Below are 60,948 nucleotides of genomic sequence, written 5' to 3'. Positions count from 1 at the left end.
TTAAGCTACAAGTTTGACTAATGAAAAACAATGACCTTAAAGTATGTTGAATGGCCAAAATTTAAGGACCTTCAAATTCGGTATAAAACTTTACTTTATTCAAATTGAGGGAAAATTGTCAAAAAAATCATAAACCTATTATGCAACAATCAATTCAATCTTAAATATTTCGATTGCGTCGTTTTAATCTTAAAACTTTCTATGATTTGCAAATTTAATCTTAAACATTTTATGGTGTCGATTTAGCCCATGATCTTCTGATGATTTGTCAATATAATCATTCAATCTAATTATCTTTATAATAGGTTTAAGACTAAACTGGTAAATCGTAAAAAAAATAAAAACTAAAATGACACAATTAAAATGTTTTAGAATCAAATTGATCATCACATAATATGTTTGAGACTATTTGAATGATCATCCTTCCAAATCGAGGTTTAAGTAATTGATGGACTCTAGAAATCCTTATTAGATGCTTATTTCTTACAATATAATTGGGTATATAAAGAGGAGGAAGCTGCTAAAGTGATACCATATTTTTTCCTCCTAAAAATTTATATTTTTCTTTTGTTTATTTTGACGAGTAATTTAAGTGATTTTGTTTAGAAACTATTTTTTTAGATTATTTACTTTCCACGACGAGGACTTAGTTGCACGAGTCGTAAGTCGGAAAGTAGATGGGATTGGGAAGATCACAACGACACGTCAACTTTCAACTTTTTGCCACGTCCTCCAAGTGAAACTCGACGGGAAATGTCATATCGTTGAAAACCCCGTTCCGTTGACCCTTGCGAGCGAGGACTGGAATGGCTTTTCCGCACATGCCGTGATTTGGAGGGGCATTTTGTAAAAAGAAAAATCCTTTCTTAGATAATTTTCTTTTTGATAATTCAATTTTGTAAGGAATTTCTATACCGACGATCTCTTTTTTATGTTGTGTGTATATCTTTTTTTGCCAATTTGCCGAAGTTTTATCATAGTCTTTCAATTCGATTCAATTAGCTCATCAATCTTTATTTGAAAAGGCAATTAAGTTCCCGAAAGTATAAAGATTCCATGCATATTGTTTTGAGTGATGGGTAGGTATTTTTAGATATTATGATTACGCTTTTTTGAGAACATGCTTGGAGCTTAATTGGATCAATCGCAATCCGTTCGTAAATTATTTTTTCCTAAATTTTTAATATTTGCTTCATATATGTAGAGCTAATACACACAATTACATTACTATCGATGCCGTAAGTTTCCTTTTCATTATTAAACACATTAGTCTTTGTGAATAGTTTTTGTGCACCGATTGAAAGAATGGGCGTAAATTTGGGTTCTTTTGACTTTGATTTTTCGTACTATCCATTGGTGTTTACGGCTCCTCTTTATTTATAAATCGAACCCATGATGCCAATTGCCATGCGATCCACCTCGGACGCCACCAAATCTGCAATGTCGCAATGTGCTCCACTTGGTTCTTATACCCATCCGAATTTGGACCGTTGGAAGGGCGGGACTCACGCGGATCTCATCAGATTCGATAATTTGATCGTCAATAATCACGTGTTAGACGTCGCGATTTTTTTTTTTTTTTTTTTTTTTTTTTGGCCCTCTGAATTTTTCTTCCGCTTCTGATGCCAGCAGGTACGAAAGATGGTGGTTACATATATAATAAACCTGTTCCTTTTGTTTTCCTTTTTTCCTTATAAGATGATGAAGGCACGACTTGAAAATCTATTGAATCGATGGATACGTATCGAATAATAAATTCATTTTTGATTCGGCACATCAAGGATTAGCTACCGAAATGCCATGACACCACCTTGAATCCGTGGGTTGTTGGGCGTGGTTTTTCCAATTTTCTGATGACCTATATGTAATTGCGTGCGGCTGTTGACGAGTTGACCATTCTTTGGAGGCGAAACCAAGGGTAAGTTGTTCTAGTAAATAACTAGCGACATGATACTGGGTTTCTAATCTTCGGGGAGAGCTTAGTTAAACATTGAAGAGGGTAAACCAACTTAAACACGATTTCAGTTATTGAAAATGGTAAATGTCGAATGACCAAAATTAAAGAATATTTAGGTACTTATCATGGCTCATATCAATAGAATAATATGAAGGCCACTTATTTCAAATTTGAATGTTCAAAGTAATTGGCGGGATCGCGAAATGCTAGAGTAATTCATGTTCGCTCCCCCTCACGTACAGATATACAAATTTGATTCAATTATGAATACACTGCAATCAGCATTAATTTTGGAGGAGGGAGATGCTAAATAATCTTACTTTGCTCCTGAAGCCTTATATCTGCTCATAATTAGGCGTCTCTAATGGGTCTAATACACACACACACAAAAGAAAAAAATTTAGCTACTAATCTCATTTTTATCACAATTTTTTTCGTAACATAAAAAATCCCTAATTTTAGACCTAGATACAATTTTATCATAAACTATCATTTCCATCTTGTTTCTTGTATGCAAGCCCATTGCATTGATGAATTCAATGAGAGACACACACACATCATTCATGAAGTCATGAGGGGAGGGCGGAAACTATGATATTTGTTGGAAGATACGCAATATCTTCTAGATACCATTGGGATCAATTAATTGGATCAATTAATTGTCCCATTACCACCTCATAGAAAGGCAATTGGCTGCAAATGGGTATACAAGACTAAGTATCGCGCAGATGGATCAGTAGAAAGATACAAAGCACGATTGGTTGCCAAGGGTTTCACACAACGCGAGGGTTTCGACTATCACGAAACTTTCTCACCTGTGGCCAAAGATGTTACTGTTCGTTCTTTTCTTTCTGTGGCGGCATTTCAGGATTGGCCCTTACACCAGATGGATGTTCGCAATGCCTTTTTGCATGGAGATTTACATGAAGAAATTTACATGGACATGCCGCAGGGCTTACGGAGACAGGGGGAGAATAGAGTATGTCGTCTCCGCAAATCCCTGTATGGCCTTAAACAAGCCTCCAAACAATGGTACGCAAAATTTGCAGACTCCCTGATAACTGCTGGTTTTCATCAATCCAAATATGATTATGCTGTTTTTACATGGACCAAAGGTACGTCATCTATCTATTTAATGATATATGTAGACGATATACTTATTATGGGCAATGATGAAGTAGCTGTCAAAAACTTCAAGGAATATTTGCATTCTGCTTTTCATATAAAGGATTTGGGTCAACCCAAATATTTCCTTGGAATTGAGACTGCACAATCAGACCAGGGGATCTCACTCAGCCAAAGAAAATTTGCCTTGGAAATCATATCAGAAACAGGCCTATCAGGATGCAAACCAGCTGTTATTCTAATTGAGCAAAATGTTAAGCTAACTACAGCAGATTATGATGCTGGAATATCTCAAGAAGATGATCATGTTCTCAGCGATCCTTTGAGTTATCAGAAGCTTGTTGGAAAACTCATATATCGACTATGACCCGACCCGGACATAAGTTATGCGGTGCGGGCACTCGGTCAATTTATGCACAAGCCACAGCAGTCGCATATGAATGCAGCTTTGAAGGTAGTGAAATATTTGAAGAAATGTCCTGGTCTTGGGATTCTTCTTTCCAGAAAAAGTGATATGAGTATGACTGCATATTGTGATGCGGATTATGCGACGTGTCCAATGAGCAGAAGATCTGTCACCGATTTCTATATTAAATTGGGGAATTCTTTACTTTCATGGAAGACAAAGAAGCAACCAACTGTCTCATTATCTTCAGCAGAAGCAGAATATCGAGCCATGGCAAAAACCACCTGTGAAATAGTATGGTTGCGAGGCCTACTTTAGGACCTTGGGATACGAGTTAGAGGACCTACTAAATTATTCTGTGATAATGATGCAGCTCTCAAACTTGCGTTGAATCCCATTGTTCATGAGAGAACAAAGCACATAGAAGTGGATTGCCATTTCACTCGAGAGAAAATCCAACAAGGAGTGATTAAAACACAGGGAATTGGAACAGAAGAACAGCCAGCAGATATCTTCACCAAACCCTTATGTTAGAGACAGCATGCGTATCTATTGAGCAAGCTAGGTGTCTTGGATATCTACAAGCCACCAGCTTGAGGGGGAGTGTTGGAAGATACGCAATATCTTCTAGATACCATTGGGATCAATTAATTGGATCAATTAATATCAGATCCAATTCATAGATTATTTGGTTTCCTTTTTCTTATACATGATTTGTATTATATATCCATGACTGTACATTGAGATGTATACACAGACAATATAGAAAATTTCCCCTACGCTCTCTTCTCTTTTCCTTGCCTTCGTCTTCTTTCAATATTCTATCTAAATTGACCTTATTATTTAAGGGAAATTGTGACCACTCTATCGATCTTAAATTATTATTCTTTCATTTTGTTTGACCAGGCAATATCAATATGTCACGACCAAATGAAAATGCTTTACACGTAAGGGATTGCTCTCATAATGTACACATTCAGGTGAATATCAATAGGGAGCTTAAGATGGCATCCAGTTCTTAAATGGAGAATTCATGGATTTATCAAGTAATACGAACCTTCTTCATATTTGCTTTTTAAATTAGCACTCTTGCCATTAGCTTTGGTGAACTCGACCAACCTAATGGAAAAGCACATAATTATTCCTTGTGAAATGACATTGATCTTTCTTGTTTATGGTAAAATTGTGACTGGATCTAAAATTTGGAGTCTTTTGTAGGATAAAAAAAGCCTATGGTAGAATTAAGATTAGACTTGAAGTTAGAGATTTTTTATGGGACAAAAAATAGTTTATGGTAGAACTGAGTTTAAAATTGAGGGTTTTTTATGGATAAAAAAAAGTTTTAAATAGAATTGAGATTGGAAATTAAAGCTGGGAACCTTTTTGGGTAATAAGCCGTCTCTGATGAAGGCGGAATTCATCATGAATCCCCACGTTCAGGGTCAACATCGTGATCCGCAGTTGGAAATGAAATGGGTATCGAAAGATCAGAATGGCACGTCAACTTTCCACTTTTTGCCAAGTCCCCCTTAATTGCAGATCTTCCGGCTCTGGGGATTTCGATTTCCTTATTAAGATAATGGCACGTGTGCTGCTTTTTTCCCAAATCAGCGTTTTCTCTTGTTTCATCATCATGAGATTTCATGGGGACAACGCCCCTGACCGACATCATCCAGAATTATAATTAAATTTTATAAAGAATCTCTACTATATCGATGGTCTGTTTCATACAAGCTTTTCTGAAAATCTTTCGAGAACTTAACTTGTACATTTTTTTTTCCTTTTTGTTAATATTGTGTGCAGATCTTTTTTACATTTGCCTGAGTTCTAAAAGCTAGTCGTGTTATATTTTACTTTTTTGTTCTATAATTACTTCATCAGCAAGACGGTTGCAAATGTCTTCAATAGAGATAGGGAAAATGACATAAGCGGCAATGAACTATAGTTCAATGTACAATATTGTTTTTAGACTTTTCATTTGTTCAATGCGATTCCTAAATTTTGGTTCATTGTTCAATATTACCCCTAAGCTTTTAATATTTTTATATAATTTAAAGATTACATTAAATATTTAACAATAATTCATGGATTACATTGAATAAGTTAAAAGTTTATGGACGACGGCAAATCAAAGTTCAAGAACCATATTACATAAATTAAAGCTCAAGGACAATATTGTTCATTGGATCAAAATTCAAAATATCATCCCTGCTATTATCAACAAAAATATAAATGTTCTATTGGTTTTCTCCAAGGGCGGCATACACGAAATTTTGATTTATTTTATTTTACTATTTTGCATAGAACGAACTTTTTTACTATCGTTGCTAATTGTTATTGGGTGGAGGATAGAAACACAGGGTACAAGCTCCAGTGGCATAGAATAGCTTTAGCATTCCCGTGAAATGGCGCTCAATATCTTTCCTTCTTCATGACCAACATTTTCATAAGAAGAATTCTCTTCAATTCATCACTTCCCTAATTTTTAAGCACACAACACAATTGAGCCATAAATTTTTCGATCGGCTCCTAAAATTTTGTTGCAAAATACATCGAGTCAAGATGTGACCTATAGGCAATTTTAGGTATTGCTCATTGAGAGGGCTTAACAGAATTTTTTTTCAAAAGTTTGACACTTAATTGAAGTAATTGAAACGTTTATTAGTTAATTGCATTTGAGATTCATGACTTCCAACGTCTTTCTTTTCTTGTTGTTGTAACGTTATGATATAAATTAATAATAATACTTTCTCTTAAATCTCAACAATTACTTTATGCGAGCAAAGTTCCACAGTTCCAATTAGGTTATCATTTCAACGCGTTGATTGATCCGTCTCATCTCTTCTCGGATCCATTGAATCAAGAGCATGGGCAAAACTTTAAAGTCTTTTTGGCTCTTTTGACTTTGATTTTTTGGGTATTATCTTTCGGTGGGTACGGCCACGGGCCCACGGCTCCTTTGTATTCTCATCATATATTCAAAACCCATTGACGCCACGAGATCCATCTCGGTCGGCGCACCAGACCCGCCTGCACGTCAGGATGGTCCATCGGATCGATTGTGTCTGGAAATGGGAGAACGATAAGCACGAGACGACAGCTTTCGTATCAAGTGGCGCTCCTTTTATTTCGGGTCAATCATTCACTATTTGCTTTTTATTTTTCGTCCTCTTTGGCTCATCATCTGAGTCATACCACGAGGCTGCGTCGGGTTTCACTGGTGCAACACGGGGCCAAAAAAATAAAAATAAAAACCACTCTATGCTTTTCTTTGCGAATCATAGTTCTTGTGTAGATAGTTCATCAATATGGGATGCGCTGGCTGCCGACATTGTCAAATTTGAACAGAGTAGAGTGAAAAGGGAAAAGAGGGACGAGTCTGCTGTTTAGCTGATCAGCTTCAAATTGATCCTTGAGACTAGTTGAGCTAGTCAAATGAGTGAGGTTACATCAAAATTGTCATACCCAAATTAATATGTAACTCATTTTGAATCATTTCAATGCAATAAAAATTTAGTAACTCAAATTTGACTCGACTCATACTCAATTTACATCAAATCTGACTCATATTATTTGTAATCGTTTATATTTAACTCATTCTAGAAAAACTCATATTCAAATTGAGATGAGAGTGTGAAGTTGAGTGAGAGAGAGTTATATAGCTATATCAAGTTTAAGTAAATTATTAACACCCATATTATTTTGGGCTTTATCATTATAAGTCAATTTATTATCCATTTACTAATATAACTAACCTATATAACAATTCAGCCCATTATATATAGGTTAAAAAATGGGTTAATAAGCCATTTTAATAGTTCTAGTTGAGGCGATAGTTGAGACAATGATTTTATGCAATAGAGCACCTATGGAGTCATTAGTTGAATTTTTTTTTTTTAAAAAAAAAAAGCTATTATTGTTAAAGAGAGAATTGCTCTTAACATAGGCTACTTGTCTTATGCTGGTGAGTACATTCATGTCGAAAAGCACCTTCAACTCTGATCTTGAGAACCCGAAATCAGAAAAATTGTCTTAAAAGTACTAAATCTATTGTAATTTCGCCAATTTAGTGTTACAACTTTCGATTTTGTCAATTAAGTTTTAAACATTTGATAATTTGTTAATTGAATCGATCCAACTAATTTTAGCTTGAAATTACTAATGTACACGCTAACCATCTTATAAGGCATGGCCAGCACCGAAGGTAATATGTTTTTAATAATTTTTTAATTTTTTAATTTATTTTTACTTTCTTTTTTCTACATTGAAGGCCAGCGTGGGTCGCCGACTCTAGGTGAGGGTTGCCACGCCCTCATTTTGGCTGTTGAGGGCCTAAGTAGGGCCGCGACACCCTCGCTGCCAAATTGAAGGTGCGTGAGCCCTTACCTGTGCTTTGCAGGCGCAGTTGATCTCCCTTTAGGGCTCCTTCACTCATGCGTATCTTCTGTTGCTTCATGTCCAAAACTTGGTGTGTTTATGTTCGCGAGTCGCTTAACTCCTATTGCACTGGATATGGCCTAGTCTCACCATGTTCTCAAACAAGTGCAGCTGGATAGAACTTTCGGCAAGTTATCGTACCGTCCTCATACCCCTCTGTTTTTGTAATTCCTTTTTCTTAATAAAACTCTGTAACTTATGGTTTGGGCCATTAGTTGCTCAGCGCTAGTGTTGGTTGATTCCTTTTCCCGGTCAACGGAAAGACTTTCTGGTCTGATTTTTTTTCATTTTCTCTCTGCAGTGATTCCATGCCAAGGATGTGGTTTCGGATTATTATTTAAGTGTTGAAAGTGGTTCATTGAATTGCATTAAATATTTTCTGCCGATGGTGGGGGAGGGATGCAGCTTGATTAGACTTGTAAAAATGAGTCAGAAGCCCATTTATTAACACATATGTGATGAATTGAGTTGTTATATGAATTAGTTATTTTGAGTAAATGGATCATACGAGTTTAAACATAATGTAAGTTTTAAATTGGTCATAAATAAATGGATTTACAACTTATGTAGACTCAAACTACCTTTATGACTCTTTTTATTCTCTCTCACTTTCACTTTATCTCGCCCTCACTCACTCCACACTCTCACTTCAATTTAGTTATGAGTTTTCCTACATTGGATTAAATATGAAAGTATTATAATAACATGGGTTGGATCAAGTATAGGTTTAGTCAATAGATTTACATTACGAACAAATAGGTCATAAATAGATTAACGAGTTTTTGGGTTGGACCATTTATAACTAGACCCAAACTTGACCTTATTCGATAGGTCTAACCATGATGGAGAGTCCATCTCTGAGCTCGAAGTGATGGGAACTAGGACCAATGAGGGGATTTCAAGAGAGAGCTGCTTGACAAATCCTATAGAAAAATGGCAGGTATGGATGTGGCGCTTCTTACGCTTGATTGAATGCTCCTATATGAGTGAATCGAAGCTTCAAAACATACGATACGAGGGAGCGTACCAGTAGTAATCGAGGGCACGGAATGCTCATTCATCTGCTATGGTTATCAATGCAGCACCTCTTGCGCTTGATCGAAATGCTCGGTATTAGTCAATTGATTCTAGCTTTCTTCATACTCCAAGCACTCAACTTTGGTACTCCAACACTCTGATTCCCATTGTTGAAGATATGCAAGTGGGTTCCATCTTCCACCGCCAATAGAGGGTAAACCCTAGCTGTGATGCAACTCTTCCCTCCACCACCAAAGCTCTCCACGATAGAATGATCAATCTGTTAAAGGCAGAAAGGGCAAAAAGCGGAGAGCCAAAGCAAGTTAATCATTATCTAAAACCATGAATTCCGATATTCTAGGATTCAGGAACTTGGCCTCTCGCCACTGAATCGCCATCTTTGTTTCCTTTATCGGGTGCAACAAGTGAGCACGTGTGTCAAATGGGTTTTGCTAAAGTTGGAGGATGGTTCGAGAAGCTTTTAGCTTTTAAAGAACGCAAAAAAGGGAGAAAAATCCCAAAGTGGCACTACAAGTGACAATACCTATACCTAGGATAGTGCAAGGAGATAGAGACATTTATCTGAAATCCCAATTAGTAAAAGCTTCCACATGCAGAATGGGGACAAACCAAAAGGTTAACTTAAAAAAAGTGCTGAATCTGGCCAAATTTGGTCTGTGGAATCTCGATGGAGACATCATCACTATGGGGTTATACTTTACAACTTATAATTCATTAGCTTATGAATATAATGAAGAGATTAACCAGATTTGATATGCAGAAAGAATTTCCGAGTCTTAATTAGACACAAATGAAGTGTTCATATCTATTGATGAACTCACCAAGGTCCTCAACGACAACTTCTCTTGAAGAGGGTCCACATCCAGAAATGCTCCATAAGTGGTCTTATCATTGCTATGGTTTAGGGATGATCTGAAAATAGAAATAAAAATAGCCAAAAAAGCAGAAAAGAAATATCAGAAACCTTCTGGGGATTAGTGGGTGGAATACATGCCCTTGAGATAAAGATATAAATTAGAGAGATGGAGGTTGGACCTGCTCTGGTCACTACACATGAGGACGACGTATTTGTTTTGGCCTTTGAAAATTCTGAAGAAAACTGCTGTGTATTCTTGCAAGCCTTTTGAAGCCATGACCAGTAATCCAAATGGTCCAAGACTACCTTTAACTAAAGCACCCTTTCGGCTACAAAGCATTTGTGGGTCGGTCCAAGTTGGGTCTAACGAGTCTGCCCTCTCGAGCTCTTTTACTTTAAACGAGACCACTACGTCCGCCTGCAAATGAAAGGAGATTGAAGGGACCACGCCTCTTATCGTACTCTAGAATAGAGAGTTACCCATAACCTTTCGCATTATTTTCTTTTCCTTGTCACCAAATGTGAGGGAACCGCGTCGGCCGATAGTGCGGTGTCATAAAACACGGAATAGATTTCCTGTGAAAAGGAACTTTTCTTAAAGTGGCAGCAATTTTTCTTTATGTGGGAAGTGATTTGGTGTTGCTAACTTATGTTATAGAGTAAATAAGTGCCGATTCAGTAACGGTTACAGAACCATAGAAAAACTAGCCGATATTCATATGGTTGAAAATACTTTGAACATGGGTAAGTTGTTATCTTGAAGTAGATTTCGAGGTTGTAGAAGAAAAACCAAGAAAACCTATGAAGAAAAGGCCCATGGAGAAGCACCACAAGCCGAATTTTGGGTACTTACTCTTACTGAAAATTGGAAATAAAAGAGTTTGGAGTTGTGGTTGGTCTGTGGCTTTAATGAAACCCGTGAACATGCCTGATGGAAATGTGACCAGAAAAGCTCACCTGTGCAGCTGTAATACCAGACACTTCAAGAACTGTTCCTCCCTTAATCAATTTGTTGGGCAAATCAACTTGGTTGGTACGTGGCTTTTCTATTTCCACTATTGGCCACTGCACCAACTGTTTTCCAGATTTGTCTAGCCAAAGGGTCCTTGGAATTGCCTGCCACACAAACATTAGTGACCTCAAAACTTGCATTGGCCCCTTAACATAATGAGCCCAACTTCACCTAATTTAAGTGAACCTAACATTGGATTTTTACCGATTCGCTTGTCTTAAAACAATAATGATAAGAATAAAAATAAACTATTTTACCTGGACTCCGGACCATCCTTTCTTGATATCATCGTCCACACTGGACGACTCGTTGATCCAAGCCCACAAGATCCGCCGGTTGTTCTTGCTATCGAAGAAGGTCTTGGAAGCGTAAAACTTGCCATAATCATATCTCAACCCCGAGTCACTCTCTACTGATCCCTCGTCGGGAACGTACTTATCCGTGCTGGAGTTGTAAGTCCCGATGGTGTAGTGATCATGCTTAGTGTCATCCAAGCTCACCTTGAGCACATGCTTAACATTTGGTCCATTACTTGAGGTGTCCAAGCCAACAGGGACTTGAGCAGAGATTGGGAAAAAATCTGGGCACTCCCACATCCCAGTGTTCTCAGCAGAGTGAAGTGGGCGTTGAGCCTGGGTCCAGTGAACAAAGTCTTTGCTTCTGTACAAAAGGGCCATTCCCATCCTGTCTCGTTTGCTCCCAATGATGACCCTCCACCGCCCATCACGGCCCACCCAAGCGGTGGTGGGGTCTCTGAATGAGCTTGCATTGATACCGTTCGCGGCCGTGCTTGCCATCAGAGGATTGAGGGGTGATTTCACCCATTCGATCAGATAAGGGTCCGATAAATTCTTGGGCACTGCCAAGTTTTGGCCCTGCTGGTGCTGGAGGTTGACTCCGGTGTAGAGAATGGCCGGCCTGTGCCCCGGGAGGAAGGTGACCGAGCCCGACCAGCAGCCATTGATGTCGTATACCTGAGACCGGACGATGGCAGGGACTTGTGGGGTCCAGTTCACGAGGTCTGTCGACGTGGAATGGGCCCAGACTTTGTGGCCCGGTACCGGGCCTTGCGGGTTGTATTGGTAAAACAGATGGTATATGCCCTTGTAAATCATTGGCCCTGCAGTTCAAATTGTCCATTCGTTGCTTTTAACCCTAGCAGGTCATTTCCACATAATTTAAACGTAGTAGATGAGTCAAGTAAAGCGACAAGGGAAGCATATTATCGTTTACACTATCAATATAAACTAATTTTATAATTCACAGGGTAAGCATATTATATTCTCTGTGGTCCTAGTCCTAAGAGATAAAATATTCACCGCTTTGAGTTTCGCAGGTAATTTTCCAAGATTTAATTTGATAATTCACGAGGTACACAACAAATTTGATCTTTATGAGTGTGGCAGATAATATGCCGAAGCATTCTGAAGAAATAATGGCAATTGACTGCTGCTGCATCGTCCATAAATTTTCGATTCATATAAATGTTATTTTTAAGTACGAGTATTTTATGGTTTTGGTAGTGTGTGATAAAATTAACGAGTTAACATCAAGACGCAAGTTGCGTAATTTTATTTATTTTTTTTTGCTGGGGGGGGGCGCGGCGGAGATAATCAAATCATGGGAGATAGAGAGGAACTGACCATTTGGATCGGAGAATCCCATGAAACAGGTTTGTCCGTTTCATTACCAGAACGCATCAAATCGACACGAAGATTGAACCAGCAAAACAAAAGAAAACTGTTAGCTACGTTCGCAGCAGATACCGACTTGTGTGCCAGAGAGAGAGAGAGAGAAGGTTGGAAATGATATGAAGTCCGGTAAGGCTGCAGCACGGAGGTGGACTCAACGGTGTTCTGCAAATTCCAGTTGACTCTGCGAGAGCCCCTAACATGGAGGACACCATGGCCAAGAAAGACGGAGACGGCAAGAGCAACGCGAGCAAGAAGATGAAGAAGAGAGCTGGGTCTGGCCATGCTTGTACGTTTAAAAGACTGGGGTTTCTCTACGGCTTTCGAGTTTGGAGGATGAGGCAGATGATAGAAAGGTTCGGCTGCAAAAGCAAATGGGAGGAGGCTGAAGAATCAGGGAGTATTCTCGCATCACAGAACCATCCAGCAAAAGCAAAAGAACGCGACTCTTTCGAGATCATCTTGGTGCGTGAAGGCAACCAGTCGAAGCTGGGTTTTTGATGACTAAACTAATAAGGAGATGCTTGAAGGTTAAGAAAGGATGAGAAAACGGCTATGGCTAATGGCTGTCCCCCAGTTCGAGCCTGCACTTGCCTGAAACCCCTCTTCCCACTGGTAAATATATGGAAAAGAGAAAAAAGAAAGATACATTGCCTGGCAATGTGTGCGTCGGATTCGGAAAGACATGTTGCGGAGAAAATTTAAATATAATAAACAATATAAAGCTTAGTTAATTGGTCGATTCTAGAAATATTTAAGTCGTTAATGGTCCCTCTTCCTCCTAAACTCTCGTGCTTAAATTTGATATCTTAATCTCATAACTGGACGCCTCCGACGAAGCTAATCTCTTGGCGATGCCGAAGCTAACCGTTGACTTTATGTCGGTTAATAGTAAATTCGATTTCATAGAGATTTTCTATATCGGCGGTCTTTTTTTTTTTTTTTTTTAATACTTTGCTGAAAAACCTCAAATTGAGTACATTTGTGACAAATTTACCCTAAACTATTTTTTTTACCATGAAAAACCCAAACTAGTATACTTGTGACAAATTTACCCCGATCGACTATAAAAACCCTAAACTGTTACATTTATGACAAATTTACCCCATACTAATTTATTCGATCAGTAAAAACCCAAAATGGTAAATTTGTGACAAATATACCCTATACTAAATTAAATTAATACCACAAAAAAATCACAAAAATTGTAAACTGTGACAAACGGAGCATAAAATCTTAAATTAGTATACCTGGTCAATTGTCACGTGTCATTTAACTTAATAATTTGATAATAAAATTTAATGAAAACTAACAGAGGGTAAATTTGTCACAAATTTACCAGTTTGGGTAAATTTGTCAAAAGTATATCAATTTAGGGTTTTTGGTGGTCAAAAAAATAGTTTTGGGTAAAATTTGTACTGGGCCGTGGGGTTTTTTAGGTATTAACCCTTTTTTTTTGTATATTTGTGCATGCACGGTTTTTGTCTTTTCTCCCTTTTGTCTTCTTCTGAGCACGAGTCTACTGCATGTAGATATTTTCTTTTCCTTGCATTTGCTGGTGTTCTTAAACCTAGTCCGCTGATTACTGTGTTCTCTTTCTTTCTTTCTTTTTTCCCTGTTGATTACTACTATGTTCTTTTGAGAAAATTATCAAAAAAATCCTAACACTAAACCTTCAATTTAACTAATTTAATTATAAACCTTTTGATAATTTATCGATTCAATCCATCCAACTAATTTTGATAAAAAAAAAATAATCACATGAATACTAACCGTTCTACATGACTCTATCGGCACTAATGTTGAATCTCTTCATATTTATATTTATAATTTTGAGTTTTCTAAATTTTTTATTTTCTTTTTTTATTGTTAAGGGCTAATAGGGGACCTCCGATTGAGTCTATGACCCCATCAGCCACTAGGCAAGACTTTGCAGCCTTGCCTTGCTATGGTTGGCAGGACTTGTGGTCCTCGCCCAACGGTTGAGCCATTGCTAGGTCTCAATTAGTAGTTGATGGCCCTTTGTCAATCCTTAACAATAACCAAAGAAAATAAGAGAAAGATTTTAAAATAAAATTAAAAAATTTGCCATATCAACACTAGCATCCATGTCATCATTTTTGGTCAAAATGGTCGGAATGAAGTACGTTGACAAATTATTGAAATGTTTAGGACTAAATTGATTAAATTAAAATGTTTGACTTTGTTAGTAATTTTTCCATAATATTTGTTTTATAAGTCCCCTTATCACTCAGAAAAATTGCATCACATGTCCTAAATTTTATGCATAGAGCACGACTGAGTTCTTAATTGATTTAATTGAGTAGTAAATTTTTGCTCAAAAAAAAAATTAATCCCAAAGACTTGTATCGAAAATTTCACGTGGGCAAATTTCAGGTTTTGTTTGTTGAACTGACTTTAACTCGATTATTTGACCATGTTTAGCATTTAATTGACCAATAGGAAGTTTTAAAGTTTGAGTGTACTCTGTACATAAAGATTTAAGATTTTCGATACACTTTTCTCTATCACCTATATGTCCGTGATATCAAGGCATGAATTTGGTACATAGGGTACTTGCTCTTAAATCTCAACAATTGAAAATCGACCGAGAGGTGAGTTCGCATGCGCAAAGCTGATACTCTCAATTGCAAAAATGATGGATGTCGTAGTTTCATTTTCATTATTCTACGGATGCGGATTTCGCATCTCCGACCCTGCTTCTTGATTCTCGAGCTTCTCTCAGTGAGTTCTCCCTCTCCTCCTTCGCTCGCGCGTAGCTTCTGTTTCTTCGTGTTCAAAGCTCGTTTCGTTTCTGTTCGCGAGTCGCTCAACTCTTTTTTGCGCCTGACATGGCGTAGTTTCACCATGTTTTCGAACGAGTGCAGCTGGATAGAGCTCATGGCAAGCTATTGCACCGTGCTCGTACTCATGGTTTGGACCATTCGTTGCGCCGCGCTTTGAGACGATCGAGCGTGTTGGTTGGTTCCTTTTCCCACTGAATTTTTGCAGTGATTCGATGGCAACGATTTGGTTTCGGATTATTATTTATGGTGTTGAAAGTCGTTCATTTAATTGCATTACAGGTTCTTCTGCTGAAGAATGCTTATTCATCTACTGAGGTGGGTATGGACGCAGCACCTCTTACGGTTAATCGAAATGCCCTGTCTTAATCAATTGATTCTAGCTTTCTTCATGCTCCAAGCACTCAGCTTCGGCACTCCAACACTCTCAGTGCCATTGTTGAAGACGTGCAAGTGGGTTCCATCTTCCACGGCCAATACAGGGTATACCCTGGCCGTGATGCAGCTCTTCCCTCCGCCTCCGAAGCTCTCCACGATAGAATGATCAATCTGTTAAAAAGGCAGAAGGGCGAAGTAAGCGGGGAGTCGAAGCAAGTTAATCATCGTCTGAAATCATGAATTGTAATGTTCTAGGATTCAGAAACGTGGCCTCTCGCCACCGAATTGCCGTCTCTGTTTCCTTTATCGGGTGCAACAGGTGAGCGCCTAAGTTAAACGGGTTTTGCTAAAAATGGAGGACGGTTCGATGAGCTTTTAGCTTTTAAAGCATGCAAACGAGGGAGAGTCGTACCAAATTGGCATGACAAGTGACGACGCCTAAACATAGAATAGTGCAAGTAAATAGAGACGTTTATCTGAAATCCGGTATGAGTAAGCTTCCACATGCAGAGTTCGGACAAACCAAAAAGCCACAGCTTAACAAGATGCTGAATCTGGCTAAATTTGGTTAGTGGGATCTCGACGAAGGCTTTAGATGGACATCAGCACTGTAGGGATGCACTTCACAACTTACAATGATCCTTTTGTTTATGAACATAATGGAGAGATTGATCAGATTTGATATGCAGAAAGGATTCCCGAGTCTAGATCAGACACGTATGAAGTGTTGATATCTATTGATGAACTCACCAAGGTCCTCAACGACAGCTTCTCGTGAAGAGGGTCCACATCCAGAAATGCTCCATAAGTGGTCTTATCATTGCTATTGTTAATGGAAGATCTGCAAACAGAAATACAAAATAGCCAGAAAACAGACCAGAAAAATCAGAAACCTTCTGGGGATTGGTTGGGGGGATATATGCCCTTGAGATAAAGAAATAAATGGAAGAGAAGGAGGCTGGACCTGTTCTGATCACTACACATGAGGACAACATATTTGTTCTGGCCTTTGAAAATTCTGAAGAAAACTGCTGTGTATTCTTGCAGTCCTTTTGAAGCCATGACCAGCAATCCAAATGGTCCAAGACTACCTTTAACTGAAGCGCCCTTTCGGCTACATAGCATTTGTGGGTCGGTCCAAGTTGGGTCTAACACTTCTGCCTTCCCGAGCTCCTTTACTTCAAATGAGACCTCCACATCTGCCTGCAATGAGAAAGGAGATTGACGGGACCATGACCATACCCATTTTAGCATTCTAGAATAGGAGTTTAGGTTCAACGAAGAATTGGGTCCACCTATAGTGCTGTGTCAAAAACCGTGGGAGAATTTTCCCATGAAAGGAACTTTTCGTAATGTGGCAGTTGAAATCCTCATGTGTGAAGTAATTCAGAGTCTTGTCAAGTTAATGAGTGTGGATTTAGTAATAGTCACAGGACCATGAAAAACTGCCCGATAGTCCTATCGATGAAAGTCCTTTGCACATGGTTAAGCTGTTATCTTAAAGTAAATTTCAAGGTTGTCAAAGAAAAACCAGGAAAATTGATGAAGATGAAGCCTATAGTGACAACCATAAGCCGAATGTCAGGTATTTATCTCCTATTGAAAATTACACAAAAAACGAGTTTCAAGTTGTGGGTGGCTTGTGGCTCCAATGAAACCTATGAACATGCCTGATGGAAATGTGACCAGAAAATCTCACCTGTGCAGCTGTAATACCAGACACTTCAAGAATTGCTCCTCCCTCGATCAATTGGTTGGGCAAATCTACTTGGTTGGTACGTAGCTTCTCTATTTCCAATATGGGCCACTGCACTAACTGTTTTCCAGATTTGTCTAGCCAAAGGGTCCTCGGAATGGCCTGCCACACAAACATTCCAGACTTGCACTTGCATTGGCTACTAAACATAATAAGCCCAACTTGATATGATTCAAGTGAACCTAACATTTGATATCTATCCATTCACTCATCTTTAACAACTATTGGATTAACAGGAATAAAAATATTTACCTGGATTCCAGACCATCCTTTATTGATATCATCATCTTCACTCGACGACTCTTTGATCCAAGCCCACAAGATCCGCCGGTTGTTCTTGCTGTCGAAGAAGGTCTTGGAAGCATAATACTTGCCGTAATCGTATCTCAACCCCGAGTTGCTATCTACTGATCCCTCAACGGGAACGTACGTATCCGTGATGGAGTTATAAGTCCCAATAGTGTAGTAATCCTGCTGACTGTAGCTCACCTTGAGCACGTGCTTAACATTTGGCCCATTAATGGAGGTGTCCAAGCCAACGGGGGCTTGCGCAGAGACGGGGAAAAAATCTGGGCACTCCCACATCCCAGTGTCATTGGCAGAGTAAAGCGGGTGCCCAGCCTTGGTCCAGTTAACAAAGTCTTCGCTTCTGTACAAAATGGCCATTCCCGTCCTGTTGCTTCGGCTCCCGATGATCACCCTCCACCCCCCATCAGGGCCCACCCATGCAGTGGTGGGGTCTCTGAATGAGTCTGGACTGATCATGTTGATGGCCGTGGGTTCCATCAGAGGATTTTGGGGTGACTTCACCCATTCTATCAGATACGGGTCTGATAAATTCTTGGGCACCGCCAGGTTTTGGACCTGCTGGTTCTGGCGGTTAACTCCGGTGTACAGGATGGCCGGCTTGTGCTCCTGGAGGATGGTGGCCGACCCCGACCAGCAGCCATTGACGTCGTATTCCTCAGATGGGACGATGGCAGGGACGTGTGGGGTCCAGTTCACAAGGTCCGTCGACGTGGAATGGGCCCAGACGATGTTGCCCGGGATCGCGCCTTTCGGGTTGTATTGGTAAAACAGATGGTATATGCCCTTGTAAATCATCGGCCCTGCAGTGCGAATTGTCCATTTGTTTTTAACTTTAGCAGGTCATTTCCACATAATTTAAACGTCGTAAGTGATGTAAAGTGACCAGGCAAGATTATCATAATTTATACAATCAAAATAAACAATTTCTGTGGTCCTAGTCCTACAAGACAAAGTATTCGCCGCTTTAAGTTTAGCGGGTAATTTCCCAAGATTTAAAGACCAACAGTATGATAATTCATGAGTTAAAGAACAGACATGGTGTTCATCAGTGCGACAGAAAATAGAGTGAAACATTTAAAGACATAAAGAATTGTGTGTTGCTGCTGCATCTTCCTTAGATTTTCAAGTCATATATATTTCATTCGCAAGTACGAGTCTTTGATGGTTTTGGTATGATAGAATAATAAGTTAACATCAAGAAACGGGTAAAATAATTAGGGGGAAGAAATAAAGAAACTAAGCAAATCATGGGTGAGAGAAACAGAGAGAGAGAGAAACTGACCATTTGGATCTGAGAATTTCATCAGACCGGTTTGTCCATTTCACCACCAGAGCAGGTCAAGTCAACACGAAGAATAAACCAGCAAAACAAAAGAAACCGTTAGCTACGTTAATGGCAGACACCAACATTTGAGAGAGAGAGAGAGGGAACCATTCATCCAGTTGCTGGGAGGTTGGAAATGATAAGATGTCCTGTAAGGCTGCATCGCAGAGGTGGACTCAACAGTGGTCTGCAAATTCCTGTGGACACTGCGAGAGGCTCCAACATGGAGGACGCCATGGCCAAGGAGGACGGAGATGGCAAGAACAACAGAAGCAGCAAGAAGATGGAGAAGAGAGCTGAGTTTGGCCATGTTGCGGTGTATCTTGTGCAACCGTCGAAATTTAGCAGGCAACGCAAGATACCACCATAGTCGCGTCAATACATAGACAAAACTACAAGAAGCTGGAAATCGTTTGAAGGGCAAATGCGTATTGAATCGTAAATTCAATTTCGATGAAGCAGTGCAGGAAAGTCATCGTGAATTTATGAAATTAGAACCTTTGAAATCTTCCTCGTGTTGAATTTTCAATCACATTGGGACAAAATTGCCTAAGGTTGGAAAAGGTCACGGGTTCCGGTACATGAGAAGCCACATGGTGTTCGGTTTCTAATCCTCGGGGAAGGGAAGGGAGAGTTTGGCTGGATATTTGAGAGGGCTAAAACTTAGATACTATTTCGGTTAATAAGAATGATGACTACTAAACATGTTAAATGACCAAATCTAAAGAACCTTCGAGGACTTCTTGTCTCGCAATTATAAACTTATAATCTCGATAAATCGATATACATCTCACTTTAAGTTAGGAAAAAAGTTAGTCCAAAAAATCTAAGTTATGCTCAATATGATATATTTATCTTAAATATCTTTTACAGCACAAAAAAATTTCAAATTTATACTCATGTAATATAATTATCCCAAACTTATATTGGCGTGATATATTTAACTTGAAATTTTTTATAACACTTAAAACTCTAAAATTTGGCATAAATATGTCACATAAGCATACATTTGAAATTTTTTGTGTCATAAAAAAAATATATATAAGGTAAATGTGTTATAAAATTGGAGTTAATATGTCATAATAGATATAGTTTAAATTATTATTTTTTTATAGTTTTTCTCCTTTGAGAAGTCAATTAGGCCTGTTTGTTTGCAACTTGTTTCTGTTCCCAAAAAAAAATTTATGTTTTTGTTCCCAGGGAACAAAAAGGAACAAAAACGCGTTTGTTTGCGTTTTTGTTCCAAAACTATTATTTTGTTCCCAAAACACATTTGGAATGAAACAAGAAACAAAAAAAGTTGTTTCTTGTTTCGAAACAATATCTAGAAACACTTCTCTTTTTTTCTTCTTCTTTTTCTTTCTTTTTCTTTGGTGGCGGCCTCGCCCTAGCCACGGCGAGGCTCGGCGGCCACCGGGCGAGCTCGAGCTTGCCCGGTAAGGCGAGGCCGAGCCTCGCCCGGCCTACGGCGAGCCTCGCCGTGGGTCAAGTGAGGCCGCCGCCTCGTTGGTCGGTCGCCGGCCATGGCCGAGGCCGGCAACCGGCCAAAAGAAGAAAAAAAAGAAAATAAAAATATTTAAAAATTAAAAGAAATAAAAAAATTATACAAATTTACCAAACGTGTTTCTATTCTTTTTTATATTTTTGGAACAGTTTACCAAACGCGTTTTTTTTGTTCAAAATTGTTTTACGGAACATAAATACTTTTTTCTATTTCTGTTCTCAAAATAATTTTTAAACAGAAACGTTATCAAATGTACATTTACTTTTCTTGATTCCGAGTAAATCAACACTGTTTTCCAATAATTGTCGTTGGAAAAGAGATGAAAATTGGAAGATGACAATGACGTGTCAACGTCAACGTCAACGCCTGCCATTAACGCTTTGCCACGACCCTTAGTCGAAGCTTCATAGACATGTCATCGCATTGAAAACCAGGCTCCTTTGAACCTTGCAATTTGGACCAGCGGTCCGACTTTCGTTTTAGAATTTCATTTCTTATCGTTTGCACCAAAGAAATGACCACGCTGTCGTTGTAGATAAACGCCTGACTGAGTCATCGAATATTATCAAGTGCGCGGTCCCTTATTAACAATCACAAAAATCGATATCAATAATGACACATATTAATGATCGTTATCAATCGGTTATCGATATATGATGACGTATGACTAATTATGGTAGACAAAGGTAATTAATAAAATTGAGAAATTATCAAGGCATCGGGAGAAAGTTGAACACATAGAAGGCATTGAGATGCAATTATAAATTTGAGTTCACTTGAGAACGAAGTAATTGAGATCGTGGAGCAACTAGAACACCTTTTCAAAAGAACAATTGTTTGGAAACAAGATAGTGGCGTCAAGAGAATACAAGCACACAACTTTCAAATATAAAGAAAATGGATACAACCGAAAGAGAACTTCTCAGAGATAGTTATGACACAATCACTATAAATACCACCGTTTGTTTACTGGAAACATTTGGTGCAAAACAAACAAATCTATCATCTTTAAGTTATTTTTATTTTTATGCATTATACTTTTAGTTTTCAAACTTGCATCACTGATTAAATTCCAGCATAACATCTTTGTGTTCTTAAGTTTTGTTGTTGATGAAATTCTAGCTCAACTTGTTTACTTTTGGTTCTTTAAGACTAGGCTATATTCTCCAAACTTTATCGTCGATGAAATTCTGCCATGATTTGTAGTTCTATAGTTCTATTCGAAGTAAAGATTGTCTATTTTTCTATCTACTAATGATATTTACTGTTCGGTCACCACATAACCTATTTCTCTTTTTAAAAAATTGAAGAATTACATTTGATCAAATGTATTTGGTCACGAGATATGTTCCAATGAGACACTTTTTATATCATGGCATGATCGCAGCTTTTGTCTTATTATACTTTTTCGTTAGGATGATAAAAGGACAGTTACAAATGGACACTCATCATTATCTCTCAAGATTTTATGAAAGAAAAAAGTTTTCCGTGATAATATGTTATGTAATAATTCGATTTCGTCGAGATCTTCTAATCGACAATCTTTTTAGTGTAATCTTTTTACGAGAAAAATTACTGAAAAAGTCTTAAGTATATTGTGTTTATACCAATTGAGATCTAAGTATATAACCTTTTAATTGTACTAATTTTTTTTGTCCTAATTATGTCAATTAAGTCTATCTAACTAATTTTAATGGAAAATTGATAATATGAGTGTTAATATCTTATGTGATACAGTTGATACTAATATGAATAATTTTTAAATAATATTTTAATATTTGTTCAAAATTTTTATTATTTTTTCTTTTTCATTTCTTTTTCTTTTTTTTCCCTCCATCACCTCCGGTAGTGGAGATGGGCTTCTGGAGAATTCATAAGAATCCGTACAAATGTAACTTTTGGGGTCGGGCTTCTAGTTCTATATGTATATGACTCCTAAATATCACGTGCTTTTCATCGAAAATCAAAATACATATCTAGATATTTACAAATATAGATATGCATTTGAGTTTGTGTGGAGTCATAAATTTTATTCTTGCAAGTTAAGAATAAATAAGCATTCTACGCGTGTGATGCACGATAAATCATGATATACATAAAATTGTGATTTTCCATGCCTCTAAAATACATGTAAAAATATATGAAGGATAAATAATTAAGAATTACATTGATACTTCCACTTATAGTTAATGTTAGTTGTTTTTATTCAATCTCTCGTCACTATAAAGCAATCAAAACATGGAGAAGACATCTGAAATGGAATGGTTAGGTCACATAAATAAATTTAATCGGCTTATCATTTCATATATACTTAATTGATCAAATTTCCTATCAAAATACATTAGTTCTTTGTCGTCGAGAATCCAGTAGTTCGATACCAACAATGGCTCATCCATTGATCTTTTACTATTCCATCCTTGTTTATTTTAATGTACATGGAATTCATTTTTGTGCAATTGTTTGAAACTGCAAAAAAAAAAAAAAACAAAAACAAAAGGACCAATAATGGGACAATAGCGAGATGATTTCCTCGCTAAGAAAAAGAAAAGACAAATTCCGTGGAACAAAAAAAATAATCTATCAATTCTCGATCAAAATCAAAGGCAAAGAAATGAAAAGAAATGAAAGAATTGCGGACTAAGCCGCACCACTCTTTTACTATTCATAACCCATAGTAAGTTTAATTCGGTATGTAGAATTTTGCAAGCCTCTTAACGAGGAGCTTTTAATAATCATATAATAATTAATTGTCTTATCTTCACATAAAATTATGCTCATTTGATTTGATAGATCTATATCCAGTACAGACAAATAAAGCTAAGTCCATGATAATTTTTTTTTTTTTTTATAACGAGGATCTGCTGGGCCCGCCTTTTGCTTAGGCTAATCGGCAACGACCGGCCCATACAATGCATAGTGCACCTCGGATCAAGCATCAATATCTCGGGGGAAGCTAGCATGAGACCCCACTACCATGGCCTCCCATTTAAGCCTATGATAATTAATTGTCTTATTTTCACATAAAATCCTGCTAGTTTGATTTGATGGATTTATATCTTGTGCAAACAAGTAAAGCTAAGCCCATGATAATGCAACATTAAATCACATATCCGAAGTTACATAAACCATTTTGAATGAGTTATTCCAGAGGAAAAATGTATTTAAGTATTTTACTGTGGGGATGTTAAGCATTTCAATCATATAGATTTCAAGTACCTCTCAGTATCCTAAAATTTTTCTAATTATTTCTTCGATCGGCATTCTTAATTTTTATTGATTACTTAAGGACATGGGAGTTATTATCAAACTCATTTCACGAATTTGCTTTTAACAATATGCAAATATATGAACTTTCACGTATACTCTCCAGAATTTTGGAAAATGAAACTCCAGTAATTGTATTAACGTATTTAATGTGCTAATATATTTCACAATGAAAATCAACAAGATATTTTTGTCCCCGAGGACAAAAAGTTTATGCCCTTTTTTTTATGGCATTTGCCAGTTCGGCAACTAACTCCGACTCGCGGTGGTTGTGGCTCGTTTCCTTCGTCTTCCTCGGCTCGCCTTTCGGATTCGCATCCATCGATTCGATCATTCACCGCGCGCAGGGAGGAGCAGCCGCAGCAGCAAAGCAGCGCCGAGCAGCTCCGCCGATGGCCGCCTTTCTGGGGGCCGTCCGATGCGCTCCGAGCGTGGCCCGCCTGGCCCCGTACGGGCGCCGATTTCGCGTCTCCGGCCCCGCGGTCTCGCTTCGCCGGCGCGGTTCGTCTCCCCTGAGGCTTCACTCTCGAGCTTCTCTCAGTGAGTTCTCTCCGCTCCTCCTCCGCTCGCGCCGCATCTCCCGTCGCTTCGCGTTCGAAAGCTCACCTCGTATCTGTTCGCGATTCGTTTTAACTCTTCTTTGGCTGTGGATATGGCGTCGCTTACCGTGTTCTCGAACGAGTGCAGCTGAGTTGAGCTCGTGGCGGTTTATTGTATCGTGCTTTCGTTCCTCTGTCGTTGTAATCCTTTCTGTTCTAATGGAAAGAGTTGACTCGTGGTTTGGACCAATAGTTGCTCGGCGCGCTGAGATGATCGAGTGCTGATTGATTCTTTTTCCCCGCTGATGTTGCAGTGGTTCGGCGGTGAGTGTGTGGTAGGTTTTTGTTACGTGTTGAGAGTGGTTCGTTGAATCGCATTGCAGATTCTTCGGCTGAAGATGCGGGAGGGATTAGGCGTGGCGGAGAGTCGGACTCCGAGATCATATTTATGGGAACTGGGACCAGCGAGGGGATTCCTAGAGTGAGCTGCTTGACGAATTCTTCAAAGAAATGCCCGGTATGGATGCACAATCTCTTATGCTTGATTGACTGCTCTTCTATGAGTGAATTGATGCTTCAAAACATAGGAGTAAGCGTACTTGTAGTGACTGAGGGCATGGAATGCTTATTCATCTGCTGTAGGTATGCTCAAAAGCCATTGTGCCAGGGAACAAGAATAGGAGACTAAACACAAGCATTCTCATTCGATATCCTGGACCAACCGGGAAATGTAATATTCTCATAGATGCTGGAAAGTAAGTGATGGATACATCCTGAGCGTTTTTTTTTTTTAGTACATTGTCTTGATGAGCTAGAAAATCTGCGTCAGTTTGTTGTGTTGTTTTCTCTGAGCATATTCACTAAGTCTGGAGAGAAATCTACTTAATCGTTCCTGTTAGCTCTGTAATACCAGATACCCACGTGGCTCTTTTTGTTCAGGTTTTTCTACCAAAGTGCTCTTCAATGGTTCCCTGCGTACGGGTTAGTTCTCTCTCTCTCTCTATACAAAAGTTTTCAGTAATTATTCCAGCCTAAGCAGGACTCAATAGTTCTTTGTATTTCTTACTAGAATCTTGGATTATTGATGGTTTTTAGTAATATTGCAAGCTAATTTAGACGAACTCCATAAACTGAAGATTCATAACTTAGGAAAATGTGGTCTCACAGCATTATATGATGAACTATTATTTATCATGACAATGAAAATGAAAAATGTTATCTTAAAGGCCATAATACATATAATGCTTCTATAACTTGTTGACCGATTCCTGCCTTTTTGCCTTCTTGAATTTACACTACTCATACAGTGGTGAGAAGTGAGGGGGGTTATATTTCACCATCAACTAGCTATAGGATTATGTTTTTGCTTTAAGCCTCCTACAAATGTTTAAGTATTAGGTTTGCTAAACTGTGGTTTTGAAAAAAGACTTTCTAAATTTCTTCATATTGTTTGCAATTTGCCGATAAAGTGACTAGTTGTGTTTATGTCAGGATAAGAACAATTGATGCGGTTATAATTACTCATTCTCATGCTGATGCCATTGGAGGTCTCTGAACAATTCCTAGTGTCTTTTTTGATGACCTCATTGAACTACACAAAGCTCATTCACCTTTGAGTTCTCTTTTCTTTTTTTCTTTTAATGTCTGAAACTACTTACACTATATTGGCTGTATTTTCCTCTTCAGGTCTTGATGATCTTCGAGATTGGACTAATAACGTCCAGCCACATATTCCAATTTATGTAGCCAATCGTGATTTTGAGGTAAGTCGCAGTGCTCTCTTGTGTGAAAGTAGTCCTTTCCCCTTTCGTTCCAAATATGAAAGTAGAAATAGGAAAAATTGAAATTGGATATCACCTACATTCTTTGCACAATAATAATGGGAGCGCCTTTTTCTTTCTTTCTTTTATTTGGGATGGATCGGGTGTTGGAGGGGGCAGCTGGGCCAGTGCAATTCATCTTTTCTAGCTTCTAAATGGGTCTGATGTATTGCTCCAGCACTCAGCCTCCAAAATAAGAATCTTGTTTTTTTCGTTGAAGTGGTTAAAATGGTGGGGCAAACTTTCATATGTATAGGAACAGCAAAGAAGTTGACCTTAGCCGGATGATTGTAATATTCATCTGGATATGAACAGAGAAGGAATTCTACCTATAAATTCCAGGAGATGAGAGAAGAAAGCCTTCTGATGTGTCAACTTGTATATATCTTCAGATCACAAATTGTTTTGATTGAGCTGCGTTAAATTATTGTTCCATCTGATTGGTAAATCACATTGAAGATTATGTTAATTCATCCCAGAGCATGCTGATTTTTTATACTGCCTTTTATGTTTCCAATCATGTGATCATTGTTGTTGGCATATTCTGCTACACGATAAGATTCTCCTCAGATCTTGACATCGCTTTGCAAATTTCTTGATTAAGCCACTTAGATCGTGCCATCGTTTTCATTTTGTGTAAGTTTTTGTAATACTAAGTAGATGTATTGTTTTGTGGTTGTGAAAACGACCTTAGGTGATGAAGAAAACTCATTACTATTTAGTGGATACCAGTGGCATCATACCTGGTGCTGCTGTCTCAGAATTGCAGTTTAACATAATGCAGGAGGAGCCATTTGTGGTGAATGATCTGCAGGTATAATATTGTATGCTACTGCATTGTACTTTCCTATCAAGTATAATAAACCCAGTAAATGTGGTTGCTCATTAACTGGTTCCCACCTTGTGAATTTCCATACTGCTTTGGCAGAGTTATTAAAGTCATTCCCTATGCTATTGCAATTTTTGTTCATACAGGTGAATAAGTAATTCGTTTTTTGAACATTCATTTTGAATCTAGTTGATTTCAGCAGCTATGGTTTTTAGCATTTAAATGGGAAATTGAATTTGTAGACAGGTGATACTTTTTATGCTGACCTAGTTAATTTGATATAATTTTCCTTGTTTGTTCAGATAGAAGAGCTTAGTTAATTCAATAAAGAAGAAAATATTCACTGTAATTGCTTGCTTTAACATCTATTTGTTGTTCGTGGTTTTAAAGTCATTAGGTCCACATGTTATAGTACTGTGGGTGTCTGATAACCATGAGCTTATTAGCATAATTTCCCATGGGCCAGAAAGTATGCCAAGAATATGGCAGGAGAATATACTAGTTTAAATGGTTTTGTGAAAGGGATATCTACTTATGTAAGAGTAATATCCAAATTGTCTATTATCATAGATAATCATTTGAGTGGTTAGTAGTCTGACTGAGGGATGAGGAAAAATACTTTCTTTCTCACAACTTTTAAATAAAGGCTTAGTCATCAGATTGGACCTTCATTGAAGGGTTTCTGGACGCCTATATAGAACAGATGAGAAGTTACAGTGTGTGGCTTTTTTCTTTTAATGACTACATGGAAAGTTCTGCAGCTGCCTTCTCCCATTCTTGCATGTGCTACTATCCATTAGTTGTTTCTCATTTAAATATTATGCATGAGGAAAACCAAAGCATGCAGAAACATGGTTTTTGACCACATACTACCATTCTTTCTAGATAGAGATGCCACTAATTCTATGCAATTGTGATAAAAAATTGTCTCATTCTGCTATCCTTCTCTATGGATGTTGTGTTTCAGATAACTCCTTTGCCAGTGTGGCATGGACAAGGTTATCGTTCTCTTGGTTTTCGGTTTGGTAAAGTCTGCTACATCAGGTAACAAAGCTTAGTACCTTCCAGATCTATTTCTAAGATCTTATGCTTCAGTGGACCTGACCTGTATATCTGTATGCAGCGATGTTAGTGAAATACCAGAAGAAACATATCCTCTTCTCAGGGACTGTGATATCTTGATAATGGTGTGTCTTTCCCTCCCGTTGCAATGAACATGTTTGTTGATACAGACATTGATCGTTCATTAGCAGGTGATGTCTAACATTCTAGTGTTTGAATATGAAACTGATGGTCTTATTGGTTGTTCAGGACGCATTAAGGCCTGATCGCTCTTCTTCAACACATTTTGGCCTCCCTAGGGTAAAACCTTCAATAGCTCAAATTTGTTAGAAAGGAAGCCGATCAACTCTTTGATAACTCACATTGTATGTCTCTCAATCAGGCTTTGGAAGAGGTCCGGAAAATCCAACCAAAGCGAACGCTTTTCACTGGTATGTTGAAGCCCTATTTTAAATAAGTAATATTATGAGAGGAAGGATCATCTAATAATGTTTTCTGCCGTTATTAAGGTTGTAGAAGTTTAGTTTCAGATTTCAGGCCCAAGGATTTCCTATATTTCATGTTTATAGTCTTGGCATATATCTTCTTTTAAATTCTTTTTTGTTCTTTTGTTATGACATCTTGTTTTGGAGTCTCCTTCTCAAAACTCTTTTTCCTGGTTTGGAAAATGGCGAAAGGTATGATGCACCTGATGGATCACGAAGCAGTGAATGAAGATCTTAAAAAGCTCTTGGAGACGGAGGGCATTGACGTACAGCTAAGCTATGATGGACTCCGCATCCCTATAATGCTCTAGCCTTAAAGTTTGACACGAGTCTCGTTTTTTAATCAGATGAAACTGTGATGAATAAACACCTCAGTGTTGACTATTGAGGTCATTTTAGAAATTCTTTTATCAGACGAATTGAGCATTGAAGCAATCAGCTGCAACTCCATCTCTATTCTAATGTTGGTGTTGATGCAGTTCATGAATAATATATTCTGGAAATTTTTTCTGGCTGTTTCCTAGCGAGAGGCTGGTTCTTTGAAGACCCAGAAAGTTGAATTTATTTTTTTCTCTAATGTCTCGTTTAAATAACCCATGAAGGAATAGGGAAACGGACGCATTGTGGATAATGTTTGGTTCATGATTTTGCTTTGCTACTAAGTCTGATAATAGAAAGTTACAATATTTGCTTTGTGATTTTTGCTTTTTGCCTCATGATGCTCTTTTTTCAATTTTTTTTTTTTTTTTTTTTGATTTCAGAGCAGGAATTGACATATAATTAATTTAGCGTCGAAACTCTACGGAAGATCATTTAAAAAATCGAGTGCTTTGATGAGTCACGTCAAATTTTTGGGAGATCATGGAAGTCGATTAAGTTCCTGTCCTGGTAACTTGAGTGATCACAAATTAAATGATCACATGTGCGTGTGATTATAATACGGATGCAATCTATTTGTTGAAAAAATCTCTTTAAAGTAGTTTCTTATATCTTTTAAAATGATATGTTAATAAAAGATATTTTTGTTGATAATAATAATTTATTCCTTTCATTTATTTATTTTTGAAAATGATACAAACGTAAATATAATTTCTAAATTATTATTTTTTGCGAAATAAAAGGACAGAGTCTTGGTACGTGAGGAAGATGATTTTATATGATCTCCCACTCGCTCGTCATCGTATTCATTTTTGATCGAGCGGAGTTAGAGAGAGAGAGAGTCTCAGAGAGATCTTCGTCTCTATCATATCGTTGAGCCTGACGCTTGTTGGAGCGTAGCGAGAGAGAGAGAGAGAGAGAGAGAGAGAGAGAGAAGAGAGAAGGAGCGATGGAGCACTCGTTCTCAGGGGGGAGCTGGAACGTGATCCCGAGCATGGCGTCCCACAGCAACGTCTCCACCCCCTCGAGCCACGACCATCTCTATCTCCAGCAACAACCCCCCGACCTCCTCTCCCCGCCGCAGCAGCAACAGCAGCAGCAGCAACCGCAGCAACCCTTCCACCAATTTCAAACTCAGCTCCCCCAATTCCAACAGCACCAGCAGTTCCAGCAGCAGCAGCAGCAGCAGCAGCCGCAGCGTCTTGTTCAGCAGCAGCCGCAGCCGCCGCCGCCGCCGCCGCAGCAACACCAGTCTCTCGCTTCTCACTTCCACCTCTTACACGTACGAATTCGCAATTCCATAACGATGTAATATCAAAAAAACCCTAACTTGCGACTCACGATGCTCGAAATTTCGAATTTTGTCGCAGTTGATGGAGAGTTTGGCGGATGCCGTCGAGAACGGGACGCGCGACCAGCACTCTGATTCCTTGGTTCGTCTCCCTCCTTCGCTTCGTTTTGGATTTGGTTGTGGCTCTTTGGCCCTACCCAATTCGGGGTCCTGACATTGTTGGCTTAATTCATTTATGTTTTGGCCTCTTTCTTGAAGGTCACCGAACTGAGCACTCAGTTTGAGAAGTGCCAGCAGCTGTTGAACTCGATAGCTGGGTCCATTAACTCCAAAGCTGTGGTAACTATGAATCCATGATTTCTCGAATTACCACTTACGTGTTCCTCTGTTGATTTGTGATATTTAGAGATGGTTTTTCTAGTTTCAGGCTAAAGAATGTTCCTATCTTTTGCTTTCTTTGGTCGTTACACGGAATTCATTTCTCGAGAGCTGCATATCTTGCTTGTATTCCTCCAACTCTCTGTAATAGGCACACTTGCTGTACCCAATTGACTAGGTTCTTCCTGATCCCGACCATAGAGCTCCAAGCTTGCTCCTTTGGCCCCATCGAAGTCCAATCTTTTATGCTGTATCCTCAGGTGTATAAAAAAAGTTTTCTCCTTCTTGTACTAGGCGATCATTTTCTACTTCACTTGTTGATCTTGGCCTTAGATTCATGTTGCAAGCCTTTGGACCTATATTCATCAGACAACAAGTCTCCTCTATTTTGCCTATTTGTTGTGAATGACAGCTCTGAGTCGGAGAATGCAAACTCAAATGTGACGTTCAGTTTGCAGGAATAGCTGCTCTAGATTGTAGAACTATGTTGGTCGGCATGGAGATAGAAAATGGAGACAATGCGGGGTGAGGAGGTAGGGGGGTGCAGTTTTTTTACTTCTCTGCAAAACGAGGAGACTAGGGTACTGGTTTCAGACATTATGTCTTTCTCTCCCTATGCGTCATTTCACTAAGGAAGAAATGTTTCTCCCCTTTTCTCCTTTTTCTTTTCTATTCCCTTCCCTAATGTTTCGTTGGGAGAGAAGGGTAGGGGAGAAAATGAGAGATGGGTGTAGAAAATCTGAATATTTTGCAAAAACGGATCAGATCAGAAGTGTGATATCTTCTTCACCATCCTTCACATTCCATCTCTACAAAGAATAAGAGGCCTTTCTTTTCTTTAAATTTTGTAATGTGAATATTCATATATCAATGTATATTTAATTGTTTTGGTGGGAAGTTGGAATGTTTATAACAAATTGTATGTGTTGTCTCTGGACATCCACTTGTTGCCATTTCATAGTACTTCCTCGAAGCATTACCCTTGTGATGAATATCTATCCTCTTTTATGTACTATTAGAATTGGCTGTTTCTTTGCTTATATATGTTTACTTCAATGAGCATCACTGTTTCTTTTGGAAGAGGAAAGATATGGCGGGAAATACCCTTTAGTTGGTTCTTGAGAAGCTGAAGACTGCATCAAACAATTTTAATGTGCTTTGGCATGTATTTTTCGTACTTATTACATGAAGAACAGCTTTGTCACATCATTCAATATTTTGTTTACAGACAGTTGAGGGGCAGAAACGTAAGCTGGAGGAAGCTGGGCAAATGCTAAACCAAAGGAGGTTTGTCGTGCTAGTCACTCACTTTTCTGTTACAATACTGTGGTGATATTTCTTAATACATTAAGTTGTCTTGATGCCAGGGATCTGATTGCCAGTTACAGAAATTCAGTTGAGGAACTGATAAAGTCTGAGCCTTAAATGCTCATTTCCATACCTAGATTCACAGAGAAGAATGTTAAAGTTTCACGGTTGGGTTAGAAGGGAAATTTGGAGATGGTATAAATTTGGGGATGTTATGTTGGTCGAAAGCAAGCAACATTGTGCCACATGATCATATTTCAGTGCAAGGCAATCTTCTTGTGGAGATTTCAATCGGACTTTGTTGGTTTGTCATCCGATTGTGGTGTCAAGATAATCTCGCTCTTGTTTTCAACATGGGGGCTTAATTTAAATGATACGCGAAGTCCACGTATTGACTTGCTTGATTTGGACTTCAAAAAGGTCTTTGAGTAGGATTGGAGTTCCAGGACTTACCAGACCATAATTTCCAAATAGGAAGGACCTAAGGTTCATGCCGGAAATATGATAAAGATGTGTTGTCGCTTTCACGGTCGTTGTGCGAGGCACCCCTATTTTCACATTTTTACAACGTGGTAAGAGGATTCATCTACACGACTCGGGGTATGTGAGCAGCCTTAGTTACGATCGAAAGCGCAGAAGTCGATGTTAATTCAACTTGCATTTCCGTCGACATCTTTTGCTTTCATTCAGACCTTTGTCCAATTAGCCTTGTCCCTCGTTCTCTTGGTTGTAGTGATTTTGAGTACACTGATTCGGAGCTTATTTGCACTTTCTTTTCTTTTCCTCCCTTTTAGTATGAAGATGGACTTAGCGCTGATAGTTTACTTGATGCCATCCCCTGCCATACGCGGGCAATTATTCTCCAGCCCAAGAAAAGGGTACAGTTTCTTGCAGGTCTTCGATTAGGGTTTTTACTTCTAAAAGCACAAAGAATAGGATAAATAAGCCTGTTAGTCCACATTGAACATAAATTGGGTAACAAGAGAATCGGTATTTCAAAATCTCATCAATGCTAGCCTAGTCTACATCACCATAAAGATGCCTCTCACAGCTAGTTTCTCCCAAATCAAATTCTTCTTGTTCTCATTAGCTCTTCTCATCCAAATAATTGGAATGTTCTCAAGATGTCGTAAGGGTTCTTTTTCTCATTAGCTCTCCTCCATCCAAATAATCAGGACGTTCTTAAGACGTCGTAAAGGTATTGCCGCCAAGGAAATTTTTCTCTGGTTACAGTCAGGGGGCTCAAAGTACAAACCTTTTTCTTATGATCGTGAATATAAGCAAATCAATAGTCCATATCATCCATATTTGGCATACGACTAGGAGGCTTCTTCTCATTTGCGCGCTCAACAATAGCCACCTCAGTTGTCGCCAGCAACAATGAGACACTGCAGTTTGTAGGAAATTTTTTAGTTTAAATAATGAAAAACCGAGTTAACTCACAAAAACTGATGCTCACCTTGCAGCATCTACTAATGCAGTTCTAACAACTTTGAGAGGATCCAGAATGCCTGCCTTTACCATGTCGACGTAGTCTCCTAATTCAGTGCACAATCATTGTCAGTGTAAGATAGTTCATTAAGTCTTAAAAAACAATACGGGAAAAATGAAGAGGATAAAAACAATTAGATCATGCCGAGTACATAAAGCTAGCAATGACAGCTTAGTGGCAGTTGAGATTCATAAAGGAAACATCGTAATTCTTCCCAGGAAAAATGGCATCAGAGGACTAGGAGAGGTCTGTGTTTTATCAGTAATTTGGGATAAAGGGAACAAACCTTTTGCAGCATCAAATCCCATATTGAAATTATCCTGCTCTAATAATTTGCCAAGAATCAGAACCCCATCAAAGCCAGCATTTGAGAGTATTGCGAGTGAAGGTGCCTGGAGAAACCAATGGATCAGAAAATTTAAGACCAAATAAACCTCAAAAGTACACTAGCTGATAACCCTGAAAAACAAACCTTAAGAGCATTTTGAATGATTTGGACACCCCTTCTTTCGTCCTCATTTTGAGTTTGAACGTTCTCCAAGACCTTTGTGGCATATAAAAGAGCAACACCACCACCTGACACCGACAGGTAAATAAGACCATAGCACTTTGAAAACGTTAAAGCAACTTATGCATAAGAGAAAGAATTACCTGGCACGATACCCTCTTCGACAGCTGCCCTTGTAGCGTTTAAGGCATCGGTGACCCTGTCTTTCCTTTCACCGACTTCTGCCTCACTAGCCCCACCAACCTATAAGCATTGATACCGATAAGTCAGGATGTTTCAAGTATGATATCACAAAAGAATCAGGATAGCTAATAGACAACAGACCTTAAAAACAGCTACGCCACCAGATAGCTTTGAAAGACGCTCCTGTGCTTTCTCTTTGTCAAAGGTGGATGTACTCTTCTCCATGGCCGTTCTCAGCTGCTCACAAAATTACATGTCAACTATTCTCTCACCTCGGACCCCAAACCGGGGAAAAAACTACTCTGTCCGAGAGAGCATTAGTTTTTTTTTTTTTTTGGTGAAAGGTAATTATATTGAGCTTTAACCAATATTTACAACAAAGCGGCACCAAAACATACACTCATAATGAACAAACGCATAATGAGTCCTTACAAAAGCCAAGGTATTTGTCAATATGCTCCTTACATGCGAAAATTACCAGGAAAAAAAAATATAGTGCTGTTCTATTGAATCTTTCTGTGACTGCTCGCGTATTTATTACTTTTGTAATGTTTCAGCCCAGTTGCAAATTCTTGGTTTGTATAGTCTCAGTTTTATGCTAATAAAGATAACTAATATACCCCAAAGGAAAAAGAGATGAGAAAATACGTGAGTCAACAGCAGGTGCAACCCTCAGCTATGAGTTAAAAACAAGATAAATGATATACGCAGGGGACCACTAACAGAGAAGGACACTTCCAACCTTGAACTTTATAAATTATATCTTTTTCATATCCATTAGGATGATTACTAGATGAAATGTAGCAAGTAAATCTGATGAGGAAGACACGAAATTTCTTCTTGCCATCTTTCTTTCATTGATTGTTCCATTACATTTGGACTCAAGTATTCTCTTACCCCTCAAGAATATTAGATTAGGTTTGACATGTCTATTGTCTACAGGGACCTTCATCTTTGATGAAACCAATATGCCAAAACTGATTTCTGGTACTGGGATTGTATGACCCTTTTCATTGTAGACTTAATATAAGTCATAAATGTTTATATTTTCACCCGACACATTTTCTTTCTTTAAACAGAGACTTCTAGTTTTCGATATGACATAATTGAAAGTTGACTGATTAGCAATGTCATAAGCGGTTCTCAAAATTCTCACCTATGATTGCACAAAATTCATATGAATAATTGGAAGCAAGAAAAGTCCATTGTAACTCCTTTAAAGTGAGAGGTGAATGAGAAAGTCACCCAGCTAAGTAGAGAGACATTAATTAGATATCTCTATCGTCATCAATGCCATATAAAAAGCAATAAAGTTCTGATGTCAGAAATCAGATATATAGCAAAGTGCCATCTGCATGGCAGCAATTCATCATTTTAACAGAAAAAATCTTTGTTTGATCTCATCCATTAAACCAGAAACCACCATAGATACTCGAGAAAATAACTGTTCTTCATACTCAACCAAGTCACAGTCATACCTGTTCACATCTTTCTTCAATTGCCTTCTTGTCGCCTTCTCCATGCAGAATAATAGTATCGTCGAGAGAGACAGTCACCTGCAGTGGTCAATAAGGATTTACCCAAATGAAATCCAAACGAAGCATAACATTCCTTTAATAATACCTTTTTTGCAATACCCAGCATTTCAACTTTGACTTTATCAAGAGTAAGACCACGATCTTCAGATATAACCTGTAAATATTTGCTCCGTCATGCACACGAAGTATTTACAAAGAACTTCGGGCATCTCAACTTTTATCACCTCTCCTCCGGTAAAAACAGCAAGATCATCCAAGTTTGCTCTTCGGTTTTCCCCAAATCCAGGAGCTTTGACGGCACAGAGCTGAAGAGCATTCCCCAGCAAAAAACTATCAAAATTGAATTGCCTTGACAATCAAGAAGGGTACATGATGAAGATGATGTATTGATGAAGACAGCAATTTTAAGGTTAGGCATGTCAGGAATGCCGACGAACTTAAATAAGACCGGTGGTTAAGAAAATTACTCAGACAACAAAGTTCTTTATTATAACTGGTAATTTTGAGTCACAGATACTAAACAATTCCTTGGTCATGAATAAAAAATAAGTTCAATAAAGATTATCATGCTTTTACTTAAGAAAAATGAGGGAAAAACGCCTTTTTGTACTTTTCATCCACTTATTCTTAATTAGAGTAGGAAGTTGGCTTACAAAATGACTTTGACACCATCAGTGCTCTACAATACTACACGTACGTTCATCCATATTACAGGGGAATATGTAAAGACGTAGAAGTACTTTTAAAACTACATATTGCAGGGGAATATGGATGAAACTACCATTGTTGTCGACACATCATTCTGGAAAATGAATATATAAATTCTTACAAAAGTATGTATTGTCGTCATGCCCAATATAGTAGATACCTTTATCCCGGCATGATGCTTGTTAATGACAAGTGTTGTCAGTGCCTCGCTCTCTATATCCTCAGCTACTATAAGAAGAGGTCTGTTCATCTGTTCACAGAAGAGAGAGAGGAGGGGGACCAAGGAGAGAAGAAAAGAGGGGAAATTTTCATCATTTCATGCAATTATTCACAGCAATTGTGGTTGGAAAGGATTCTTAAGAAAAAGGTTCACTACCTTCATAGCAAGCTCCAATATTTGCACAACCACATTTAGATCTGAAATTTTCTTCTCATGAATGAGGATGAGGGGTTTTTCCAGTTCCTGCAATTACATATCCCTCATGTCAACATGTCAATGGTTCTTGTCCACTTATTTCCACTCGCAAGATTAATGAGAGACCCAATCTAGGATCATGCAAACGTAGCATCTAGCTATGAGGACTCAGAACTCATAAAAAGATTTCAATATTGTGACTCAATTGGTGTGATGCGAGAACAAACGGCTGTAGTAGCCAACATCCCTCCGCACTTTAAGCAGCAAGAAATTCATATCAAGTGAGAATTCTTTTTCTGTGGCAGGGACATTTGTCTACAGTTTCCACAATTATACTTTCTATTGAAGATTCTTCAAAAGCTTAATCTACAGTAACAAGATCCACATTAATTATATGCTTTTTAGAGTCAACAATTCATCAGGGCCAGAGAGTAATGCGTGAAAAGGAACACCCAAGCTTAAATTCTCAAAGCTAAGAAAGGGAGCTCTTGGCTTACGCATTTCTGAGTCTTTCGATCGGTGACGAAATAAGGAGACATGTAACCTCTGGCGAGCTTCATTCCCTCCACCACTTCCAATTCATTGTCCAACGTGTTCCCATCCTATGTGCGACACATTCATTATTTATGTGGTGAACCAAGTAGCGCAATACAAATGAAAACATGATCCACTTACAGTGACAGTAATTATTCCTTCCTTTCCAACTTTCTCCATTGCCCGTGCTATCAGTTCTCCAATCTCCCGTTCACCATTAGCAGAGATAGTGGCCACCTGTCAATTATGTATCGGTATATAAATGATTTGTTGAGAGACACAATAAGCGACTGCAGCAAATTAAAAACAGATAATAGAAATGCAAACTCTAGCAGATCCAGCGAGCATTTATGACAATCCAAAGTGGGTTGAGACAATGCCAGTGATTATTCATTCACATTATTTGTGCTTCACATGCAAGGACACAAATCTTTATCACTTACCAGCAATTTTGGGCCCATTAATGCTTGTGTATGATTATAAAAAACTGATCAAATAGGAAAAAGACTCACTTTATGTTACATATATCAACCATTTTTGAGATCCCAAATTCATGAATACCAAATTCCACAAAACAAGCCAATCACTGATAAATACACCCTCGTCAGCAGCATAATTTACAGGAAGGCCTTTACCTGCGTGATTTCTTCGGGAGTACTAATCATCAAGGCTCTGCTTTTCAAGTCAGCTATCACAGCATCAACAGCTTTATTGATCCCACTGCGCAAATCCATCACATTTGCACCAGCAGCTACTGACTTGCATCCTTCCATCACTATTGCCTGGGTCAGTACAGTTGCACAAGTTGTACCTGCGACCAGATGGGTATCTCTCTTGAAATAGTCACCAAAAAGGAAAAGAGTAAACTCTTTCAATTTACAAGTTAGAGTCGCCAGGTCATGAATAATAAAGTAATATGCTGAGAATGATAAGATAATAACTCAAATGAATTATTCAAACTCTTTACGTAACTGTACACATCAAAAGAAAAAAAATAAGAGTAAACTCTTTCAATTCACAAATTAGAGTCGCCTGGTCATGAATAATAAAGTAACATGCTGAGAATGATAAGATAATAACTCAAATGAATTATTCAAACTCTTAATGTAACTGTACACATCAAAAGAAAAAAATAATTCAAACTCACTTTTAACAAGTAACAGTACACAGATTTAGAGGGCAGAAACTCCACAGGCATTAAAGATTATATACAGAAAAGACTGCAAACTCAGCAGCTGAAATATAACTGAAGCTCCACAGGAAATTGCAGTTGTGATTGGTGCAATTAAGCACACAAAAGCTTTCCACTCTTTTTTTAAGCCAAAAAGCTGCACCTTCATCAGTAAACTACAACTAATTGAACTATCACCATTTTGGTTTCCCAGAACTTTTAGTGTAGCACTACTCCAAAATTGTTCTTGGTCAAGTCAGCCTAAGCATCTTGTTGTGGCCCATCTCTATCAAGCGCAGGTTTCTTGGCTCTGAGAAACTACCACAATCTCTGGCAAACACCTAACAAGTTAAAACTCAAGAAACAAACTGAAGCCAGGAGCATAAATGTGGATTATGCTTATGATGCACATAAAACACAAATAAATCAAGGGATTTACCGTCTCCAGCAACTTTATTTGTTGCATTTGCCACCTGTTTCACGAGATCCGCACCCACATTCTTGACCTTATCCTTGAACTGGATGCTTTTGGCAACAGTGACTCCGTCCTTTGTAATTTTGGGATTCCCTCTGCTATTTTCAATTATCACAATTCGGCCCTAAATTTTTTATTCAATGCAATGGATTAGTCAAAATACACAACAATTGTTTACACATATACCAGTTGATGCGACCTCAGTATCATTCCAAGTGGCAGTCAGACTAAAGTAGCAGTAGTATGTTTGAGAAGACAACTACAGTTCAGATTTTGAATGAGATGCATAAAAATGATTGCGACTGACATAAAGAACAAAGCTTACAGGTCAATGCAAACTCATCAGCGACCATATTGTTACATCATATCCACTACCATTTGGAATGTATCTAATCCCTAACAACCCCCCACCCCAAAAAAAAAAAAAAAAAAAAAAAAAACACTTTCCAAAATATAAATAAATAAACAACCCCCAAGTAGAGACAGAGAGTACACCATGCAAGCGATGAAGAGTTAATGAAGATAGATATCATACAAAAATAAGGTACCTTAGGTCCCATTGTCACTTTGACGGCTTCTGCAACCTCAGTGACACCTTGCAGCATAGCTGCACGGGCTCCAATCCCAAAGTTGATGTCTTTGGCGACATAACATCTGGTCCCGATGACTGCGCGACAAGCCTTTCATTTCCCAAGACATCAGGCACCAAGTATGATCAGTTCAAGTCAAGCCCAAGAATGACTTGATAAATCAGTTTAAAAAAAAAAAAAAAACCATAAATTTTAACGCTGGCGATTCAACTACTTTCATGATGATCCCAACCAGAACATCAACTAAGTAACGGCCAAAATGCAATCTTTCCTCGAGTAAGAACTTTCGAACTCCCAGACAACAAAAAGGCAAAAAAATCCACCGAACCCACAAGCAAAATTGGAGCTTTAACTCGCTGATTCTCTTTCCTCGGAATTGGATCCCCTGAATTCTCGTCGACTGAATCAAACGAGTCCTACTTAAACAACTAAAGGAAAGAAAACGGACGCAGCACAACGAGAGACAAGAGACTCACCAGTTTCTTCGAATAACCATGGCTGGAAAAATCGACACGCGAAAACAAAAGAAGCCCGTCAGTCATCTAATTGTACATGCACGAGGAAAGAAGCCATGCTTGCGATGTCCATTGACGGTACCTGATCGACGAAGCTAGCTTCGCAGCAATTCGGAACATTTCGCCTTCACCGCACTTGCCGAGGAAGTACACGCAGCAGTACAGCACCGGATTCCGGAGATGACGACGCGGGATCAGTGCCGATTCGATCGCGAGCTCACCGAGTTCGCGCGGATTCCGACGAACGTGCACGACGACTCCTCTTTCGCAGCAGGGGTTTTGGTAGGGTTCAACGAGCTGCAGCGATAGCCGTTGATGTTGATTACTTAAATCGACGCCCTTGACGACGTCAATTTGACGTGAGGGTTGGATGGACGGTCTAGATTCTTCGTATCGTGAGTGGGCTCCGCAGCGGAACGAAAGACCGATTCCGGGCCCACTGACCATAGGCCCATTAGTAGCCATGGGCTCATGGGCCTTGGGCTTAACACTGTCCAAAGCTTAAGTCAATTCCAACACCGTAGCGTAAAAGATTCAAACCCAAACGAAAAAAATTTAAAGAATTAAATAGTGCCGGTAAATATTGACTCGACCTTCATGGATATGAGGTTTACATAACTAAACTCACTTTAATATGAGCTTTTTTTTTTTATCATATAAAGAAAAGAAAATTATTTATGCTTGCTTTAATATGTAAATCAAGTTAATCACTTTTCAAAATAAAGTAAACCGGACAAGAGATCTTGTTAAATATAACGTGGACTATTTTCACTCATTGGAAAGAGATATGTCCTATCAGATCAGTTGTAAAACAAGCCTATACAATATTTTATTGTATGACTTACAACCATAAGCCCCAACAAAAGTTTAAGTCTGCTTCTGTTGAATTTCTATTAAACTTTTGTTGCCTATTTTGTTAGCTTACCTTTCGGGCTTGAGAAGATGCTCTCTCTTAATGGTAGAATACTATTCAACCGAACTCCATCATAATGATCGATCGTGTGAGGCTCACATGAGCCTCATAAATAAGTCTCACGTAATTAATCGCCGTGATTTCATATGATTTGTTGACTTAACTTCGGAGTTAGCATATCCCCTTGTAATTCATGCACTGGCCACATGGCCAGCACATGCAACATGAATCATTCCTTGAAGGTCAAGGGGAAATCATGTAACAATGATGGCAAATGCTGTTGAGATTGAATTGTTAAAATAAGCGAATCATCAAACTGATCCAGCTGGAGGAACTTTCATTAGGCACTTTCTGAAGACCGCATTGAGACAGCTCTTCAGCACACGGATTGGAGAGGCAACCTCATCGAACCGACAGTGCTCGTGATGTCCGAATGATAGGACGCGAGCCCACATTGGTACAGCTTCCGCTTCTTTCACTAAACTCACGGTTCGAGTCCTATCGGTTGAACTCCAAGAATCAGTTTTCTCGTGAGAAAATCACTCAGGAAAAAAGAAAAAAAAAAAAAAGAGAACTTCTGGATCATTTCACGGAGTTTTCATCGACCGTCTAACGCAATCAATCCCATCAACTTTCATCTCATTTTTACAAACACATTCTGATGAACAATAGGAAAAGAAAGACAGTTCAATGGTAGAGGATCGAAAGTATACAAAGCAAACAATATACCCAATAATAAAAAATTGAAACTATACCACAAGATCAACAGAAGCTCCATCAAACTATCCGTCTCCTTCCTCATTCCCTCACTAAAGCGTCCATTTCCAAATCTTGACCCTCGTGTCGACCTTGCACTTCGCTCCCGCCGTCGACGCCGTGGCCGTCGCGTTCCCGCTCGGGACGCTTACCTTGATCCCCACGCACGTCACTCTGATCCCGACCTTCGGCGTCTTCAAGCTCCCCATCTTCGCTTTGACCTTCGTCTCCAACTTCACCTCCAACGGCAGGCCGTTCTTGCTCTTCATGTCCGACGTCAGCTTCGCGAGGGGCGCCGCGTCGATCGCTCCGCCGCCGCCGTTGCTCGCGATTGTGGTCTTCAGCAAAGTGGTGTTCTTGGTCCCGTGCACGAAGGAAGGGAAGGAGCCTTCTCCGACGTCGACGCCGTCGCTGTGGACCGATATGGTTATGGGGCCGTAGTAGTAGACGAGCTTCTTGTTAGGGTTTTTGGCGGTGACGTTGAGGTCGAACTTGGAGATGACGGTGGAGGAGGACTGGGAGACGTTGAGGTAGGAGAGCTTCAGGGCGGAGACGGCGAAGGAGGGGCGGTGGGGGCGGTAGAGGAGGTAGACGACGGCGGCGAGGATGGCGGCGGCGAAGAGCAGGGCGAGGACGAGGAGAGTCAGGAAGATGCAGCAGGAGCAGCACCAGCCGCGGCGGTGGCGTCGCCGGGCCTGCGGGCGGTAGGCCGGGCGGTTGGCGCCGTAGAGCTGGGCCTTCGTGGCGGGGAACGGCGGGTTCGCGGGCGCGGCGCCGATGGGGGTGGGCTTGGAAGGGTAGACTTTCTCAGCCATTCTGAGGGGGAGAGAGAGAGAGAGAGAGAGAGATGTAGGATTTCAGGAAGAGTCGATTTGATGCAGGATAAATAGAAAAGCTAAGGAAAGGTTTGAAGAGAAAGTGAGGAGAATGTGAACGATGCTATGGCCTTAAACAAAAGATGGAAAGTAATCGGAGACAGACAACAACAGCGTACCCAAAAATGGATGAAGTACCTAAATCACTATCTTTCATGATCCTGGCCAAATCATTTAAAAGCTCTGAGGATATGTGCAATCTGGTGCAAACCGACCATGAAAATAACCTACACATGTTACATCAAATTAATCATCATTATCATGGCGTTGCATCAAATTAATCATCATTATCATTTGGATGTGTGCGGCTCATTTTCTAGCACTTCCATCCGCTTCGTAAATACATGAATTTCATCTCTGCAATACTACATAATTTATAGCGACATTAGTGCATAAACAAACGTAGCTCTTAATGGTTATTATCTGTACTGTTGTGTCAAGTAAAGGTCTCCTACCTCTGATGAATCTTTTTTTCTTCCTCAAATATCGTTTGTTAACTAATACATTTTATTTCATGGAAAAATGCATAAGTTAATAATTACGTTTCATTTTTCATATGTTTCAATATTAGAATTTGGATCGTTTCATTTTTCATATGTTTCAATATTAGAATTTGGATCTTTTCTATCCTACGACGACTCTCGTAAAAAAAAAAATTTCAAATCTCGAAATACCATTTGTCCTTTCACATATACAATTTCCCGGGATGGTGTAGCTTTAACATAATTTCTTTTCATTATTTAATGATCCAATGTTTGATAATTAAAAAGCGAATTTGTTTGATCTTTTAACTTGAGAGAGAGAGAATCTCTTTCTAGAGAAAATCCGTAGATGTCACCCCTTCAACGACTGCATTTTAAACAACCACTGCATTTTAAACAATGTTGAAAGCGAAGGTTGACCTTCCATTATGACCAACTAGGCAAAAAACTCCCATGTGGTGACATTTAACGCGACGCATTTTTTCCCACATGGAGCACATTAAAATATTGATAAGCTTTTGTAAAAATTTGCAGAGAAAACCATGCTCATTGGAGAAAGAAGGCTATGTAGGATCCAAGTGGGCAATCCCAGGTCTGATCGTATCTCCCACGGTCCCACCCGTTTTTTAGTAGGGATAGGAGTTGGGGATAATCTTTTGAAACTTTTCCCGGAGATTGTGAAAGCGAGGTGACAAGATGCAAAGCGGGGTCGATAGTAAAATCACTATAAGCTTTTTTTCCTTTCTTTAGCCTGATATGAGAGTTACTGCATCTGAATAGATCTGGCTGGGATTGATGCAGGCTGTATCGAGGACCGTGTTTCGAGAAAGATCCAAACTTGAAGAAAGTAAAGATGTCATCGACCAAAGACCTGTTCCGTGAATAAAATATCGAGAGAGCAGGTGTGGCGTCACATCGCAACCTCGCAACGAAGCAACCAAAACCCTAACCAGAACAATTGGCAAGTAGCAATGATAATCTCTCTCTCTCTCTCTCTCTCTCTCTATCTGTCCACTCTTTTCCACGTTCTCAATCATTTTGGTAAGTGAAAGTCAACAGAAACAGCAAAGTTGATTCTTCACCAGCCAATCTGTTCATTGTTAATTGTTATTGTCAGACTGGCTATGGTACAGCCTCGTGAACTGAATTTATAAGTCACTCGGATTGGTTGGAGCATCTCCATCACATCCATTTTTATGGGGAAAGGGTTTTTTTTTTTATATCAAAAAATTCCGTATAACCGACAACCGACGGCTAAACCTGAAAACTGTTATTTCATTTGCCTATTTGTTCAGTTTTTCCAACCATCCTCTCTTTAGTTCAGCAGCACCATTCAAGCTTTCATTTCCTGTGATTTATCAGATAAGTCAAAACGAGATTTAGACACAAACTACCAAGTTTCATGAAATAATCATAAGGAAAAGACACAAAATGCCAAGAACTTCACAGTTGACTCACAAACGCAACCGAGTCAATTCTTTTGTAGGAGTTAGAGAAGACTCTTTGCTTATGAGATAGATTCTGTTCAAGATCACAAATGTATCTCGTACAACATTTCAACTCCAGTGTCAAGCTTGATACAGAATCTAATCTATTTGACATAGTTTGCTAGGAATGAAATTCTTTACTGCTCTCAAATCAAGAACTTGAGTCTCAGAAAGGTTTTGTGCTATTTCATATGTAAAATTTTCAGGCAATGCTTCCATGAATAATATGAAAATAGACTAGGCCCGGAAATCTTAAGTCAAGAGTGTTTGATTAAATGGATAAAATGAGCAATGGTTTTTCATCCAGCATGCCTACCTTCTTAGATCCTATGCAGTTTTTTCAAATTCTTTACGAAATCAGCTTAAAAGCATTCGAACATCTTTCATTCACTTCAGGGTCCCTGTGGACCGCAATGTGGATAAAGAAAAAAAATAGTACGTTAGAGTTCTTCAGATTGGAATTGTTCATCTCCGAAGCAATCAGATTCTTCTTTTCACATATTACCATAACTAGATTACATTTCAAAAGTGACAACATACACTATCTCTATAAAAATCCTCCCAAGTTTTTAGGCCCTCACACCGCTGCTGCTCGTCCAAGTCTATTTCTCAAGATTTTAGCTCCCATATACCTGCACATGACACGACGAATATATCAGTGCATTTCCCATAAGACCTTTTTTCAATTTTTTTGAATTTGCATCCTTGAAGGGAAAAAATTGCGGAAGTACCTGCCCATCATCATGACAGTGGCTTGAGGATTAGTCCCTGGGGACTCGCTGAATGTCGAACCATCGACGACTCGGAGCTGGTCAACACCAAGGACCTTGTTCTCATGGTCCACCACCTTGCCTACGTGGCATCCTCCGTGGTAGTGCCAGATCGTGATCACCGTGTCCCTGCAGAACTGCTCGAGGGACTTGGTGTCATTGGTGTGCTTGGGAATGAGGTTGACGTTAGCCTTGACGCTGATGTTGAGCAGCTTCTCGGTGGTTTGCTTGTCCACTCGAGTTAATTCCGTGAAGTACTTGGACTGCACAACCTTCGTGGCCAGGCGAATGCCGTCGACACAGCGCTCCAGGTCATGAGGGTGGCTGAAATAGTTGAAGGTGATCCACGGGTTGTCATCAACGTTGGTGTTGATCAGCCTTAGCTCGCCTTTGGACGAGGGGTTGGCAAGCTTTTCAAGGATGAAGCCTCCGCGGAACACCTCATGAGGCAGGTCCCTTTTGTTTTGTGCATAGGCTCGAATGGCTTCTGGAGTTCTTTGCTTCGGGGGTATGGTGGACAACTGCCCGATCTGGTTACATCAAAAGATTGTTATCATGAAATTCACAGAATCTGCACGCGTGAATCGGGAAAATATAGCACTAAGTGGGGATGATTTTTAATGTGATACAAAAGCTTCCTAGACTATGCTATGGCTGCTTTAAGTTATGAAGTAGCTAATTTTCTGTAGGGAAATATCAATATCACCAGGGTCTTTGGAGTTCATTCTTTGCAACAAAGCTCACCTCTGCTGACACGATTCCGTGGTGGCAGTGAAGACTATCGTTAGATTGCCCAAATCCACTGCTAGATTCAAGATAGACTCCCAACTTGGTGATCCCCACAGTCTGAATAAGTGACTGATGGATTGGTCCATTTGTAGGTACAAAAATGGTGTTCATGGGGTTGTCCACTATGTCTTTCCCGACAAATTCCTGGTCCAGCACCGTGGATATGTTCAATTTTTCAAGGTCGGCTTTTGGTCCGATGCCACTGAGCAGGAGCAGTTGAGGACTTCCAATAGCTCCACTTGATAATATTACTTCACTCTGCAGATTGCTCTTGAGAAACGCTTGATGGCCATGTCCATTTTCATCTTTGAACATGACTCCCACCGCCTTTGGTCGACTCCCTGCAAAAGAAAACGTCCACGTTCAGTTTCTAACAACGTTTAAGAGTCGTTAACATCATCAATACGCTTTATTTTTGCCCTTTATGTAGTCAGATGCAACTTCAAACTATCAACAGCTTCAGTCAAGGACTATTGCAGGCTATCAAACGTTAAGAAGCTAAGTTCAAGAAGAGCCTTTTAGTGCCAAAAAGCTTGACAAGGATTGGCCTTGTGCAAATTTCATGCCGATTAAAAAAATTTACCTCTTGTATCGAACACGATCTTTTGCACCGTCGCATGTATCAAGACTGTAAGCTTCTGAGGATTTGCAGTGGCAAGAAGCTCGGCAGCAGTGTGGCGTCGGCTGTACCTATCAAAAATGGTGCCTCCCACTTTGGTCCCATATAAATGATCATAGGTGAACCCGTTAAAAGGTGACACCCCGACGTCCAAAAGACTGTCCTTGAATGCTCTTTGCCAAGGCGCAAAGTCTGGCCTGTGGACAATTTGCTTCTCGACCCACGGGTAGGACTCATTCACCAATTTCTCGTCCCAACCTACCTTTCTTATGAACCTGGAGCATGATAATATTATTAATGCTGAAGTTTTAGAAACATTTAATCCGAACTAAGAGCAAGTACCAACTATCTATCTCAAACACTTCTGGTCCCCATCTTTTGGGCCTTCACCATTCAATGTTTCTCTTTGTCCTTAAAGTTTAAGGCTCATCTCATGAGATGAATAAATGCAGAGGGACCAGACAGGCATCTAACGAAATGGAGCAAAATGAGAGATGGGGATCATAAATGCAGTGACATATGGTACCAAGAGGATATAATTATTGTCACATGGTCACCGTCATCACTTTCAAACCTCAAGATTAATTGCTACAGTAGCAAGATTGTGATGTCGAATTTGTCGACTTCGCCAAGTAGGGTCTGCCTAAATGCCATCATATCTGGTGCTACAGCAGCAAGATTGACCAGGGAAGTGCAATTTCGCTTTCACAAGACATCATGATGCGTGATTGACAGTTATCGACCTTTAACCTGGATCCAATATTACTCACAACTACTCTTTCCTCGCCCGGGAGATCAAATCACTGTCATCCGGAAACTTATGATTAGGTGGGACATTAGTGTGTTGAAGAAGGGCAATAAAATGCGGGAGCTGGTTCGAGGAATGTATGAAAACCTTACGTCTGTGCTTACGACATGTATTTTCCCCTCTTCTTCTTCAAGAATGAACCATGCAGAGACCAATACAACCAAATATGCGTCTAGATCTTGTAAAACTAAGGCGAGACCAGGGAAATACAGAATGTAGAAGTAAATTTCCACAGTTTCCTAAAGAGGCAGAGTGAACCATGATCTACAAATGCTAGGAAGCACTACTTGCACAGACTACAGCTATACAGACGTCAACATTTTCCGGTGATGGTGAACTGTTTACATAATGGTATACATTTAAAATTTCTTCCAACCAACCTAAAATAGTTATGGCCGCCCCAGAAATAAGCAAAAAGAAGTTAATAGGACACCTACCTTAAAAGTAGGTTCTGCATTAGTGAGAAGGCATTTTTATCTCTCAAGTCCAAAAGGAAAAGAATGAGACTTGACAGGTTCAAATTAAGGCAAAAAGGATAGCTATCTCTCAAGTCCAAAGGGAAAAGAAAGAGACTTGACAGGTTCAAATTAATTTGCATACTTTTTACCTAGAAGGGAAACAGTATATATATGTTCGCCAGGGAACATTTACTTTTGAATGATAATAGCATTCACTGGCGGTGTAAGAAAAGTTTACGCAAGTGGCGGTATCCACCCTAGATTTGATGGTTAGCGAGAGAGTGGGTGCTTTAAATGCTGAAATTAATGGTGGATTAGACTCATGGAAAAAAAAAATTTACACTGGCGATGTATGTATTAATTTTCCAGGTACTGATTACCTTGAAAAGCCTTCATTTGCTGAACTGGAAGTTAGCCACTGATATGAGAAGGATAAGTCACCTAATCACATTCACAGTCTATATCTTGGAAAGATTCTCATTACACTATGCACTTCCATTATCCAAAAGAAGAATTAGGCAAAAAGGCTGTCTTTTCTAGTACCAGCTTGCAACATATTCTGCTCTTGATTCTCATATACCCTATGGTCCAAGAAAATGAAATTCCTTCTCTCTTTTTTTCCTTTTTTACCTCAATCTTTAAGGAGACGTATTCTTTGACATACCAATGAAGAAACTGCAGGCAACTATGAAGAGATAAACAAGATTTGTATCATGTATATGTCAATGTCCTCATAGGACTTACTCTGTGCTTGCTCTGGTATAGAACCCGGCATTGATGCAGGTGCCACCACCCAAGACCCTAGCCCGGGAATTCAGAACGCCGTCCGTGGAGCTGAAGAACTGTGAGGCTGAGGTTTTCGATGTGTCCGCAAGGGTGAGGTGGAAATTCTCTAAGAAAGAGACATTGGCATTTGCAAACGGGACCCCCCCTCTTTCGAGCAGCAGGACACTAAAGTTCTGAGAGAGGGTGGCCGCCAGGGGACACCCGGCGGTGCCACCTCCCACGATGATGTAGTCGTAGGCCTTGTTGACGCCATTCGATGAAGATGACAAGGATGATGAGAATGTGCTTGCCCTCCGGATGAATGGGTACCTGTACTCTGAGTAATTTGGTTTCCCTGCATTGTAGAACATTGTGTCAATGCCAAAGTTTGTTTTTCCCCTCTTTAACTTCTTCTGCCCATGTGTCTAATCAGCTGCCAACATTCAATTTGCGAGTACTGACATTTCTACGTAAATCAAAGCACCAGTGAGGTTTCAACCCAAAAAGAATGGGAAGAAAAATGCAAAGGTTGAACAAATGTACAGACTGAACGTGGCAAGCGCTTTTTGGTTGGGAGCAACGGGTTACTTTTTTCCAAATGCGCAGAAGAAACGATCAAAGACAACGGAATATTGAATGGCCACGAGGAAAGATCAAAGAGACGAGGCACAAACATGATTATTTTTTCTCGTAAAAAACCTTGCTATCCTTCAAGGAACCAGACAGACCAAGAAGGACAGCCTGGAAAAATCACAAAGAAGAAGTGACCCATTAAACATAACACCCCCAGAAATGCATATATTTCTTTGCCTCGATCAGAAACAATTAGACCCAACAAAGGCACTGATCAAATAAGCTCTTATCTGAGAAGGCTGTGATCGCAAGGATGGCAGACACCGAGGACATGGAAGAGAAAACCAGGACACCCCTCGACAGATAGAGAAGCTAACCATACGTCACAACAAACAGTACGCCAACTTTCCTTCCAAGTCAAAAAGCAACAAGAGACCAGGACGAATAAAACAAACTCGCCGAGAGAGAGAGAGAGAGAGGAAATTTGAAGGGAAAAAGAAGGCAAAAAAATGTACCTTGACAAGGAGAAAGCAAGCAGAGGCAAACGAGGAGGAGTAAAGGAACAAAGAGCTTGAGTGGCGGGGGTGCTGCGGTGGCTCCAACCAGAGCCATTGCAAAAGCAGACAAAAGCACAGAGAAAAGCAGAGGCTCGCACTGACTCTCCAACCCAGCTCAGAGGGGAGCTTGCTTCCTTCAAGCGCAATGTGGCTCGCTCTGGTTGGCCTTGTTCCGTGTGCTCCTCTGAACGAGTCTATATGCACCCACCGATCAAGCATCCCCAAGAGGAGATAGATTACCATAACTACATGGAGAGTAAATGCTCGATGGGGGACCGGTGTAAACGAAAGATTAAAACCCAAAAAAAAAAAACAATACAGATTTTATGAACGATGAGTAGACCCCCGGGGAAATTTTTTAGCTCTCGAAAGGGTCTCCCGATCACCCATCGATCAGGCCCCTATTAAAGATACACCGGAGCTACAACTGGAAAGGGGCCATTCAATTCGACGGGGTTGAAGTTGAAATATTAGCCATAAAAAGAAATTTCTTTTGAAAATGAAATGGGGAAAAGAGAAAGAGTGAATGTCTCGAGTCAGAGTTAGGAATTCTAGGCTGTTGGATTTACGTCCCGAAATGTCAATCCTGCTGTGCTACGTACGGGGACCGCTCATGTCATGCATTGAGAGTTACCATGTTTTAATCTTATGTACGAGTGCGCGTGGTATTAATGAAGCATTTATATGTATTTTATACGTTTCCTTTCCATGATTCTAAGAATGGAAATAAATTTGCAGGAACTAGGGTATCAATGGGAAATCGTCCGTAAGAAAGATTCTAACCCTGACTCTCTTGTTAAATACTTTTCAAGAAGAAAGATTGTCATTTTTTATATTCCTTTATTAAATATAATTAACGATTGCCCTTAAAGACTCATTAATACGACTTTTCTTTTTATATTTAATGTCGGATATTTGGCTTTTTCTTGTAAAATAATGAACCATTAATCAATGAGTGCTCTCGGAGCACTTATCACATGCTTGACGTTGAAATAGTTTATTTCGAAAATATGTTGTACACATATTGTGAGGATACTTAGTATATTACAAATTGCGATAATTCTTTGTTTGTTGTTTTGTATGGGCTGAAAATCCAAATATGGCTTATAGGGTGGCTTGAAACCCATCCAAAAGCTCCTCTGAAAGTTCCATGAGGTAGCATATGAGAAACGGGTCAACTTGTTTTATCATGATGCTGACTCTATTTGAATTTCTCCAAGTTAATTGGTGAATAGACGGTACGCCTACAATAGGTTAATTCGAGACCTGGCTTATAACTCTTTTCAACATTTGTTATCTCCCGCATAAAGGGTTTTTCTCCCCCGAGATCTCCTTTTTTTGAAGTTGTTTAGATATAAGAGAGCAAACCTCGGTGTTATTTACAATAAATGGTTGCGCATTTCCTTTCAAGGTGGTTCAGGCTAGATGTCTCGAAATATGTTCCCAAAAATTGTTCACCTACTGAATTTTTTAGGTCTAAGATCTCAAAAAGCTTTCACATACCTGTTGAATCCACACTTATTCGAGCTTCGTTATCCAACTCTCCCTCGCATTAAAGAGCATCGACATACGAACCTATAAACCGAGTCACCTTCTGACGGTTTACGTTTTTATAATTATATTAGGCTAGGGTTTAGTGGAAGGAAATGGGGCTGGAGTAGAATCGCGTATTTGAGTTTCCATTTCCGTTATAGTACCTGACATGACTTCAATACTGGTGGGAAACAGTGATTTATAGGGAAAGCTGATTCTATCAATGGAAGCATGGGCATTCCGTTCCACTATAGAACACGCGAAACTTCAATTCTTTTGAATGGCCACATATTTTCCTCGTTACAGCAGAACAGTGTACTGCAATAACGCTTGTTCCTTGTTTCATTCTGGTCTTTTTCTCGATTCCGATTCCCATCTCATTTCATTTCCACACATCAAATATGCCGATAATTACCAAAAAAATTATAAAATTATTATATGTACGTCAATTCAATTCTAAACATTTCATTTTAACTAGTTTAGTTATAAATTTATTAACAATTTGCCAATATGGCCAGAAATTACTAATGTAAATGTTAGTTTTCTTATATGACGTAACTAATGCTAACATGAAAAAAATTTGTAATTCATTCAAAAAATTATGGAGTTTTCATCATTTTTTTTTAATTTTAGTTTTTGTGCTTTTTCTTTGCTTTCATTGAGGTGGCAAGCCTACAAACCCTTGCCCAATGGTCGGTAACCACAATGAAGAGAAAAAAACATTGATAAAAAATTACAAAAATGTTTATGTCAACATTAATTGTGTCTCATGAATGTCTATGTCGGCAATCTCAAACATTTTTAGAATAAATTTAGAACTTCTTTTCGTTGATTTGCCCCCGAACATGCCATGTTCTTTTGTAGCTTTCACGTAGCTGGTGCCAAAATCCGCATGGCTTGATAGAATGTGGATGCTACCAAATTTATGTAGGCGATCAAAATGGCGATGCCAATATTACAGAGAAGATGGTATAAGCAACAATAGTCCGATCAGCATAGCAATCCTTATAATCCATCGCGATCTGTTGGAAGATATGATTTTGTGATTTGTAATTATAGGAATATAAATGTATTTTAGGATAGAAAAGATAGGCAATTCTTCTCTTTCCTTTATTATTTTCTTCCTTGTAATTAAATACACGAAAGATGTACAGAATACAATCAATGAAGAAAGAAAACGATCTGCTTCTTCGTTCTTCCTTAGCCTTCGTCATCTTCATCCTCCTTTTCTGACATGGTATCAGAGCCAATCCGGTTCTGATTTTTTTGCTTCCGCTTCGATTGCCTCATAAACCTACTTTGAAAATTCCAGAAGAGCGTTGCCAAAGGAATCAAAATTCTTGATTGCCCGAAGGAACTTTACTGCAAAAAGAGGTTAACGGAGGAATCAACTTCTTATTTACAATGTCAACACCACAAGATCTTACCTCTCCTCCCGTTGATCAATCCGTGACGAAGCTTCGATACGAGCCTTGGGAGATCAAGATTCATCCGTCGTAGTCCACCGCACCCCGAACAGCACGGACAAATCCGGGGCCAACATCCGCACGTGCGGTGGCAACATCGGGCTCAAGGAATTGCGGGGCAACCATTCACAGGTCACCCCTACCAGTGGATGTCGTATCCATGGTATCCTGGACCTATTCCCAACTCATCATCGCCTGGCTACCACAGCAGCGCGCGGGTCGAAGAGGGTCCGCCAACCAGTGATGGGGCAAACCCTAGCATCGACCCGGAGCAGACGGGCGGAGCAAATACATCGGGTCGAGAGAACCAATTCCCATTCGGGTTTTCGGAATGCGGATTACGGATTCGGCTTTGGCGGTTCGGGTCGAGAACGAATCCTTACCCGACCCCCGCACCAAAGTTTCTTCCCATATCGGATTCTCGCTAACGGTGGGCGGCGGAACAGGGGAACCGTTGTATACAACAAACGGCGACGGACCGGAATTAAAAATCATAAGTCGGCAATTGACGAGTGCGGACAATTATTCAAGCTGGTCACGAGAATTCCGGCGAGCCCTCATAACAAAAGATAAAGAAGTTTTCATTGACGGATCTTTCCCGATCCCATCCGACGAGAGAAGGGCACGGCTCGGAGGAGATGCAGCCAGCGGTGAGACGTGGATTGGAAACGCATCGCGCCCGAGGTCGCGGCCGGACTTCCCGACGGAGGATCCGAAGAAGATGTGGGAAAACATAAGAGAGATGTCGGAAAACTCGACCAAGTTAGAATTTTTCATCTCACACAACAAATTTCCGATCTAAAACAGGGAACATGAGCATCGCGACAATATACAACAAGCTTTCCGGTCTATGGAATGAGTTGGAGGCAGCCGAAGAAAAATTCGGCGGGCTTTGATATTATTCAACAGCAATACGGGCGGATGCGAGAGAGGGAAAGGCGATACGATTCCTCCTTATTCTCAACGAAGCATACACATCGTTCCGATCTCACATACTCACCATGGAGCCTCTGCCGAGTCTCGGCCGTATCTATCAACTCGCCGTCCAGGAGGAGAGCCAACAAGGATCGGCGGACCACGGCAGAGGAGGAGACGGCATCGCTCTCGCGGCCAAGACCCATTTTCGCTCATCACAGAGAAACTCGGGGAGGAGAGAGGCGGATCTAGGGTTGTTCTTTGACAATGAAAACCCTAAATCCCTTTTAAGGAGGAGCATGGACGGTGGAGATTACTCCCACTCTCAATCGGACGGTTCGCGGCCACTCCAGGGGGCGATAGGATCGGATGGCTCACGCGGTGTCCTCTCCAAAGCATCCGCGGCTCCGTGCTATTTTCTTCAATCCATCCCAGACGGCTCACGAGGAAGCAACTTGATCGGATCGGACGGCCCGCGATCAATCAACGAGTGGGCTGGAAGGCTCACGCGGCCCATTTCCGGGAGGGTCCGACGGCTCATATGGGCGATTTCGGCCTGAGCCTTTAGGCCCAATTCAAATACAAAAATTAATGGGCCACGGGGAAAAGGTAAATTATACGTGATTCTTGTAAACGCCCACACCATACTATTGAGAATTGCTGGAAATTACATGGAAAGCCGGGAGAAAAGGAAAAGGGAAATTTTCCTCGATTTTTCAGTCTCGGGACAACAAATGGGAAAGTCAATTACTCCTGAACAATATCATGAGTTGATGGACACTTTGAAGAAATTGGATCCTTCTGATAAAGAAGGTAGCTTCACAGTACATCATATTGTTTGATGAATTCAATTTCTAAGGATGCATGGATTATTGATTACGGTGCAAGTGATCACATAGTCTGTGATAGGAATTTACTTTCGAGACATTAAAAAATTATCTTTTCCTATATCGTACAACTTCCAAATGGAAATGACACCAAAGTTATAATGACGGACTGTAAAGCTTAGTTCTTTTATTACTCTTAAAAGACGTGCTCTACGTACCCAACTTCCATTTCAACTTAATCTCGTTGCTCGAGTCTGTGAAGAAAACTCATGTCACATCCTTTTCCATTCGATAGATGTTTCTTTCGGGCCCTTTCGATTGGGAGACTGATGGGCTTGGGTAGAGTCGGCCCGGGGTCTATATTTTTGGTTGGATTCTCCGCATCTATCTAAATTATCTCCTGTTGCATTCAATAAGTCTCTTTGTAATGCTACTATCAATGACATCAATTTTCTTAATCATAAACGATTGGGCCACAGTGCATCTTTTCCTTGCCCTAAATGTCCTATTTGTCCTATGGCTAAACAAACTCGTGCTACTTTCCAAAATAGCAATTCTCGAGCAGATGATATCTTTTCTCTTATTCATGTTGATGTTTGGGGGCCCTATCATACTTTAAATCACGATGGGTCTAGGTTCTTTCTTACAATTGTGGATGACTACTCTCGTGCCACATGGATTTTTCTGCTGCAGTCCAAAAGTCAGGTCTTTTCTCATTTAAAGACATTCAGTTCCTTGTCTAAGAATCAATTTCAGAAATCCATTCGTAGGATACGTACTGATAATGGAAAAGAATTTTTTAATGCTGAATGTGCTTCCTTGTTCACTTTGTAAATGGGATATTGCATGAGAGTTCTTGTACTTATACACCTCAGCAAAATGGCATCGTTGAGCGAAAACATCGCCATCTTTTAGAAGTAGCTCGTGCACTTAAATTTCAAGCTTCTGTCCCTGAAGAATTTTGGGGAGATTGTGTGATCACTGCAGCATATTTGATCAACCGTATGCCATCACGCATTTTAAAGGGAAAGACCCCTTTTGAATTATTGTATGGAAAAAAACCGAATCTGAGCAATCTCAGAGTCTTTGGATGTCCGTGCTATGTCACTACAGTGGGCCATAGAGATAAGATGGAGCCACGAGCTTCTCAATGCATTTTTATGGGGTATCCAACTTTGCAAAAAGGATATCGGGTCTATGCACCTTCTACGGGAATTTCTTTATTAGTAGGGATGTTGTGTTTCATAAAGATATTTTTCCTTTTTCCTTAACAACTTTATCTGAAGAAGGAAAGACAAATCAGCAATTCTTGTTGGAAGAAGATTCATCATGTGAAGAAGCACTTATTATCCCTACTCTTCCACCAACAATTGATATCCTACCTCCAACACCTCTCATGAATATGGCGAAGACTCTATTGCACATCCCATTGAAGATCGATCATTGCATGATGAACCAGCACAATTGGCGGATACTTGAAACCACTATTGCGAAGAATTATCCATCACACCACAAGTGCCACGCGCGTTCTCATCGAATCTCTCGACCACCAACTTGGACGAAAGATTATATATGTGGCTCTTCAAGATCATCAGGTACTCGTTACCCTATCTCCTCTTATGTGTCCTTTGATAGATTGACACGAAACATCTATGTTGCATAAGTCGTATTTACGAAGATCAAGAACACTGCTAGTTATAATGAAGCCAAAGATGATCCTCGTTGGCGAAAGGCCATGGAATCGAGAATTACATGCATTGATAGACAATCATACAGGGATGTTGTTTCAATGCACGATCATCGCAAACCCATTGGATGTAAGTGGGTATATAAGATAAAATATAAGGCGGATGGTTCGTGGAAAGATACAAAGCTCGGTTAGTGGCAAAAGGCTTCACCCCGGCGAGAAGGTTTCGACTATCATGAAACCTTTTCTCCTGTAGCAAAAGATGTCACGGTTCGTACTTTTCTGTCTATTGCTGCTTTTCGTGACTGGCCATTGCATCAAATGGATGTCCATAATGCCTTCTTACATGGCGATCTGGATGAAGAAATATATATGGAGCTTCCACCGGATTACGGAGACGGGGGAGTCGAAGGTATGTCGTCTCCGCAAATCTCTTTATGGATTGAAACAAGCTTCCGGACAATGGTATGCTAAGTTCACCGGCGCACTCTTGGTCTGCTGGATTCAATCAATCCAAGTATGATTATGCCTTATTCACTTGGACAAAAGGTATGTCATTTATTTGCTTGATGATCTATGTTGATGACATCCTCATCATGGGAAATGATGATTATGTAAAGAAACTTAAAGAGCATCTGCATTTGACTTTTCATATCAAAGACTTAGGATCACCTAAGTATTTTCTTGGAATTGAAATAGCTCGCTCGGATCGGGGCATATCATTGAGTCAACGGAAATTTGTGATGGAAATAATATCGAAAGGGATTATCGGGTGTAGACCGTCAATCATCCCTATTGAGCAAAATGCTAAAACCGATTACATTGACTATGACACTTTGGTATATCCTTCTCTTCGGATGATCGGTTATTACAAGATCCCTCGGGATACCGAGAGACTTGTGGGTAAACCGATATACCTCACTATGACTAGGCCGAGATATTTGCTATCTTTGTTCGGACTCTTAGTCGGTTTATGCACTGAGTCAAAAGTCCCACATGAACGCGCCTTGAAGATTGTGAGATACTTAAAGACTTGTCCGAGGTTTGGGAATACTTCTTTCTCGAAAGTGTAACATGGAGATGACGGCCTATTGCGATGCGATTATGCCACATGCCCTATGAGTAGAAGGTCTATTACGGTTTTTACGCATCAAATTTGGGGAATCACTTCTTTCATGGAAGACAAAGAAACGAGTCTACCGTATCTTTATCATCGGAAAGAAGCCGAATATCGATCTATGGCTAAGACTGTTTGTGAAATAGTCAGTTAAGGGGATTACTTACGGATCTTGGAGCTCGGTTAAAGGACCAACTTTACTCTTCGTGACAATGATTCAGCACTCAAGCTTGCAGCAAATCCAGTCTACATGAAAGGACAAAGCATATAGAAGTTGATTGTCACTTTATTCGAGAAAAGATTCAAGAAGGAATTGTTGAGACAAGAGGAATCAGGACTTCGGAACAGCCTGCTGACATATTCACTAAACCTCTTTGTCAAAAACAACATACATATCTTCTAAACAAGCTAGGCGTCTTGGACATATACAGACCACCAGCTTGAGGGGGAGTGTTGGAAGATATGATTTTGTGATTTGTAATTATAGGAATATAAATGTATTTTAGGATAGAAAAGATAGGCAATTCTTCTCTTTCCTTTATTATTTTCTTCCTTGTAATTAAATACACGAAAGATGTACAGAATTACAATCAATGAAGAAGAAAACGATCTGCTTCTTCGTTCTTCCTTAGCCTTCGTCATCTTCATCCTCCTTTTCTGACACGGTCCCCAAGGATAATGGCCTGTTTTGGGCCTTCTCTTGAAGGAGTAGACCCCGCCACAGTTGCAAATTAATTTTTCATTCTGTGATCCAAATAGAACAGAACGGCCATTAACTTCACGGTGGAGAAGGGACATCGCTTAATCACTTCTCGACCAAGTACGGTTAGCAGGAGAGTCCTTTGTCCACCCTGAATTTAGGTGCAAAACGTGATGATTAGCGTTAGCCGACACATCAAATTCAAAAAGGTGTCGATGCAACTCGTTGACTAAATGAGGAGCGGCCAATCGACGTTGGCTCGATCCAACTTGAAAATACGTAGGACCCTAGAGTTCTTTTGAAGTACATACGAACCCCGAGCATCCGTCGCCGTCTTGTCCCCAGATGAAAGGAGGACTCTTCTCAGTCTTCTGGACCAGACGTCGAACGCATGGCGACAGACGCGTTCTCCAATGGCGTGGACTGGGATTTGGTGGGTGGGGGTCATTAACTTCGGAGGGGTTAAACTTAAAGGCGGGCGTAAATGAGAGCGATGGATAAGTACATTCTACGTCTGCCCGAGCCGAGGCTGGTTCTGAACCGGGGTACGGCCACGAAGGAGAGGGGAAGGAGGGAGGAGACGTCCTTTCATTATTTCTGCACTTAGACTCGCGGTACGGCTCTGCAACTTTGCCCTGCTTGGCTCTGCTCTTCTTTCTTCTTTCTCTCGGCCTCGTCGCTTTCTCGGCCAAAAAGCTTGCTTTCCTTGTCGCGGGGTCGTTTGACTGCCCGAAATTCACTTTTATCTTGGATTATTTTTTTATTTAACTTTGATGTTGGAATTTGGGTATTTTTAATGATGCAAATAATTCCTAAATTTTGATCAAATATACAGTACAATCCTAGATTTTTATTTTATTTAATGTGATCATTATAATTTCAAAAAAAAAAAAAATCTTTTGGTGAATTGTATAAAAATATTTAATATTATTTTTCCATTCAGTCAAGATTAAAGGCCACATTTAATATTTTTATATATTTTAGAGACTACATCGAACTTGTATTAAAATTTAGAAATTACATTGGACTATGTTACAATTGAGTTAAAGTTCAAAAATTATTTTTATCATTTTCCCTCCTAACTTTCTAGAAATCTAGAACAATTGAAATTGTAGTACATTACAAATTTTAATAGTAGATTCAGGTATACTTTTTCGTAGTTTTATAAAGCCATATGATAATTTGGATTTAGCTAAAAAAATGGTATTGTGTATTTTTATTGCATCTTAATCTTAAATGAACGAGCCCTAGATTTTTTACTTTCCTGCCAAATTAAGAATATCATTCAAATTTCAAAGAGTCATGAAAAAATTATATATGAATTCACGAATCAATATTCACACATTATGAAAATTTCTGTGCGTTTAAGAATAAAAAGCGAGAAAGTGTGCGCATCATGAGAATTACCAAAAAATTCAAAGTGCTCGGACAATTTCTTAATCTGGCAGAGTCAGTGTGATTGTTGCTGAGTTGTCATGGTCCATGTTATGAAGAAGAGGATTAACGTATCAAGAGTCAGCTATCGTATGTTGGAATACGCTCGATATCATATAATTTAAATTGCTCTGCTGCATTATATTTGATCGGTACGAAGTTGTGCTCTTCATTTAATGGAGGTGTACTAACTCATAATGCGACAACAACCCACTGGGGGTGTATTTACATGCAATCTGGGATGAATTGAGTCATCGGAAATTTTGGCTAAGTTTTTTCTTTTTGTTGGTTCTACTCTATTTCTACTCTACACTCACTCTCAGACTTTTACCCTACCTCTTGCAGGGCGTAGGAGTCGAAACCCACTTCTGAAACTTACGCGTCTCCACCACGCGTCCCCACCCCATCCTCCTAAGAAGATGGGGATTTGAACCCCTCATCTCCTCTTTCCATGTTGAAAGGGTGGCCACTGGGGCGAATCCTAGTGGTTGGAAATTTTGGCTAAGTTACGAGCCGCTCTTTTGTAGCTCGTAGATTAAGTTACCGGAGCCATTGATTTTCTTATATTGGGGCTTGTTTGGTTAAGCTTTTTAAAAAAGCAACGAGCAACCTCTTGTTCTTCTTTTGAAATTTGAAATATTATTCTGATTTTGAAGATCACAAAAAGATAATATATGAATTTACGTGTCGAGGAACGGGTTTAATAAGCCAACAAGTGAGAATTCTTTCGAAAATGAAGAAGTTAAAAAAGAAAAAAAAAAAAGGAGAGACCCACCGGTGGATAGCTAAGTTAATTCGGCTTTAGGCATTTTATCGCAGAGGTCCGGGTCGAAATTCCGTAGCTACTAACACGTCTTAAGTGGGGGGTCATGGCGGTGAGATCTTGTACTAGTTTCCTCCCACTAGTTTTCTCTCAGGTATTGACGTTTGGTTTGGGGTGCACTGTGCACTCTATGGGCCATGGGCTGCCAGGTGTAAGCTTAATAGGCTCGGCGGATCCTGGGCATAAAAAAAAATAAAAGAGGAAAAAAAACAGTAATTGATAAAAATTTAAGTAGAATTGACAAAATCAAGTGAAGGGACACATTGCACGTGGATTTCGTGGTGGGTGGGTTGAGTTTGACCATCGGCTTGGGGACAACGCGTGGGGATTGTCACCCCACCCGACTAAAATACGATATCGCATCCCCAAAGCCCACAGAGAGGGCCAACTTCCTGCCTTAGACACATCTTATCCACGTTCCAACAAATTCGATGTTAAGCTTTTTGATTATATTAATTCAATTTTAAATTTTATACGAAATTCCAATATGTTTCTTCTTAATCAATTTTCGTAC

At 39.6% G+C, this 60,948-nt stretch overlaps 7 protein-coding genes across 8 annotated transcripts; 2 read left to right on the top strand and 5 right to left on the bottom strand.

Annotated features, from left to right (window-relative positions):
• Positions 1-8,567: 8,567 nt before the first annotated feature.
• Positions 8,568-13,068, bottom strand: LOC104431420 (beta-fructofuranosidase, insoluble isoenzyme CWINV1-like). Of its 2 annotated transcripts, XM_039315293.1 has the most exons (7): positions 12,620-13,068; positions 12,475-12,494; positions 11,089-11,951; positions 10,777-10,935; positions 9,999-10,237; positions 9,785-9,875; positions 8,568-9,222 (listed from the first exon to the last, which is right to left on the bottom strand). In XM_039315293.1, exons 1-7 carry the CDS (start codon positions 12,805-12,807, stop codon positions 9,043-9,045), a joined length of 1,740 nt encoding a protein of 579 aa, XP_039171227.1. In that variant the 5' UTR covers positions 12,808-13,068; the 3' UTR covers positions 8,568-9,042. The 2 variants fall into 2 exon arrangements, with proteins under 2 accessions (XP_039171227.1, XP_039171226.1); XM_039315292.1 differs by having other exon boundaries at positions 12,475-13,068.
• A 2,482-nt stretch (positions 13,069-15,550) lies between these two features.
• Positions 15,551-19,470, bottom strand: LOC104449974 (beta-fructofuranosidase, insoluble isoenzyme CWINV1). Its single transcript, XM_039315106.1, has 7 exons — positions 19,202-19,470; positions 19,052-19,060; positions 17,713-18,569; positions 17,404-17,562; positions 16,669-16,907; positions 16,455-16,545; positions 15,551-15,875 (listed from the first exon to the last, which is right to left on the bottom strand). Exons 1-7 carry the CDS (start codon positions 19,401-19,403, stop codon positions 15,696-15,698), a joined length of 1,737 nt encoding a protein of 578 aa, XP_039171040.1. The 5' UTR covers positions 19,404-19,470; the 3' UTR covers positions 15,551-15,695.
• Positions 19,471-24,096: 4,626 nt separating this feature from the next.
• LOC104449973 (putative hydrolase C777.06c) lies at positions 24,097-29,140 on the top strand. The gene is made up of 12 exons (XM_010064330.3): positions 24,097-24,401; positions 24,784-24,917; positions 25,043-25,155; positions 25,340-25,381; positions 25,892-25,947; positions 26,087-26,163; positions 26,915-27,034; positions 28,017-28,093; positions 28,173-28,236; positions 28,361-28,411; positions 28,494-28,542; positions 28,789-29,140. The coding sequence occupies exons 1-12, from the start codon at positions 24,254-24,256 to the stop codon at positions 28,905-28,907; spliced, it is 1,050 nt and encodes a 349-aa protein (XP_010062632.3). The 5' UTR covers positions 24,097-24,253; the 3' UTR covers positions 28,908-29,140.
• Positions 29,141-29,762: 622 nt separating this feature from the next.
• Positions 29,763-32,342, top strand: LOC104449972 (mediator of RNA polymerase II transcription subunit 9). The gene is made up of 5 exons (XM_010064329.3): positions 29,763-30,256; positions 30,345-30,407; positions 30,524-30,604; positions 31,872-31,930; positions 32,011-32,342. The coding sequence occupies exons 1-5, from the start codon at positions 29,924-29,926 to the stop codon at positions 32,066-32,068; spliced, it is 594 nt and encodes a 197-aa protein (XP_010062631.1). The 5' UTR covers positions 29,763-29,923; the 3' UTR covers positions 32,069-32,342.
• Positions 32,343-32,884: 542 nt separating this feature from the next.
• LOC104449971 (chaperonin CPN60-like 2, mitochondrial) lies at positions 32,885-40,440 on the bottom strand. Its single transcript, XM_010064328.3, has 18 exons — positions 40,163-40,440; positions 40,042-40,063; positions 39,524-39,655; positions 38,940-39,099; positions 37,965-38,140; positions 37,471-37,566; positions 37,293-37,397; positions 36,757-36,843; positions 36,541-36,630; positions 35,897-35,977; positions 35,758-35,826; positions 35,613-35,690; positions 34,276-34,371; positions 34,095-34,194; positions 33,916-34,019; positions 33,730-33,835; positions 33,411-33,489; positions 32,885-33,339 (listed from the first exon to the last, which is right to left on the bottom strand). Exons 1-18 carry the CDS (start codon positions 40,198-40,200, stop codon positions 33,237-33,239), a joined length of 1,722 nt encoding a protein of 573 aa, XP_010062630.1. The 5' UTR covers positions 40,201-40,440; the 3' UTR covers positions 32,885-33,236.
• A 1,135-nt stretch (positions 40,441-41,575) lies between these two features.
• LOC104449970 (NDR1/HIN1-like protein 13) lies at positions 41,576-42,766 on the bottom strand. Its single transcript, XM_010064327.3, has one exon. The coding sequence runs from the start codon at positions 42,562-42,564 to the stop codon at positions 41,803-41,805; it is 762 nt and encodes a 253-aa protein (XP_010062629.2). The 5' UTR covers positions 42,565-42,766; the 3' UTR covers positions 41,576-41,802.
• Positions 42,767-44,955: 2,189 nt separating this feature from the next.
• Positions 44,956-50,300, bottom strand: LOC104449969 (protein HOTHEAD). Its single transcript, XM_010064326.3, has 6 exons — positions 49,891-50,300; positions 48,782-49,157; positions 46,736-47,046; positions 46,108-46,493; positions 45,325-45,893; positions 44,956-45,225 (listed from the first exon to the last, which is right to left on the bottom strand). The coding sequence occupies exons 1-6, from the start codon at positions 49,985-49,987 to the stop codon at positions 45,171-45,173; spliced, it is 1,794 nt and encodes a 597-aa protein (XP_010062628.3). The 5' UTR covers positions 49,988-50,300; the 3' UTR covers positions 44,956-45,170.
• Positions 50,301-60,948: the final 10,648 nt, after the last annotated feature.

This window comes from Eucalyptus grandis, chromosome 6, assembly GCF_016545825.1.
Source record: "Eucalyptus grandis isolate ANBG69807.140 chromosome 6, ASM1654582v1, whole genome shotgun sequence".
Classification (NCBI taxonomy): Eukaryota; Viridiplantae; Streptophyta; class Magnoliopsida; order Myrtales; family Myrtaceae; genus Eucalyptus; species Eucalyptus grandis.
Note: the sequence above shows the minus strand (reverse complement) of the source record. Positions and strands in the feature narration are given on the sequence as shown.

Coding starts and splice junctions, on each gene's coding strand:
- LOC104449973 (XM_010064330.3), top strand. CDS start 24,254: ATGGCCGCCTTTCTGGGGGCCGTCCGATGCGCTCCGAGCGTGGCCCGC. Junction 25,948..26,086: donor TCATGCTGATGCCATTGGAG/GTCTCTGAACAA, acceptor TTTCCTCTTCAG/GTCTTGATGATCTTCGAGAT. Junction 28,094..28,172: donor GGTAAAGTCTGCTACATCAG/GTAACAAAGCTT, acceptor ATCTGTATGCAG/CGATGTTAGTGAAATACCAG.
- LOC104449970 (XM_010064327.3), bottom strand. CDS start 42,564: ATGGCTGAGAAAGTCTACCCTTCCAAGCCCACCCCCATCGGCGCCGCG.
- LOC104449974 (XM_039315106.1), bottom strand. CDS start 19,403: ATGGCCAAACTCAGCTCTCTTCTCCATCTTCTTGCTGCTTCTGTTGTT. Junction 17,563..17,712: donor AAGGATGGTCTGGAATCCAG/GTAAATATTTTT, acceptor TTTGTGTGGCAG/GCCATTCCGAGGACCCTTTG. Junction 16,908..17,403: donor CTGGTATTACAGCTGCACAG/GTGAGATTTTCT, acceptor TTCTCATTGCAG/GCAGATGTGGAGGTCTCATT.
- LOC104431420 (XM_039315293.1), bottom strand. CDS start 12,807: ATGGCCAGACCCAGCTCTCTTCTTCATCTTCTTGCTCGCGTTGCTCTT. Junction 12,495..12,619: donor CATTTCCAACCTTCTCTCTC/TCTCTCTCTGGC, acceptor AACCTGTTTCAT/GGGATTCTCCGATCCAAATG. Junction 9,223..9,784: donor AGTTGTCGTTGAGGACCTTG/GTGAGTTCATCA, acceptor TGCCTTTAACAG/ATTGATCATTCTATCGTGGA.
- LOC104449969 (XM_010064326.3), bottom strand. CDS start 49,987: ATGGCTCTGGTTGGAGCCACCGCAGCACCCCCGCCACTCAAGCTCTTT. Junction 45,894..46,107: donor ACGGAATCGTGTCAGCAGAG/GTGAGCTTTGTT, acceptor TGATGTAACCAG/ATCGGGCAGTTGTCCACCAT. Junction 45,226..45,324: donor ACTGTCATGATGATGGGCAG/GTACTTCCGCAA, acceptor TGTCATGTGCAG/GTATATGGGAGCTAAAATCT.
- LOC104449971 (XM_010064328.3), bottom strand. CDS start 40,200: ATGTTCCGAATTGCTGCGAAGCTAGCTTCGTCGATCAG. Junction 40,064..40,162: donor AAGCTAGCTTCGTCGATCAG/GTACCGTCAATG, acceptor CGATTTTTCCAG/CCATGGTTATTCGAAGAAAC. Junction 38,141..38,939: donor AAATAAAGTTGCTGGAGACG/GTAAATCCCTTG, acceptor ATCTGGTCGCAG/GTACAACTTGTGCAACTGTA.
- LOC104449972 (XM_010064329.3), top strand. CDS start 29,924: ATGGAGCACTCGTTCTCAGGGGGGAGCTGGAACGTGATCCCGAGCATG. Junction 30,257..30,344: donor CTCACTTCCACCTCTTACAC/GTACGAATTCGC, acceptor ATTTTGTCGCAG/TTGATGGAGAGTTTGGCGGA. Junction 31,931..32,010: donor CAAATGCTAAACCAAAGGAG/GTTTGTCGTGCT, acceptor TCTTGATGCCAG/GGATCTGATTGCCAGTTACA.